A 72,089-nucleotide genomic window follows, 5' to 3' on the forward strand; every position below is an offset into this window, starting at 1 on the left:
TGGGCCCTTTCTCTTTTCTTTTAGATAAGTCTCCCCAGGGGTTTATCCATCTTATTAGTTCTTTCAAAGAATCAGCTCCTAGTTTCATTGATCCATTCTACTGTTCTTTTGGTTTCTATTTCATTGATTTCTGCTCTGATCTTTATTAATTCTCTTTTTCCTGATGGGTTTAGGCTTTATTTGCTACTCTTTCTCTGCTCCTTTAGGTGTAAGTTTAGGTTGTGTGTTTGAGACCTTTCTTGTTTCTTGAGAAAGACTTATGTTGCTATATACTTCCCTCTTGAAACCACCTTTGCAGCATCCCAAAGGTTTTGAACTGTTGTGTTTACACTTTTATTTGTTTCCATGTATTCCCTGGTTGACCCATTCATTCTTTAGTAGGATATTCTTTAGTGTCTGTGTATTTGAGTTCTTTCTAAATTTCCTCTTGTGATTGAATTTCAGTTTCAAAGCACTGTGGTCTGAAAATATGTAGGGAATGATCCCTATCTTTTGTCTTGGTTGAAACCTGTTTTGTGACCCAGAATGTGATCTATTCTGGAGAATGTTCCATGTGCACTCAAGAAGAATGTGTATTCTGTTGCTTTAGGATGAAATGCTCTGAATATATCTGTGAAGTCCATCTGGTTCAGTGTGTCATTCAAAGCCTTGTTTCCTTGTTGATCTGCTTAGATGATTTGTCCATTGCTGTGAGTGGGGTGTTAAAGTCCCCTATGATTATCATATTATTATCAATGTGTTTCTTTAATTTTGTTATTGCTGTTTTATATAATTGGCTGTTCTTATATTAGGGCATAAATGTTTACAATTCTTTGAACTTCTTGTTGGATAGACCTTTTAATTATAATATGGTTTCCTTCCTCATCTCTTATTGCAGTCTTTGGTTTAAAATCTAATTTGCCTGATATAAGGATTGCCACCCCTCACTTTCTTTTGATGTCCATTAGCATGATAAATTATTTTATCCCCCTTACATTCAATCTGGAGGTAAATTTTTGCAGACAGCATATTGATGGGTCTTGCTTTTTTATACAATCTGATACCCTCTGTCTTTTTAAACTCAGACTAACTACTGGAAGATATAAATTTAGTGCTGATCTTCTGGGGAAAGAGCCTGTTGCACTGATTCACAGGTATCTTTGCCCAGGGTGGAATTGCAATGCCTTGCCAAGGGGGCCTGTCTAAGTAAGCAGCTCCAGATTGCTCTGTGTCTTTTGTTCCCTGAAGTCTTTCCCCACAGCTTTAGAGGATGAGAATGAAAATGGCATCCTTCCAATCTCCAGTCCCAGAGCTGAAAAATCACATACCCCACTCCTCAGTGTGCCCTCAGGGAAAAGCAGTTAGTCACTCCTGTTTCTCTAGTCTCCGTCCATACTCTGTGTTCCCCTAGCCTGTGATTGAGCATTTCTATCTCAGGCACAGGACTCTGCTTCTTGTTTCCAAACACTGCAGACTCCTGGGGTGTGCACCCCTGCTTCTCCTCCCAGGGGAAAAAGGAGGGTTGCTGTGTTTCTGCTGCTTGCATGTTCCCTGCTCAGAGAGCAGTTGCCCAATTGTGCTGTGTTCGAGGTTTATGGCAACCTTGAGCTGAGAGTCTGCTCCTGGGCTCCCTGATGGCAGCCAGCTTCTCAACTCCAGTGTTGGGAACTCTGCCCACTCAGGTACCCCTGTTCTTTCTGTGATTTCAGAGATCCCAAGACCACACTGTCCCACCCCAGTTCATCACCTGAGCACTTTTCAGGCAGGGCCCTCCCAAACTGGGGCAGACTTCTAAAAGTTCTGATTTTGTGCTCAGCTGCTAGATCACTTTCTGGTAACCAGCCTACAAAAGCTCCTTCCTCCACAGTTTATTTCTGATATATCTCCTCTATCATTTCTCTGCACCTCCTTACCTTGCAAAAAGTGGTCATTTTTCTATTTGTAGAGTTGCAGCAATTCTTTTCTTAGATCTTTGGTTGAGTCCACAGGTGTTCAGAATGATTTGATAGCTATCTACTGACTTCCTTGTACCAGACAAAACTTAGGTCTCTTAATCCTCCCCAGTCTTGGACTCACCAAGCAAGAATCTAATTTTTGCATATTTCTTGTTTGGGCAGTCATGTCTTTCTTAGTTTTAAGATTTCAGTAAACTTATTATTGAATGTGTTTTATTAGTTTTATGAAGAAATAGCTACCTACATTTCCTTTGTAATAAGCAGCAATAAAAATAATAGTAAAAATCTTTTAAGCATTTAACTCCAGTAGGTATGTGCAAAACATTTTACATATATTATCACAATTCTCACAACAAATTTATAATGCAGATATTCTTATTCCATTGTCCTTGATTTAGAGATGAAGAATTCAAGACTTAGAGATATTTCAGTAAACTTATGCAAGGTCATATGACAAAAAAGAAAGAACTGGAATTTTAAAAATCACTTGAAACCAGATTATGCACTTTTTAAGAACTTCTTTAAAGATTTATGTATTTATTTTAGAGAGAGAGAGAGAGAGCATGAGTCATGGGGGAGGGACACAGAGAGAGAGAACTAGATTTCCTACTAAACACAGAGCTCCATGCAGGGCTTGATTCCAGGACCGGAAGATCATGACCTGAGCTGAAATCAAGAGTTGGCTGTTTAACTGGCTGAGCCACCCAGGTGCTCCTAAATTCTGCACTTTTAACTGCTATCTCATAGGACAGTCTTTTATCACAATTGAAATTAAGTGATAAATTATGTAATTAGTTGTTTAATATTTCTCTGCTGGTTTGCTACCTGTATCTCTAGCAATTAACACCTTGCCTAACACAGTGCACACAATAAAATTTGTGGAATAAATAAATGAATGAAAAGAAAAATTGGACTCCTCTGAATGGAAAAAAAAAAGTTATGGTGACAAGTGATATTTTGTCTCTATATTTAGTTTTCTCTGCTGGTTTCTACATACCTGTATAAGTCAGCTCTTTTTATAGTATTTCTGATCTTCTGTGGCTTAAGACATCCTGTGGCAATCAAAAGCTTTCTCTTCCTATAAGAGAAGCTTCCCAGATTTGCAGATAGGTTTCAAGAACTTGCAAACTGGTCAGGTTGCTGAAACTCTATAGATATGAATTTTGACAATGTATTCTGTAATAGGTAACTACTTTGTCTTTACATTTTAATATTTAATTAAATTTCACTATAGTTAAGAATCCCACTTGAAATTAATAATACTGGTTGATATTTATACTTTTATATATTTATTTTTAAAAGAATTTATTTATTTATTTATTAGAATCTCAGGCAGACTTTGTGCTGAGCACTGAGCCTGTTGGAGGGCTCAGTCTCACAACTCTGAGATCATGATCTGATCCAAAAACAAGAGTCAGGTGCTTAACTGACTAAACCACTCAGCTCTCCTGATATTCATACTTTTAAAACAAAGAATACTAAGATGATTATATAAAATATTTCTGCTTTTTTTTTCCCCTCCTGGATGCATGGTAAAGTTATATGTCTTTGCTCCTTTGGGGCTTTGGATAATTGAATGTGAGTTGAAATGCCATGTATAACTAGAACGTGGAGGTTTCAGTAGGCTATGTCCATTTGCCATTTCTGTCCTTTTGCCACAGACAGGCAAATCTAAAATGATGGCTGATCATCAGCCTGTACCTTACAGTATAAGGCTTGGAATAAAGCTCCTCTCAACCCATGATGGACATGTAGAAGGAATAAGAAATAAATGCTTAATGTTATAAGCATTTTAGATTTTGGCTTTAAAAATATTTTATTTTGTTAAAAACACTTAACATGAGATCTACCCTCAACAAAATTTTTCAAAACATGTAATACAGTATCTTTACACATTGTTATACAGTGTTGCTCAGCAGATCTCTAGAATTTACTCACTTTGCATGACTGAAACTTTATGTTCTTTGATTAACAACTCACTGGGTAACAACTGTTCCACTCTGATTCTATGAACTTAATGATTTTAGATATTTCATATAAATAGAACCATGCAGTATTTCCTTTTGTGACTGGCTTATTTCACTTAAAATAGTGAGATTGCATTGAATCTGTGGATCATTGTGGGTAATATGGACATTTAAAGAATATTAAATCTTCTATTCTGTGGATGGCTGCTAGTCTTACCATTGGGCTTCAGAAATGAAGGTAGAGGTGAGAATGAAGGTAGAGGGAGGTGAGAAAGATAATGTTTAGTACTGAAGATAGGTTCAAAAACTGAAAAGAACAAGGGTTAGGCAAAAGTGAGAACATAAGTAATGAACTACAGAGGCAAAGGGATGGCAACCTATGGGATGCTAACGTGGGGAAAGTGGGATAATGAAGGACAGTTGAAGGTAGAATAGGGAGAATCTTCTGAAGCTGGTGCGGGACAAACCCATCAATTGAGAGGGAGCTAAAGCCTCTCTTCACAGACCTACATTTTAAGAATTGACCAAAAACATTACAGCCAAGAAGTTTTGATTATTTCCATAAAGAAGAAGAAAATCTAAATAACCAATTATATATTTTAAATAAACTTTTAAAAAAATATTTTATTTATTTATTTGACAGACAGAGATCACCACCAGTAGGCAGACATAGGGAGGGAAGGGGAAGCAAGCTTACCGCCAAGCGGAGAGCCAGATGCGGGGCTCGATCCCAGGACCCTGAGATCATGACCTGAGCTGAAGGCAGATGCTCTAACCCACTGAGCCACCCAGGTACCCCTATTTTAAATAAACTTTAAAAAGAATAAAATTTTATAAAATCTCAAACTGATATTTAAACTTCATTTATTGAGATCATTGAAAAAGGACCTGGTTTAAAATAGCATGGAGGGTAAGGGCAGATTCTATTTAATAAAAAAGACACGAATACATAATACAACTGTTAAGGCTCCTGAATATATGGTTCCTGAAAGACATATTGCCAGTGGGAAAATAATTACACTTTTATTTAAAATAAATGGAAGGAGCCTCCCTAAGTTGCCTTTGAATTTTCTGTTGAAAAGACATTAGTTGGGCGCCTGGGTGGCTCAGTGGGTTAAGCCGCTGCCTTCGGCTCAGGTTATGATCTCAGGGTCCTGGGATCGAGTCCCTCATCGGGCTCTCTGCTCAGCAGGGAGCCTGCTTCCTCCTCTCTCTCTCTCTGGCTGCCTCTCTGCCTACTTGTGATCTCTGTCTGTCAAATAAATAAATAAAATCTTAAAAAAAAAAGACATTAGTTAGTAGAGTGGAATTCTCCTATAAGTTGAGATGGGTAGAGGACAGACTGAGGGTTGGTGGAGGGTGGTGGGTGGGGCGATGGGCTAGATGGGTGATAGGTATTAAGTGGGCACTCGTTATGATGAGCACTAGGTGTTGTATGTAAGTGATAAATCACTGAAACCAATATTGCACTGTATGTTAACTAACTAGTATTTAAATAAAAATTTGAAAACAAACAACCAAAACGAAAACAAATTAGCTTGAAAGCTTTCAGAACTGCCCTGATCCAGATAGAGGTCTGGGTGAGTCTGTAGTAGCTTATCCATGATAATGTGCATGTAGAGGGGGAGAAGATTGCTCTTTTACACTTCTTAAGAACAAAAAAGGGAAAATGTAAAAAGTTTTTTCAGTTAAAATACTTTGCCTTATTAAAATAAACAAAGTATTGATCAACATCTTCACTGGGCTAATAACTAAGAAATTTTCATCCTAGCATATGAAGAATACACCTTATTAAAAAAAAAACTCAAAAAATAAAGTAGAGACTATCACAAACAACAGTTTTGAATTTGTATGCTGGCAAGACCAAAAGGGTCAGTCAGCCAAGATTCAAAGAAATTTTAAATGCATGGTTTTAGATGAAGTAGACCTTGGATTGTGATAAAATAAGAGAACAACTGAAGTACTGCTTGTTCATTGTTTTAAAAGTTAAATCTGCAATACACAATGATATGATTAATAATACTAATAATTGTGGATTTTTTCCTCACTTTAGTGAAGAGTCATTTTTCGAAGTTTTTATTCAATTAGTGAACTTATAGCTTCATAGTGGTTTTAGATATTGTAAGAATAAGTTATTGATAAATAATAAAAAGAAGAAATAAAACGATATATTTGAGATCAATTACTTAATTGATCTTTTATTTCTTAAATAAAATCTGTTTATACTAAAGTCTACAACATGATGATGTGATATACATATGCATAATTGAATTATTACAACAGTCAAGCTAATTAAATACCCACTTGGGGAACTTGGGCTTCTTTTCTCTACAAGTCTTGGCATTGTGTTGCTGTAAGTCCTGGTTCTCAGTGGAAAAAGCTTTCTACCTTGGTGCAAGAGTTCAATTTTATGTAAGCTTAAATCCCATAAATTGCTCCTGGCCAATTCGAGCTCCTGTGGCCAAAAATCCGTGAGCAAGGGAAAGACTCCCCACTCTAGGAAGGTAATTAACCTTGATCATCAGGAGGAGGTAGAACTGATGTGCATAATGAAGGCTAGCACTGAATTATCTTTTAATATTCTCTTGGCCAGTTTTGGTGGTAAAAGGACAAGTGTCCCAGACAAGGCCTGAGAAAGGCATGGTGACCAGGAGCTTTGATCTTTCAGGTTTGAGGGTCTAGCTTAGCAGATGTGTTAGCCAAAGATAAGGGGGATCTAGAAAGAATTATTGAGAGGAAGAGTATGTGTCAATTGTGACTTTGAGTCCAGCTGTGGTAGTAGTGATTAAGTTTGTTTCAACAACCTTCTTCTTGATTGTTTTGTCAAGAATAGAGACTAAGCAAAATCCCAGAGAACTCATCTCTCAGGGGAAGCCTTGTTCTGTAAGGCACATGGATCAGCACAGAGAAGGCTGTAGGGAAGGCTGGGGTTCTTTCTCCAGCACAGAGACTTACTCCCATCACCTCTCTGGAAGATTGGCTGCTGACAGTGCACATCTGAGTCCCTGTCTTAGAATTGTCTTTGGCCCATGAGAACTGTCTTGTCTGTCCCGTCCCCTCCTCAGGGCAATGTATGACTAATGACTAGTGAATTGTATTATAGAGGGGCAACTGATCTCAGTTTAGTACCACTTGAAAGGTCCATCCAAGATCTACATCTCCCTGTAGAATTGGCTGAGGTCTGTTGTAACTACATTGCTTTTCCACTCTCCCCTCTGCCAGTCTGCTTCCCTCACTCTCTTACAGGTATTGTTCCAGAGAATAAGACAGTATTCTGAGCCATCTCAGAGTCCATTTTCCAGAAAATCTGATCTGAGAGAGTAGATATGTCAATATATTACATATCCATAGAAACACCCCAGATTTTATCAAGACTTGTCTTGGGTGATGGGACTTTGGAAAATTTTAAGTTTCCACATTATATTGTTCTGCTTTTATAAGTGTTTCTGTATTGGTCATACCTTATAGTCATAGTTAGAATAAATCAATAATTTAGAAAGTAAAACAAAATAAGAAGGAATGCTATATTTGAAGTCAGAAAATTTAGGTTCTGTGGCTAAAATACTGGCTGTGTAGCTTTTTGGCAAATCATTTAGCAGCTTTTCTTCTGTAATTTAGTTTTGTCTTCTGCCAGATGTGGATAGTCATTATTACACTGCCTGGATTTGTTTTGAGGTGGTGCATAATGAATATGAAACACTTAGAAAACTGTAATGTACTATAGAGATGTTATTTGTTTGTGATTTTATTATGTCTTGGAACTGTTTCCTACTGTTCTTACTTTCATGTTTGTGCCAAGTGAGAGTGATGCTGGCTTAAATGACTAAAAGGATCACTATTTACCTTTTATTTACCTTTTAAGTAAAGATTAGAGCTGGGCTAGTTCCCTTAATCAGACTGTACCCTGATCAGAACTTTGACATCCTTTATAGGTTAAAGGAAGTCAATATCTTGTTTGAGTTCTGCAGCAATTCTGCATATCAGGTCTGTGATTATTACCTCTGGGACTCAAAGCCAGAACACTCATTGCCTTCAAAATAAATCATTCCTCAAGGCATTTCTTTAACTGTTAGGAAATAATTAATGAATGCTCTTTGAAGAATCCTGCTTTTACTGAACTTCCAGAAAGAATTCTACTGGTTGTAAGATCTAGTAAGGTTGAGACACTTTGAATCTTATTTAAAGGAGTCTTTAAATTGTCCCTTGGCAGCAGCACAGGAACACGTAGTTACTACAATTCTGTCTGCCGCTAATATGAAAAGCAGCTGTTCATCACTGTTGAAGGAATCCGTCTCAAATGAAATTTATGATAACTACCTGTAAAGCCATCTGACTTCTGTAGCTAAACTAGCCTGGTTCTGGTAAAACTAATTTGAAAATGTAGCCTGCATTTCTATATCTAGTATTTGACTAAATGGTTTCGCCCTCTGTGGTAAGTAATAAAAGGAGACAGAGTGTATCTAATAAAAGGCTTAATTGAGACTGAAGCCGATGAGGTTCTATTTTTATACTAGTTAGTCATGATATGCAGTGGATTTGTGTTCACAGAGAACTCTGACAAATTTAGAAGCAGCATTGCCCTTGCACAAGCACATGTTTTAAGCAAGTGTGCAGAGTCTGAAATTCTGTATTTTGGGAGTTACTACTGGGGAAGCTTTCACATAGAGAAAGCTAAGTAAGAACTCTTAGACATAAGAAGTTGTAGCTTTGTTGCTGGAGTTTTCTACTTAGGAAAAAACTTAGAATGGAAAAAACAGATATCCCTTCTCAGACTGGTAATCTGTCAAGGCCAAGATGTTAAGAAGTGGTCTCTGTGGGTCCCTATTCTAAAAGGAGGGACAATATGTCACTAAAAGGGGAATACTGTATTTCCTGATGATAGGAGCTATTTTTTATATGCAACTTTGTAACTTTCTGTGGCAGAATACTAGTACTAATACTAATACTAGAATATTAGTTATGTAGTGTTCTCTAAGGTTAGGGAAGAGGTTAAAGGGAGAGAGAAATAACTTATTGTTGTCAGTGTCACATATAGCCAGGTCAGATAAAAAATATGGATGCTATTTTGATAAATTACAAAAAATTGGGCCCTGAAAAGGGAAAACTCTTAACTTTCTGAAACCTCATTGGAAGTCTTCTTTTCCTTAAAAATAATATAATATTTTGGGGCACCTGGGTGGCTCAGTGGGTTAAAGCCTCTGTCTTCAGCTCAGGTCATGGTCTCAGGGTCCTGGGATCAAGCCCCATGTTGGGCTTTCTGCTCAGCGGGGAGCCTGCTTCCCCCTCTCTCTCTGCCTGTTTCTCTGCCTACTTGTGATCTCTCTCTCTGTGTCAAATAGATAAATAAAATCTTAAAAATAAAAAGAAAAAATAATAGAATATTTCCATTTTTACTCAGATTTATTGACATATAATTACATATAATAATAAACTGTACATACAGTGTACAGTTTGATAATTTTTGGCATATATGTACACCCATAAGTCATAATGAAGGTGTATGTCACCCCTGAAATTTCACTGTGACCCTTTATAATTCTTCCCTCTTTCCATTCCCCCTTTTTTTTTTTTTATTCATTAATTTTTTATTTTTTTATAAACATATATTTTTATCCCCAGGGGTACAGGTCTGTGAATCACCAGGTTTACACACTTCACAGCACTCTTATCTTCAGATAAACACTAACTTGCTTTTTACTCCTATAGATCAGTTTATGTTAATTAGACACCTTTGTAAGTGGAGTCATAAGAGTAGGTGCTTTCTTGTCTGCTGCTTTCATACAACATAATTATTTTGAGATCCACTCATAGAGTTGCATGTATCTATAGCATATTTTAAATTGATGAATAGTATTCTATTGTTTGGATTTACCACAATTTGTTTAACCATTCAAGTGCTGATGGACATTTGAGTTCTTTAATGAATATTCATTTCATTTTTCCTATAATGTTTTTGAAAGTACAGAAAGCAGTAAAAAGAGCACATAATGAACTTATGTCTAACTGCTCACAAAAGCAAGTGGTCAAGTGCCAGTTGGAGGAACTGTGAGAAAAAGTGGACATGTTCTTACGATTTGTTGTAACCTGGTCAGACAGGTATCTAGACTTTAGAAAAGCAAATTTTAAAGAGTTTGGATAACAAACATAGATACATATAACTGCAGCAAAGACATTGATTACAGAGGATAACCTGCTAAAACAGAGAATCAAGCATGTAATGGCTCAACACAATGGAGTGGTGTCTTTCCTAGGACTCCTGGGAGTTGCAGAGACCCTTTGAAAGCTCTGTGAGGTCAAAATCAGTTTTTGATTGATACCAAAGATGTTACTATTTCTCACTTTCATCCTTTCAACAGTTGGAGTTCCTTTCAAACTCCAACAGTGGAGTTTTTTTATTCTCATCCTTGGAACAGTTACAGTGGAATTTTCCAGAGAGTACGTAAAATGTGCTGTTATAACAGATTGAATGCAGAAGCAGATAACAAGAATCCAGCTGTCTTGTATTAAACCAGATTAAAAAAAATATATACAGGTTTTTAAAAAAGATTTTATTTATTTATTTGCAAGAGAGCAAGATCATATGGGGGTGGGAGAGGCAGACTTACCACAGAGTATGGAGCCTAATGCAGGGCTTGATCCCATGACCCTGAGATCATGACCTGAGCTGAAAGCAGACACTTAATCGACTGAGCCACTCAGGTGCCCCTAAACCAGACTTCTAAAGAGATATGCAGAAATGTGTAAACTGTACTTACTAATTTTTTGGGACAAGCTATTTCCTAAAATATGACACTAATGTTAATACATAATTGGTTTATTATTATGATATCATATGACTTAATAAATATTCTTAAATTTTCTGATGAAAATATCCAATATGATATTGATAAAGTACATATAAATAAAAGCTCTTTGGAGTTTTCAGTACTTTGTAAGCATGCAAGGGGAATGTGAGATCAAAGAGCTTGTGAAACCTTGCAATGCAGAATTATTTAGCACTCAGGTAATAATCTTAGGTGGATTTTCCTGCCTAGTGGTGGCTTTTATCTATGAAATCATTCATCAACCCAAGCTCCTGTAGCTGCTATATGCTCTAGGGCTTCCTTGCTACATTCATCTAGCCAGCAAAATAAGAAATGTTAGGGAACTTTCCTAAAAACCATGTCAGAAAAGTAATAAGTCTCATTTTTACTCATATTCTGTTATTGAGAATTTAATATGTAACCCACTCAGTTACAAGAGGGGCATGTAGTATCAAGTGGGGCAGCCATTTTCTGGCTAAAAGGTATTTTATGGAAGAGGAGGAGGATGAATTTTGGTGAATATTAGCAAGGATGTGGCTTTAATAGTACTATTTCATATTATTTTATTGAGTAGAACATCCAAACTTTATTTATTGATATTTTGATATTTATTGATATTGATATTTATTGAGCATTTTAATGGCAGAGGTCATGACTTATTTATCTTTCAGTCTCCTAAATGCAAATAAATGCAATTCTTGGTGGAATAAGTGCTAATAATGTTTGTGAAATAGTGGCTGATCTAGTGAATAGGTGAATGGATTAAAAGAGGCTAATTTTAATGCAACATAACATAAAATATGGAATAATTAAAGATTTGTTTGGAGCAGTATTTTCAAACTGGAAAGTGTTAAATTTTTGGATGATACAGTTGGGAAGAAAAATTAAGATATTGAATAATATCTGTCCTCCAAATTGGGGGGATAACTTGATGGATTGAATATATTTCATAAAATTGGTAAGATTATATTCAATTGAAATGCATAAAATCTTGTTTTGGGGTTTGAAGAACTTAACTGCAAAGATAGTAAAGAGAACAGTTCTAACACTACTTCAAGGAAAAATTTATTTAGTTCATTTAGTCCATCACAAGTCCAGTTTGAGTTGAGATGTGAAATCGTTGATAAAAGATACTACAGGTCTAAGCAGTGTTACTAGAGGCAGAAGAAGATCTGGGAATAAGTGGTTCTATTGCATTCTGTAATTCTGACCCCTTTGCCACACTAAATCACTAAGTCACTAAGCCACTAAGAGGGCCAAAAAATCATGCTCCTAGGAGGAAGAGTTTTAGACTTGGGAACATTTGTCACTGAAAAGTGAAGATACACAATGGAACAGAATAACTTTAACAAATATTTGAAAAGTGTTGATGAGAAGAGGGATTAGGTTTATTCTCTAGGTAGATTTTTAGCATAAAGTGGCATTTTTAACTTCTGCACATTATACATTTTTGGCTGGATAATCTTTTGATGTTGAGGGGCTCTCTGGTGCATTGCAAGATGTTTAGCGACATCTATGAGCTTGTCCACTGGGTGCAAGCAACACCCCTTGACAACAGAAAATGTGTCCAGACATTGCCAAATATTCTCTGGTGGGCAAATCCATCCTTTTCCCGCTCAGGTTAAGAACCATGGAGTGGAATAACAAACAAATACTAATAGGCAGCTTAAAGTATTAGTTTATCTTCAATGTACAGAAGGAATTTTTCTTAATTACAACTCTCTATAATGACATTCTCTGACTTGGTAGTGATTGAGCTTTGATCTACTACTGGATCTGTTTTAGCAGAAGACTTTTCGTTATGTATCAAGTATATCATTGAGGGAATATATATATTTTAAGATTTTATTTATTTATTTGACAGAGAGAGATCACAAGTAGGCAGAGAGAGAGAGAGGAGGAAGCAGGCTCCCTGCTCGAAGCAGGCTCCCTGCTCGGAGCAGGCTCCCTGCCGAGCAGAGAGCCCGATGCGGGGGCCCGATCCCAGGACACTGTGATCATGACCTGAGCCGAAGGCAGCGGCTTAACCCACTGAGCCACCCAGGCACCCCAGGAATTTATATTTTTGATGTGAGGTTAGATGAACTTATTTATGAGTTCCCATTCAACCGTAGATTCTGTGATGTCATGACTCAGTATAGATTATTATCTGCCTCTTGGAGATTCCCTACTGGATATCATACTTTTGATTAGTATCACATATAGATGCTGGGAATTTTTAAGTATTTTTTGGAAAATTAATCATAACCATTACATTTTATTCCATATAAGAAATATAGAATAAATAAAACAGTGTGGAGTCAAAGGACCCTTGAATTCTGAGTTTGTATTTTGTCCTGCTTCTGTGACCCTGGGTATTTTTTTCCAAGCTCACTGTCTGAATTCCTCATTATTAAATAGTAAAATATTCTAGGTCCTCAGTACTTGCCAAATTCTTTTGAGAGTTAAGTGAGATAACATATGTGAAAACACTTGGAGATACCGGCATTATTGTATAAAATCATTAAAATAAAATGATTCCATTGCTTCTGTTATTTTGCTCAATACTTACTTGAGTTTTTCACTTCTCAGTAATAAATATTAAAGAGCATCAAAAACTACACTCAAATGATTTTTAAAGAAAATATAGTTTTTGTATACATTTAAAAATGATTATTCTAATAATAATATTGTGCACTAGTGAACCTATTATTCATGAGTTGAGTAGGATGTAAATTGGAGATTCTGAGGACACTCTTAATGGTCTCTGCACTTATTATATCCTGCAGATTTGCACCTATCATTAACTTTGTTACCACACAGGTCTAAGGAAATGCATGGCAGTGGCAGCCCCAGGAAGGCCAGATGGCATGCAGGTGTTTATAATGGCAATCTAATTGCGTTGGCCATTGAGGTCGTCAGAATGTTCCAGACCTTGATCTTATTGACCTCTGGGAAAGAACATACTTGTTCTGTCTGGCTACTAATTTTTAAGTGGGTTATAAATCACTGTTACTGTGTAAGAAAAATAAGTTTTCTTGTTTAGCTCTGTCATTTCCCTTACTGATCTTTATGTTTGAGAGATGGATATAATTTTATTGGGGTAAGAAAAGGAACTACAGACAGATGGGCTGTTAGGGTTTGTATACAAAAATGCATGCAAAGGTCTGACTAGTAATATCTTCTAGCCCAAGCCATGTTCTTGAGTAAATTATCTAGAATTTACATTTGAAAGATCTCTTTGAGATCATTTCCCATCTGTGACCTGACAGCTTGGAGATGAACATTTAGTGTTTTTAAAGAGCTACCGTTTTACATTTGACACATGTGTGTCGAATGAAAGCTCAACTTTTTCATTCTCTAATCTCGTTTAAACTCTCCTTACGTATGGATAATTACAGGATTTCTTTGTGGCATCTGCTATGTGAGAAGGATGATGTCTGTTACTGAAAGTCATGCAAAAGGATTTCGCCATTTGTTGATTATTTACTTAACAATTGTAGTATTTATTCTACATGTGTAGGTTTCTGTTCCTCTTTCTCTTTCCATCTCATCTTCAAGTTTTGCCATAATCCATCTGTCTTAAAGGTATATGATTTATGCTTGTACTATAAAGCAAACAAGCAGTTTTAAATTCTGAGGATAGGATGATTCATTTTATTTTATTTTATCTTTTTAAGGTTTTATTTATTTATTCGGGAGAGAGAGATCACAAATAGGCAGAGAGGCAGGCAGAGAGAGAGAGGGAGAAGCAGGCTCCCCAGAACAGAGAGCCCAAAGTGGGGGTCGATCCTAGAACCCTGAGATCATGACCTGACCCAAAGGTAGAGGCTTAATCCACTGAGCCACCCAGGCGCCCAGATGATTCATTTTATATTTGGTTCTTTAAGATATAGCAGTTCATACTGTGAATTTATTTTATTGTTGTTATTATTTAGGGTGATCATCTGTTTGAAATTCTTTTAGAAATGGTAAAAATGTAACACTTTAAGTGTAATGTTTTTCAAGAAAATATATTTCATAGGTTTATTTCATTGTTATGTTTTAATTAATGTCTTTTGGCTGAACTCATCATAAAAAGATCTTTTAAAATCTTGTGTTTATGAGGTTTGCAATTTTTACACTCATTTTGTCATTGATCCATTATTTTCTTCCCTGTTTTTACAAAATCATGTATTCACATTAAAGTCAGTTTTTAAAAGAAAAAACATTTCACAATTTCAATAATGGAACCCAGCTTTTAAGAAATATTTTTTGGGGACGCCTGGGTGGCTCAGTTGGTTAAGCAGCTGCCTTCGGCTCAGGTCATGATCCCAGCGTCCTGGGATCGAGTCCCACATCGGGCTCCTTGCTCCGCAGGGAGCCTGCTTCTCCCTCTGACTCTGCCTGCCACTCTGCCTGTGCTCGCTCTTGCTCTCTCTCTCTCTGACAAATAAATAAATAAAATCTTTAAAAAAAAAAAAAAAAAAAAAAAAAAAAAAAAAGAAATATTTTTTGTAGTCTTTGTTTTGTCAGTATACTTGTATAATTACAATTTTATATTTTTTAAGATTCTTATATTAAGTATTTTTAATATTTCTACAATTATTATTGTCAAGAAGTACATAGTATTCTGTTAGATATTTCACTGATTTACATAACCATTCCTTTCCATCCTTTTACTAAATTCTCTTTTACTACTTTTGATAATGCTATAATGAATATTTCTGCTTGGATAGCTATTCTTTCTCTGCTGAATTAATTGCTTATGAATATTTTATGACTTTTGAAGCTTATTATCATTTTGCAGCCAGGAAAATTCATGGATACAATATTAAAGTGTTACAATTATATATAAATGTATTAGTTTTACCACATCATCAAAATTTGGTGTCAATACTTTAATTTTTTTCATTTTAACAGATATAAAATTATATCTTAATCATGATCTAATTTTCATTTTTTGATTATATCAAGAAAAGACTGAGTATTTTTCAAAATTCTAGAAACTTTTTGTATTCCCTCTCATGTGACTTGTCTCTGGGATCTTAGGTATTCTTGAGGCATTTACATAAACTATTTTGTATAGGTGCTGATACTTTGTCATACTTAATGAGTACTTTCCCAAATTGGTTTTCTTTGGTATTCTATTTTTCTTATTTTCAAATATATTGTATGAATGTTTTGGTAGCCAAATATGTCAGACTTCCCTTTATGATACTGTTATTGCAAAACTGTTTTCCATTTTATTTTTTTAAAATTAAAAAAAAATTTTTATAAAGATTTTATTTATTTATTTGACAGACAGAGACCACAAGTAGGCAGAGAGGCAGGCAGAGAGAGAGAGAGGGAAGCAGGTTCCCCTCTCTCCCCTCGGGCAGAGAGCCCGATATGGGACTTGATTCTAGGACCCTGAGATCATGACCTGAGCTGAAGGCAGCAGCTTAACCCACTGAGCCACCCAGGTGCCCCTGTTCCCCATTTTAGAAATGAACTTTTTCTATAGTTGATCTCAGAGCAGAGAATAAATTCATGTAAAATTTCTAAATCCTTATTTATGCAGGATGGCTTTCATCAGTGAATTGGCAATTTTGAAAACGGAGTAAGATATTTTACTATGGGTATTACAGGCTATTTGGAGATAGAAATTCAGAGCTATTCTTGGGATGGATTACTTGTATCATATGCGTAAAAAAAAATTCCTTAATATGTATTTATATTTATTTTTGTATGTTATAAAAGGCAAAATTATTCTGACACGTGTTAAAATAGTAGTCGTCAAAGTTATCGTAATGGGAGAGAGAGATGGGGCACAACTAAAACAACATTGAAAAGCAGGGGTTTATAGCCAAGCAGCACACTGAAAGGGCTCAGTGGATAGAAAATTACTAACAGGAGACATCCAGGTTAGGGGGAATCCTTGTTATATTGACCTACAAAGATTCTTGGTGAAGGCAAGGCATGGTGATCAGATAACACTTGGGGGATGGTGTGGGATGAGGAATTTAATCAGATGTTATAGGTGATAATGGTGTCGTGGGTGGGAGGATACCCTTAATGGCTTAATAGAGTGTTTGCTACAACAGGACCAGGCAGACTTGAGGACAAGGCCCAAGGACCAGACCTTATTGAGAAGAGGGCTCAGAGATGCCCAACTTGTTTGCTCAAGGAGAGAGCCTTTGTTAATGTATATGTATCATGATTTTACTTTGTTCTGAGAATTATCTTACCAGATTGTAGAAGGATAATCTGAGTGGCAGAGGCAGAACCAGAAGTTGTGGTGAAAAGTTGAACAAGTTGTACCTAGAGTGAAACAAAGAAAAAAGAAGAACAAAAATCAATTCAGACGTTCCCTGACTCTCAACAACTTATTATTCTCTAAGTCTCTGTTTCCTATTAGTTGGGTTGGAAGATAATGATAATGCACACTTTAGAAGGCCCTATACAGGTAAATGTTATAATGTAGGAGATGTTTCCCAAGTCAATACAGGTTCTGTTAGCATGAAGTTATGACTACGTTTGAGCAGTCAAGGAAGGGAGTCAAGAAGAGCTATGGAATAGGAATATGGCAGAGACTGTTAGCTGTCTCCTAATATCCATCTTGTCCTTTTTCTATTGTAGAACTTTGGCTTACAGCTGGGTGAATTACTGCCCACTCATAGTCTACTGGCCAGCCAACCTCTTTGATCACTTAATGTGGCTGTGGAATTGAGTTATGCTCATGAGAAGTGAGCAGAAGTGTGGGGATATGGTCATGTGTGTTTTCTTACAATCCTCACCTAGAAGCTGCATTAACTTTGTAATTCAGTTACTTTTGTCAGAAATGCTCTGTACTCTCATAACTATGCCTTTCAGGCTTTTATCCCCCAGAACATGTTGTTATTGCAAATTTCCGTTGTAGATAGCTGTTTTTGATTGGTTTATATTTCCTCTGATATTTTAAATTAGCATCAGAGGTAGAATTTCGTGATTCATCAGTTGTATATAGTGCTCATTACATCGGGTGCCCTCCTTAATACCCAATATCCAGTTATCCCTCCCCTTACCCTTCTCCCCTCTAACAACCCTCAGTGTCTCTTATGGTTTGTCTCCTTCTCTATTTTCTTATTTTATTTTTCCTTCCCTTCCCCCATGTTCATCTGTTTTGTTTCTTAAATCCCACATATAAGTGAAATCATGTATTTGTCTTTCTCTGACTGACTGACTTCATTTAGCATTATCCCCTCCAGTTCCATCTATGTCTAATGACTGAGTAATATTCCACTGTATATGTCTTTATCCATTCATTTGCTAATGGACATCTGGCCTCTTTTTGTATTTTGGCTGTTGTGGAAATCACTACTGTAAACATTGGGGACATGTGCAACTCACTATGTTTGTATCCTTTGAATAAATACCTAGCAGTGCAATTGCTGGGTCATAGGGTAACCCTATTTTTAACTTTTTGAGGGACCCCCATACTTTTTCTGGAGAGGCTGTACCAGCTTACATTCCTACCAACAGTGTAAGAGGGTTTCCTTTTCTCCACATCTTTGCTATTCTGTTGTTCCCTGAGTTGTTAATTTTAGCAATTCCTCTGATTTTTCTTTCACACTTCTGTTACCAATGGGTGTTTCTCTTGCAACCAGGAATGTTTAAAAAGAACTGCATGTTAGCAGAACAAAAACAGAGGACTTTATCTTTGAATCACAATTTGCTCTGAAATCTTTAAATTTTGAGATAACACGGCTAAACTGCACAAAAATTAATTTCCAACTTTGTTACTTCTTGAACAGACTTCAGTAAAAGGCCCTCAATTTTATTGTTACTCAAATTGAACTTATCAGAGTGACTATGAAGAATATCAATTATTTAGTCAAATGTCCATTTGGGGCCCAGAATTATCCACCGAGTTTATGCTAAAGGTCTGGATAATTGTGTAGTAGTGCCCTCATTCATATTAGAGATGTATTTGAAAATCTTGAGGAACGAGGCCTTGGATTAGTTTGCATTCCTACTGAGAGTGTAACAGGGTTCCCCTTTCTCCGCATCCTTGCCAACATCTGTTTTTATTAATTTTAGCCATCTGACAGGTGTGAGGTGGTATCTCATATGGTTTTGATTTGTATTTTCCCGATGATGAATGATGTTGATCCTTTCATATGTCTACTAGCCATCTGTATGCCTTTGGGAAAATGTTGATTCTGGTCTTCTGCCCATTTTTTAACTGAATTATTTGTTTTTGGGGGTTGTGTTTGATAAGTTATTTACATATTTTGGGTACTAGCCCTTTATCTGATATGCCATTTGCAAATATCTTCTTTTTTTTTTTTATTTGTTTATTTATTTATTTATTTATTTATTATTTTTTTTTAATTTTTTATTTTTTATAAACATATATTTTTATCCCCAGGGGTACCTAGAGCGTATCATGCTTAGCGAAATAAGTCAAGCAAATATCTTCTATTCAGTACTTGGTCTTTTAAATTTATTGACTGTTTCCTTTGCTGTGCAGAAGTTTTGTTTTGTTTTGTTTTTAAATCTTGATGAAGTCCTAATAGTTCAATTTTGTGTTTGTTTTTCTTGCCTCCAGCAATGTGAATAGTAAGAAGTTGCTGTGGTCAAGGTCAAAGAGGTTGCTGTCTGTATCCTCCTCTAGGATTTTGATGGCTTTCTGTCCGATATTTTGGTCTTTCATTGATTTTGAGTCATTTTTGTGTAAGAAAATGTGTAGGAAATGGTCCAGTTTCATTCTTTTGTATGTGGCTGTCCTATTTTCCCCTATACCATTTGTTGAAAAGTCTTTTTTCCTATTGGATATTCCTTATTGCTTTGTCAGAAATTAGTTGACCATGTGGTGGTGCGTCCATTTCTGGGTTTTCTATTCTGTTCCATCAATCTATGTGCCTGTTTTTGTGCAAGTACCATACTATCTTGATGACTAAAGCTTTGTAATATAACTTCAAGTCTGAAATTATGGTGTCTCTAGCTTTTCTTTTCTTTTACAGAATTACTTTGGCTACTCAGGGTTTTCCTGTTTCCATATAAATTTTAGGATAGTTCTAGCTCTCTGAAAAATGCTGGTGGTATTTAGAGAGGGATTGAATTTAATATGTAGATTGCTTTGGGTAGCATAGACATTTTAACAATATTTGTTCTTCTAGTCCATGAGCATGGAATGTTTTTCCATTTTTTGGTATCTTCTTCAATTTCTTCCATATGTGTTCTGTAGTTTTCAAAGTACAGATCTTTCACCTCTTTGGTTAGGTTTATTCCTCGGTATCTTACGGTTTTTAGTGCGATTGAAAATATGACTGATTCCTTGATTTCTCTTTTTGCTGCTTCATTATTGATATATAGAAATGCAACAGATTTCTGCATGTTGATTTTATATCCTGGGACTTGCTGAATTCATGTGTCAGTTCTAGCAATTTTTGGGGGGAGTATTTTAGGTTTTCTACATAGCATATAGTGCAGTCTGCAAAGAGTAAAAGTCTGATTTCTTTCTTGCTGATTTAGATGCCTTTTATTTCTTTTTGTTGTCATATTGCTGAGACTAGGACTTCTAGCATTATGTTGAACAACAGTGGTAAGAATGGACATCCTTGTCCTTTTCCTGACCATAGACAAAATGTTTTCAGTTTTTCTCCATTGAGGATGTTATTAGCTGTGGGTCTTTCATATATGGCCTTTATGATGTTGAGGTATGTTCCCTGTATCTCAACTTTGTTCAGCATTTTTATCAAGAATATGTGCTTTATCTTGTCAAATGCTTTTTCTGCATCTATTGAGAGGATTATTTGGTTCTTATCCCTTCTTTTATTAATGTGGTATATTACATTGATTGATTTGTGAATATTGAATCACCCTTGCAGCCAGGAAATAAATCCCATTTGATCATGGTAAATAATCCTTTTAATGTACTGTTGGATTCAATATGCTAGTATCTTGCTGAGAATTTTTGCATCCATGTTCACCAGGAATATTGGCCTGTAATTCTCCTTTTCAGTGGGGTGTTTGTCTGGTTTTGGAATCAGGATGATGCTGGCTTCATTGAATGAGTCTGGAGGTTTCCCTTCCACTTATATTTTTTCAAACAGCTTGAGAAGGATAGGTATTAACTCTTCTTTAAATGGCTGGTAGAATTCCCCTGGGAAGCCATCTGGTCGTGGATTTCTGTTTGTTGGGAGATTTTTGATTACTGATTCAATTTCTGGCTGTGAGTCTGTTCAAATTTTCTATTTCTTCCTGTTTCAATTTTGGTAGTTTATATGTTTCTAGGAATTTATCCATTTCTTCCAGATTGCCCAATTTGTTGGCATGTAATTGCTCATAATGTTCTTTTATAATTGTTTTTATTTCCAATGTTGGTTGGAATTTCTCCTTTTTCATTTGTAATTTTATTAACTTGGGTTCTTTTTCTTTTCTTTTTGGTAAGTCTGGCTAGGGGTTTATCAATTTTACTAGTTCTTTCAAAGAACCAGCTCCTAGTTTTCTTAAGATATTCTACTAGATTTTTGTTTGTTGTTTCTGTATCATTTATTTTTATTCTAGTCTTTATTATTTCCCTTCTTCTGCTGGCTTTAGGCTTTATTTGCTGCTCTTTTTCCAGTTCCATTAGGTGTAAGGTTAGTTTGTATATTTGAGACTTGTCTTGCTTCTTTAGGTAGTCCTGTATTGCTATGTACTTTCCTGCATCCCGAAGGTTTTGGACTGTCATGTTTTCATTTTCATTTGTTTCCATGTGTTTTTTATTTATTGTTAATTTCCTGGTTAACCCTGTCATTTTTTTTAACTTTTTATTTTTTATAAACATATATTTTTATCCCCAGGGGTACAGGTCTGTGAATCACCAGGTTTACACACTTCACAGCACTCACCAAAGCACATACCCTCCCCAATGTCCATAATCCCACCCCCTTCTCCCAAACCCCCTCCCCCCAGCAACCCTCAGTTTGTTTTGTGAGATTAAGAGTCACTTATGGTTTGTCTCCCTCCCAATCCCATCTTGTTTCATTGATTCTTCTCCTACCCACTTAAGCCTCCATGTTGCATCACCACTTCCTCATATCAGAGAGATCATATGATAGTTGTCTTTCTCTGCTTGACTTATTTCGCTAAGCATGATATGCTCTAGTTCCATCCATGTTGTCGCAAATGGCAAGATTTCATTATTTTGATGGCTGCATAGTATTCCATTGTGTATATATACCACATCTTCTTGATCCATTCATCTGTGGATGGACATCTAGGTTCTTTCCATAGTTTGGCTATTGTGGACATTGCTGCTATAAACATTCGGGTGCATGTGCCCCTTTGGATCACTACATTTGTATCTTTAGGGTAAATACCCAATAGTGCAATTGCTGGGTCATAGGGCAGTTCTATTTTCAACATTTTGAGGAACCTCCATGCTGTTTTCCAGAGTGGCTGCACCAGCTTGCATTCCCACCAACAGTGTAGGAGGGTTCCCCTTTCTCCACATCCTCGCCAGCATCTGTCATTTCCTGACTTGTTGATTTTAGCCATTCGGACTGGTGTGAGGTGATATCTCATTGTGGTTTTGATTTGTATTTCCCTGATGCCGAGTGATATGGAGCACTTTTTCATGTGTCTGTTGGCCATCTGGATGTCTTCTTTGCAGAAATGTCTGTTCATGTCCTCTGCCCATTTCTTGATTGGATTATTTGTTCTTTGGGTGTTGAGTTTGCTAAGTTCTTTATAGATTCTGGACACTAGTCCTTTATCTGGTATGTCGTTTGCAAATATCTTCTCCCATTCTGTCAGTTGTCTTTTGGTTTTGTTAACTGTTTCCTTTGCTGTGCAAAAGCTTTTGATCTTGATGAAATCCCAATAGTTCATTTTTGCCCTTGCTTCCCTTGCCTTTTGCGTTGTTCCTAGGAAGATGTTGCTGCGGCTGAGGTCGAAGAGGTTGCTGCCTGTGTTCTCCTCAAGGATTTTGATGGATTCCTTTCGCACATTGAGGTCCTTCATCCATTTTGAGTCTATTTTTGTGTGTGGTGTAAGGAAATGGTCCAATTTCATTTTTCTACATGTGGCTGTCCAATTTTCCCAGCACCATTTATTGAAGAGGCTGTCTTTTTTCCATTGGACATTCTTTCCTGCTTTGTCGAAGATGAGTTGACCATAGATTTGAGGGTCTATTTCTGGGCTCTCTATTCTGTTCCATTGATCTATGTGTCTGTTTTTGTGCCAGTACCATGCTGTCTTGATGATGACAGCTTTGTAATAGAGCTTGAAGTCCGGAATTGTGATGCCACCAACGTTGGCTTTCTTTTTCAATATCCCTTTGGCTATTTGAGGTCTTTTCTGGTTCCATATAAATTTTAGCATTATTTGTTCCATTTCTTTGAAAAAGATGTATGGTATTTTGATAGGAATTGCATTAAATGTGTAGATTGCTTTAGGTAGCATAGACATTTTCACAATATTTATTCTTCCAATCCAGGAGCATGGAACATTTTTCCATTTCTTTGTGTCTTCCTCAATTTCTTTCATGAGTACTTTATAGTTTTCTGAGTATAGATTCTGTGTCTCTTTGGTTAGGTTTATTCCTAGGTATCTTATGGTTTTGGATGCAATTGTAAATGGGATTGACTCCTTAATATCTCTTTCTTCTGTCTTGCTGTTGGTGTAGAGAAATGCAACTTATTTCTGTGCATTGATTTTATATCCTGGCACTTTACTGAATTCCTGTATAAGTTCTAGCAGTTTTGGAGTGGAGTCTTTTGGGTTTTCCACATATAGTATCATATCATCTGCGAAGACTGATAATTTGACTTCTTCTTTGCCGATTTGGATGCCTTTAATTTCCTTTTGTTGTCTGATTGCTGAGGCTAGGACCTCTAGTACTATGTTGAATAGCAGTGGTGATAATGGACATCCCTGCCGTGTTCCTGACCTTAGTGGAAAAGCTTTCAGTTTTTCTCCATTGAGAATGATATTTGCGGTGGGTTTTTCATAGATGGCTTTGATGATATTGAGGTATGTGCCCTCTATCCCTACACTTTGAAGAGTTTTGATCAGGAAGGGATGCTGTACTTTGTCAAATGCTTTTTCAGCATCTATTGAAAGTATCATATGGTTCTTGTTCTTTCTTTTATTGATGTGTTGTATCACATTGACTGATTTGCGGATGTTGAACCAACCTTGCAGCCCTGGAATAAATCCCACTTGGTCGTGGTGAATAATCTTTTTAATGTACTGTTGAATCCTATTGGCTAGTATTTTGTTGAGTATTTTCGCATCTGTGTTCATGAAGGATATCGGTCTATAGCTCTCTTTTTTGGTGGGATCCTTGTCTGGTTTTGGGATCAAGGTGATGCTGGCCTCATAAAATGAGTTTGGAAGTTTTCCTTCCATTTCTATTTTTTGGAACAGTTTTAGGAGAATAGGAATTAGTTCTTCTTTAAATGTTTGGTAGAATTCCCACGGGAAGCCATCTGGCCCTGGGCTTTTGTTTGTTTGGAGATTTTTAATGACTGTTTCAATCTCCTTACTGGTTATGGGTCTGTTCAGGCTTTCTATTTCTTCCTGGTTCAGTTGTGGTAGTTTATATGTTTCTAGGAATGCATCCATTTCTTCCAGATTGTCAAATTTATTGCCGTAGAGTTGCTCATAGTATGTTCTTATAATAGTTTGTATTTCTTTGGTGTTAGTTGTGATCTCTCCTCTTTCATTCATGATTTTATTTATTTGGGTCCTTTCTCTTTTCTTTTTGATAAGTCGGGCCAGGGGTTTATCAATTTTATTAATTCTTTCAAAGAACCAGCTCCTACTTTCGTTGATTTGTTCTATTGTTTGTTTGGTTTCTATTTCATTGATTTCTGCTCTGATCTTTATGATTTCTCTTCTCCTGCTGGGCTTAGGGTTTCTTTCTTGTTCTTTCTCCAGCTCCTTTAGGTGTAGGGTTAGGTTGTGTACCTGAGACCTTTCTTGTTTCTTGAGAAAGGCTTGTACCGCTATATATTTTCCTCTCAGGACTGCCTTTATTGTGTCCCACAGATTTTGAACCATTGTATTTTCATTATCATTTGTTTCCATGATTTTTTTCAATTCTTCTTTAATTTCCCGGTTGACCCATTCATTCTTTAGAAGGATACTGTTTAGTCTCCATGTATTTGGTTTCTTTCCAAACTTCCTTTTGTGGTTGAGTTCTAGCTTTAGAGCATTGTGGTCTGAAAATATGCAGGGAATGATCCCAATCTTTTGATACCGGTTGAGTCCTGATTTAGGACCGAGGATGTGATCTATTCTGGAGAATGTTCCATGTGCACTAGAGAAGAATGTGTATTCTGTTGCTTTGGGATGAAATGTTCTGAATATATCTGTGATGTCCATCTGGTCCAGTGTGTCGTTTAAGGCCTTTATTTCCTTGCTGATCTTTTGCTTGGATGAACTGTCCATTTCAGTGAGGGGAGTGTTAAAGTCCCCTACTATTATTGTATTGTTGTTGATGTGTTTCTTTGATTTTGTTATTAATTGGTTTATATAGTTGGCTGCTCCCACGTTGGGGGCATAGATATTTAAAATTGTTAAATCTTCTTGTTGGACACACCCTTTGAGTATGATATAGTGTCCTTCCTCATCTCTTATTATAGTCTTTGGCTTAAAATCTAATTGATCTGATATAAGGATTGCCACTCCTGCTTTCTTCTGATGTCCATTAGCATGGTAAATTCTTTTCCACCCCCTCACTTTAAATCTGGAGGTGTCTTCGGCCTTAAAATGAGTTTCTTGGAGGCAACATATAGATGTGTTTTGTTTTTTTATCCATTCTGATACCCTGTGTCTTTTGACAGGGGCATTTAGCCCATTCACATTCAGGGTAACTATTGAGAGATATGAATTTAGTGCCATTGTATTGCCTGTAAGGTGACTGTTATTGTATATGGTCTCTGTTCCTTTCTGATCTACCACTTGTAGGATCTCTCTTTGCTTAGAGGACCACTTTCAATATTTCCTGTAGAGCTGGTTTGGTATTTGCAAATTCTTTCAGTTGTTGTTTGTCCTGGAAGCTTTTAATCTCTCCTTCTATTTTCAATGATAGCCTAGCTGGATATAGTATTCTGGGCTGCATGTTTTTCTCGTTTAGTGCTCTAAAAATATTATGCCAGCTCTTTCTGGCCTGCCAGGTCTCTGTGGATAAGTCAGCTGCCAATCTAATATTTTTACCATTGTATGTTACAGACTTCTTTTCCCGGGCTGCTTTCAGGATTTTCTCTTTGTCACTGAGACTTGTAAATTTTACTATTAGGTGACGGGGTGTGGGCCTATTCTTATTGATTTTGAGGGGCGTTCTCTGAACCTCCTGAATTTTGATGCTCGTTCCCTTTGCCATATTGGGGAAATTCTCCCCAATAATTCTCTCCAGTATACCTTCTGCTCCCCTCTCTCTTTCTTCTTCTTCTGGAATCCCAATTATTCTAATGTTGTTTCGTCTTATGGTGTCACTTATCTCTCGAATTCTCCCCTCGTGGTCCAGTAGCTGTTTGTCCCTCTTTTGCTCAGCTTCTTTATTCTCTGTCATTTGGTCTTCTATATCACTAATTCTTTCTTCTGCCTCATTTATCCTAGCAGTTAGAGCCTCCATTTTTGATTGCACCTCATTAATAGCTTTTTTGATTTCAACTTGGTTAGATTTTAGTTCTTTTATTTCTCCAGAAAGGGCTTTTATATCTCTCGAGAGGGTTTCTCTAATATCTTCCATGCCTTTTACGAGCCCGGCTAGAACCTTGAGAATTGTCATTCTGAACTCTAGATCTGACATATTACCGATGTCTGTTGATTAGGTCCCTAGCCTTCGGTACTGCCTCTTGTTCTTTTTTTTGCGTTGAATTTTTACGTCTTGTCATTTTGGCCAGATAAGAGTAAATGAAGGGGCAAGTAAAATACTAAAAGGGTGGCAACAACCCCAGGAAAATATGCTTTAACTAAATTAGAAGAGATCCAAAATCGTGAGTGGGGAGAAAGGGGATAAAAAGAGGTTCAAAAAGAAAGAAAGAAAAAAAAAGAAAAGAAAAAAAATTTTTTTTAAAAAAGAAAACACCTGAGAAAAATGTAAAAAAGAAAAAATATATATATTAGATAAACTAGTAAAAAATCGTTAAAAAAGAAAAAGGTAACAGTTAAAAAAAAAAAAAAATTTTACCCGAAGGCGAGAAGAAAAAGAAAAAAAAAATGAAAAAGAAAAAATTAAATTAACTGCAAGACTAAAAAAAAATCACAGGAAAAAAGCCATGAGTTCCGTGCTTGGCTTTCTCCTCCTCTGGAATTCTGCTGCTCTCCTTGGTATTGAAACCGCACTCCTTGGTAGGTGAACTTGGTCTCGGCTGGATTTCTTGTTGATCTTCTGGGGGAGGGGCCTGTTGTAGTGATTCTCAAGTGTCTTTGCCCCAGGCGGAATTACACCGCCCTTACCCGGGGCCGGGGTGAGTAATCCGCTCGGGTTTGCTTTCAGGAGCTTTCGTTCCCTGAGCGCTTTCCGTAGAGTTCCGGAGGACGGGAACACAAATGGCGGCCTCCTGGTCTCCGGCCCGGAGGAGCGGAGAGCCCAGGGCCCCACTCCTCAGTGCGCCCTCAGAGAACAGCGCCCAGTTACTCCCATCTGCCTGACCTCCAGCCGCGCTCCGAGCTCACCGAGCCTGCGATCGGTTCAAGGTAACACCGAGCTGCGAGCTTACTGTCGGCTCTGTTTCTGTAGCCGGCTTTCCCGTTCCAATACCCGCAAGCTCTGCGACACTCAGACACCCCCGATCCTTCTGTGACCCTGCGGGACCTGAGGCCACGCTGACCCCGCGTGGGCTTCGCCCCGGTTTAGCCTCTGGAGCGATGTCCCTCAGCGGAACAGACTTTTAAAAGTCCTGATTTTGTGCGCGGTTGCTCCGCCGCTTGCCGGGAGCCGGCCCCTCCCCCCGGGGTCTATCTTCCCGTCGCTTTGGATTCACTTCTCCGCCGGTCCTACCTTTCAGAAAGTGGTTGTTTTTCTGTTTCCAGAATTGCTGTTCTTCTTCTCTTCGATCTGCCGATGGATTTTTAGGTGTTTGCAATCTTTAGATAAGCTATCTAGCTGATCTCCGGCTAGCTGAAGCAGCCTCAGCTTGCTACTTCTCCGCCATCTTGACTCCTCCCCCCAACCCTGTCATTTTTTAAAAAGTTTTTATTTATTTATTTGAGAGAGAGAGAGAGCATGAGAAGGGGGAGGGGCAGAGTGAGAGGGATAGACTCCTCCCTGAGAGGGGACCCCAACTGAAAGCCCAATCCCAGGACCCTGAGATCATGACCTGAGCCGAAGGTGGACACCCAACCACCTGAACTACCCCAGTACCCCTAACCCATTCATTCTTTAGTAGGATATTCTTTAACCTCTATGTATTTGTGGTCTTTCCAAATTTTTCTTGTGCTTGACTTCAGGTTTCATCATACTGTTGTCTGAAATTATGCATGGTATGATCTCCATCTTTTCATACTAGTTGAAGCTTGATTCGTGACCCAATATGTGATCAGTTCAGGAGAATGTTCCATGTGAACTGGAAAAGAATGTGTATTCTCCTGCTTTAAGATAAAATGTTCTGAACATATCTCCTAAGTCCATCTGATCCAGTGTATCACTGAAAGTTATTGTTTCCTTGTTGATTTTCTACTTAGATTATCTGTCCCTTGCTATGAGTGGGACATTATGATCTCTTATTATTTTATTGTTATCAGTGAGTGTCTTTATGTTTGTTATTAACTGATTTATATATTTGGGTGGTTGCAAGTTGGGGGCATAATTATTTACAATTGTTAGATCTAGCAAGAAGGTCTTGGACTTTTCTTATAAATAATGTTTTACCTCCTTCCCTGAAAAGGAAAATGAAATTCCACAAGTGATTATATCAAAATTTTCTGGTTCATTTCATTCAATTAGTCATGGAATGACTTTCCATTAGTTGAGAAAATGTTACTGAATTTCTATCCTTAGCAAAGTAAATCCCCCCCGCCCCAGGATGGCTCCATTTTGTAAATCAATGTAAGCTATATTATTTTTCTTATAAAATTTTATCCTTTTTATATTTTTGTTGTTGCTTGTATGTGCATGTAAGAAAGGATCTCAGATTCTGTGTTTCTATAATAAAAGCAACATAAAAATCACATGAAAGATGAATTTGGTTGGTTTTGTTAATGTTCTAATTAACATACCTGCAATGATTGTCTCATTAATACTTGTTTGTATAAGATGTCAATTCAATGAGACTTACCTTAAAAGGTTGTTTTTTTCCTTCTTTGTAGTTGTGTTTCCTGAAACAGAATATAAATGTCTGAGCCAGATACCACCTACAAAGATGCTTTTGAAGATTTACTTTTAATACTCATTAGTATATAAATTAATTTCAACTCAGGGAAGATATTAGAAGAAAGGAAGATGGACTCATTTGTAATAACTCTATTGCTTTAGGAAATCATTAACTTTGGAAACCATGCAATTAGGGTGACTACATTTCTCTTTAAAATAGTATAAGTTAGGGAGACTTAGAGGCTGTTTAAAAGGAACCAGTTCTAAAATGCAGGGGACTCAAGTGGCTTAATATATTCATGATTAAAGGGACTAAAATCTAGTCATTTGAGGCTTTCCTGAGATATCACACTATGTTTTCCTTGCACAAGCGCACAAATTTAAAAATTTGAGTTCTTGCTTCTAATTCTAATTCACACTTTCTTCTAATTCTCTTGATTACAATATATTTGCAGTTTCTTCATGAACTTTTTGTTGTACTTTGTTCACCCATCACCTTCCTAGGAGATATCACCTATGTGTTTTCCTCACCACCTGCTTATTAAATAAGCATGATTTCTTTTTTGAATTCTAGTTGTCTTGTCAGCCTTGGTGAGCTGGACTGGGTAATATATATCATGTTTAGGGTGGCACCTCCATGTCCACGAAACTCCTTTAAAAGGAGCAAGCCCTAAATAAGTCTCCTGCTTCTCTGTGCCAATTCTGGCTTCCGAAGCCACCCTTGACCCTAGTTGCTTGACTCCAGTAACCCAAGGGATTGAAAGGCTCCTAAGTGCTTGAAGCAATTTGTAGTATAGTTCCCCACAATAAACGGTTGCTCCCCCTTGAATGGAAAGTGGTACCCTGTACTCTGAGAAATAATGTTTTTTAGGCAGTGCAGGAGGGAGAGGATATTGTCTGCCAGTTCTGTTCTATTGTTTTTCTACCTTCTAATGCTCGTTGTGACTAGACTGTATGCTTTTTATTATTTCTCCTGTTCCTCCATGTGTAGTTTGAGATAAGAGAAAGTATATTTATTTTTTAGGTGCCCATGTCAGAATGGGGGCAGCAGAACTTGAGATTATCTGAGTAGCCATACAGAACAGATGCAGAAGTTCATTGTAATAGGGACTCCGAAACATGTTGCTTTGCAATGTAAAATTGCTGCTTTTTTGAGCTAGAGGGGCGGTTGGTCTACTACTTTGAATCTGGGCAAACTTTATGACTTAATTTAGCTAGTAGAAATTAGTAGAAATGACATTGTATGAGTTCCAAAACTTAGGCTGTAAGAAGGTCCCAGATGTGAAAGTGAGGGCATTTTAGACCCCCTAGTCTCAGTCAAGTAAGTAATAAATTAAAGATGCTTAAGTGACCGGGTGAGACCAACAGAAGAGCCAACCAGCTGAGGCCAGCCAACCCATGGAATCATGAAATATAATACATTGTTGTTGTAAGCCCTTGACTCTGAGGGCTAGATATCAATAGATAACTGTGGATAGAAAATTACCAACAGTAGACATCCAGGTTAGTTTTTGTTGGTTTTGTTAATGTTCTAATTAACATACCTGCAATGATTGCCTCATTAACACTTGTTTGAAGATTTTACTGACTGTGCTCTGATTCCAGTGGAAGCTGCTAAGGTGGGATTTCAAACAAAACAAGGATATGCTAATTTTTAAAAAAATTTTTTTATTGTGTTATGTTAGTCACCATACAATACATCATTAAGTTTTGATGTAGAGTTCCAAGATTCATTGTTTACATATAACACTCCATGCAATATGTGTTCCATGCAATATGTGCCCTCCTTGATACGTACCACCAGGCTTACCCATCCCCCCACCCCCTACCCTCTAAAACCCTCAGTTTGTCTATCAGAGTCCACAGTCTCTCATGGTTCATCTCTCCCTCTGATTTACCCCCTTCACTTTTCCTTTTGTTCTCCTAATGTCCTCCTTGTTATTCCTTATGTTCCATAAGTAAGTGAAACCATATGATAATCGACTTTCTCTGATTGACTTATTTCACTCAGCATAATTTCCTCCAGATTAATGCAAAAGTTGGGTATTCATCCTTTCTGATGGCTGATTAATATTCTAATATTCTCATGTTCTAGTGTTCTAATATTCTAGTGATCTAAGTACTATTATAATACTACTGAGTAATATTCTAATGTTCTAGTGTCTAAGAAATGCTTCCAGGCTTTATCCTTCCAGGCATAAAGGATGAGCTGATTCTTATAAGTGATACAGATAAAGAGACCAAGATAAAATTGCCCACTTAGGATATACTGTTGCAGTATTATACACGTTTGCTGACACACCTGCCTGGGTGTGTTTTGTAAGGGTTAAGAGGGATGATATATCTGAAATTATGTGCATAAGAAGTGGTAGTGAATAGTCAAAATTATTAAAGAAAGATACAGTATGATTCTGAAAATAGGGTCCTTGGAAGCTAGTGTATTTTCCATACTAGATAAATCTACAGTTTTTATGAATTTCAACAAATATATACACACATTAACCACAAAACCAATCAGGATAAACATTTCCATTGCCCCCCAATTTCCTTCATGCTCTTTGGAGTTAGTTCCCCAACCCTTCCCTTGCTCATGGCACCTGCTGATTTATTTCCTGACACTGTAGTTTTAATTTGTCTTTTTAAAAATTTCATGTAAGTGGAATTATACACTGTGGACTCTTGTGTCTGTTTTTTTCACTCCCCATATTTTTGTGATTCATCCATTTGGTAGATCAGTTTTTTGTTGCCCTTTATTGCCAAATTGCTTTCCCATTTATGAATACACCAGCTTTTTCTCCCCTTTCCAATTAAATGTCAGTGGGCATTTCAATTGTTTCTATGGATAGATTTTTTCTAAACACATGTTTTTCCTTCTCTTGGTCAAAGATCAAAAGATCGAGTGGTGGAATTGCTGGGTTTCACTTACGAGAATGCTTCACTTGATGAGAAAAGTTTCATTTTTTTGACCAAACTCCTTTTTTCCGCCTTACTGTTTAATACCATCTTCCACTCCCATCATTAGTATATGGGAGTCCCAGCTGCTCCACATCTGTCTCAGTCTTTGGTGTGGTCAGTTGTGTTGATTCTAGTTGTTCAATTAGGTGTAGAGTGGTCTCTAATTATGATCTTAATTTTTTTCCCTGATGACTAATGATAATTAGTATATTTTATATATAGTGATTAGCCAATCTATTTATTTTTTAGTCCAGTGTCTATTTAAATATTTTGTGCAGGATCCAAACCACATAACCAAAGGTCTGTAGCTTGGCTTGACACAGTTTGGCTTCATTTGCTTCCTAGGTGAAACCATCTGTATTGTTCCAAGATGGGGTAATTTCTGTAAAGAGTGATGTGGAGCAAAGAAAAATCTAAAGTCCTATAAGTCAAGTAGGAGCTTATCAAATTTTACTGATGCTGAAAACGATGATTAAATACTAAATTGTGAAAGTATCTGGGAAAGATTTGACATTGATTCTTTTATGTCATGTTTGATTAATCAGTACGAAAGATATACTTGGTGACTGCTTCATAAACACATTCTGTTGTAAAGTCTTTTGATTTTTTATATGAGACCCATGTGAAATCTAGGTCATGTAACTACCTTTAGGAAGTGTCAGGATCAAATAGAAGGAAGCTTGTGAGGAAAAGGAATCCATGGTTTAAATTCACTCCTCCCTCCATTCCTTCTTTCTCCTTGGCAGCTCCTCCCCTTCAACCTTCTCCCTTTTGAGGTGTGGTTGGGGAAAAATCTCTTTGAGCAACTGTAGTTAACGATTGACCTTCCTGCTCCTCTCAACTGTGATTAACACTTTTTTTTGGGGGGGGGGGTTGGTTAGCTTTACATCCAAAGAGAATATTTTTCAGTAGACAGTACTGTTTCCCGTGTGTGATAAAATTGACAAATTACACCTGTGCAAAGCACTATATTGGCTGTTCTATTTCTGTGAAGGCACTAAAGCAAGTGCACGTATTTTCCTGGGAATGTTAAAATGTCAGCTCTGAGTGCTTTCTGCAATATTTATGCTTCCCCAGGTGTATCTGTGCCACAAAAAAATGGGAAAAGAGATGCATACATTGTTTTCAGTTTGATCATTATAACTGCTCTTTGCATCTGAGGGAAAATATATTCTTTAAGTAGAAACTTAGCTACTTCTCACTCATGGTGAGCTCAGTTGTGATAAAGACTAAAGTTAGTGCTAGTTAAAGGAGAACTAATTCTCATTATGCTACAGCTGTGCAGCCAAGTCCGGGACTGCTGATGAAACTGTGTCACATGCAGCTTTGTCACTTCTGCTTGGGCTGGGGGAGTCTGAGAACCACTGACCTATTTGGAAACTTTAATTATGCAGCAGTTAACTGGCCTAAAAATTGCATGGACTCATTCTATCCCCAGAGTAAAATAGTCTGTATAAACCACTTTTAACTGAGTCAAGCCCTGTTCTTATCCTCCTCCCTAACAAATTATAGTGGCTTACTCTTGTGTTTGTTTTACTTCATGTAAAAAAATACTTACATAGGCAAATGACTTAAAGTATTTGGATCTTAATTACATATAGTGACTTATAAAGTATTAGCCTAAGATTCCACTTAAAGGCTGACTTATAACATTTATGTTAAAAAATATAAAGAGAACATGAAGAGAATGAAAATGCACAATCTTCCATAACCTTTTTATTTTATGTCTTTTTTTTTTTTTTCAGAAAAATTGAGTCCTAGTTCAAATTACCTATACAACAATGGATTTTTAAAAATGCCTTTGGATGCACATTGGTTTTGTTTTAAATAATTACAAAAATATGAATAGGGGAATTTTAATATTTTGTGAAAATATTCTAGGTTGAGTATGACTTTAAAATAAAGGGTCTTAAATTTTTTTATTGCCAATTTTATTATTAATTGTTTTTCCTAAGAATTCAAGGTATATTCTACTTGAGAGCGAAAGATCTGAGGCATGTTAGAGAGCACATATTGACAGATCTCCTGAAATGTTTTGCTATTAAAGATTTATGGATGGGGAAAAAACACCCACTCTGTCAGAAATTGGTGTTATAATGTTGGAGAAGTAGGAGTTCATTTCCTTGTGAACTGCATATCCTAGATTTTCAGGGGTTTTCTGGGTTTGCAATTAGGAAGAAGAAAGCTTCTTACCCATCATACTCAGTATGTCACTCATGTATCTAAGTGTGGGTTTCCTTTATTTTTGACCCCTGTTTCCTGGCTCTGATCTGTCTCTTTTTTTTAAAGATTTTATTTAAGTTCAAGTTAGTTCACATATTGTTAGTTTCAGGGGTATAATTTAGTGATTTATCAGTTGTGTATAACACCTAGTGCTCATTATTTCACATGCCCTCTTTAATGGTGATCACCCAGTTACTGCATTTCTCCACACATCTCCCCTCCAGCAATTTTCAGTTTGTTTCTTACATAAAGAGTCTCTTATGGTTTGTCTCTCTCTCTCTCTATGATTTTATTTTATTTTATTTTATTTTTCTTTCCCTTCCCCTGTGTTCATCTGTTTTTGATCTGTGTCTTTTAATCTTGATTGGCGATCAAGACATGGACAGGACAATGGCTGGCTTTTTATTCATTTATACCAATAATTGGAGTTATGTGACATAAATTGTATTTTGAGAATTAATAATTTCAAATGCTAGTCATTCCTACAGTTCTGGCAAATATCAAGCTTTAAGACAATTGATGCTATTTGCTGTTTTATATAGACTTTGATTTTTGAGTACATTTTAAAATTTTTAAGTGCAGTATTTATAGGTAAAATGATAGATGTCTGGGATTTACTTCAGACTACTTTGGTGTGCCAGCAAATGCTTGTTTGACTCAAATTTATTTTCCTACCTTCCCTTGATTTTCTCTGTGTTAAGAAAGTACATTTCCCTGGCTCACTTTCACTCTGGCTTCCAGGAAGGTTTGTTCAATGTAGGGTACTGATGGAAGATTGGAAGGTGAAAGGAGGGGAGAAGCCAGGGTATTCTGCTCCAAATCACTCTGCCTTTTCTTGCAACATGTTTGGCTGTGAATGATCTTGTCTGTCGCTCCAAGCCTGAAGGAACAACTGCCACCATATTCCCAGTGGTGCATCTTCTGATGTTCTAGCTCTTCCCAGAGAGCCCTGACATCTGGGCTCTGGTAACATCTCTTTCCATTGCCTTTCCAATCCTAAGGGTGACAGCAGCTTTTAGATGATGTCAGTCTCTTTGTTTTCTCAGACCTTCCATCACCTGTGAAACCAATTTACTTATATTTAAAGTCCTTACGTCTGAATAAACGCAAGTGGTTCTGATTTCTTGGCTGGGACTTGCTGACATTTCCACAAACAAACAGAAAGGTGGAAGGAGCATCCTATTCTGATATGGTGCCATTAGCCCACACCAGCCAGATCCCTGATGACACTTGGAAACTCAGAGAAAAATAAACAAACGACAACATGAAGACTGAAAAATAAACTAAAGCACAATATGTAGGAAGCATAACTTGTAGAAGCCAAATCCCAAATCCATAATGTCTAGAATGCAATCCAAAAGTACTCAAAATGCAAAGAAATGGAGAAAAATATGACAAATTTCCAGGGAAAAAGCAGGACACATACACACACACACTCTCACACACACAACCAACTATGAGATGACCCAATGTTGTGAGTATCAGATAATGACTTTAAAGCAACTATTATAACTATGCTCAATGGGAGCAGTGATGATTATGAGGATTATAGTTTTGGATTGCTATTTTTTTATTGTGATAAAATATATATTATGGGAAATTTAATATTTAACTGTATTTAAATGTATAGCTCTGTATCATTAAGTACATTCACATTGCTGTGCAATCATTACCACCATCCATCTCCAAAACACTCTCATCAACCCAAACTGAAACTTTGTACCTGTTAAACAACTACTCCCCATTTCTACCTTCCTCCACCTTACGAAATTACAGAAGCCAGGTGGAGGTACGTTACTGTAAGAGGAAAGGTAAAAATAATAGCCATAATAGGTGAGAAGTCTAGAAAGAAGAAAAAGGTGCCTTGAACTACAGAGAGCTATGACATTAGCTAATAATCATGGAGTTTTTAGCAAGAAAGCTGACAAGTGGAAAGTTGGTAACTATTAAAATGGAAAATTGTGGCCCTTCATTCAATTTTCAAATCTAAGTCCACAGACCCGAAGTCTAGTCATTTCAGGTGAGCTCTTGAAAAATAATCCTTAATGCCTTTAGAAATATGTAAAATAAATACTCATTTGATCCTTTATTAAACAGACCTGATGTCATTTGCCAGGAAAATTTTGCGATGAATAAGCAGGATTACTAGTAATGAAGTATAAACTGACATTGGTACTGAGGGCACCTAAAATAATTTCACATTTTTACATTTCAAAACATACTCTAGAGGTCTCTAGGTCCATTTGCAATTATTTCCTTAGATCTTGAATGTGTAATTAGGACACATATAATTAGCAACTGGCAAGAATTTCTGATTTGTACAAGTTTGTCTATGGGGTAATGACCATTATAATCAAAGGGTTAGTTGAAGCCCTTGAAAATGTCCTCCCCTGTCCTGACCATAGTGGTTAATGTGAAGAGCTTGGGGAAAGGATTAGTCCTCTAAACAGAGTAAATAGCTAGTTTGAAGGCTTTGTGATGGGAATAAGATCAATTTCATTAAGAGACACAAAGGAGGACATTGTGCCTTGAAGGGTAAGGAGAGAAGAAAGTAGTAGAAAAAGGTAAAGTTGTACAAGTAAAAGAGCAAATGATGCAGGGAGCTCTTAGGCCCTAATAGATAATGTTTATTTTATTTTCAGTGTTATTTATTAGTAGAGGAAAGAAGTACAAGGCACAGACAGTTAATATGCACAGCAGGGTAGCGATACAGTCAAGAAATATGTAGGAAGCTGGTAAAATGCAAAAGCCCTGGTTGTTTATTGAATGTGGTCATGAAGATGGAGGATTCTAAGATGATTGTTGGATTTCTGGTTTGGATGACTATCTTACATCATGGTAATATTATCTGAAAAGAAAGAATAGAAGTAAGAACATATTTGAGGGGGACAGAATAATAGCGAGATTTGAACATGCTGTATTTGAAGGGAATGTACAAGTGGCATATGTCTATGTTAGAGTATTTGGCTGTAAATATAAATGTGTAAATATTTAACTGTAAGTATTTGACTGAAAATAATAGCTATTTAAACAAAACAGAGGTTATGTCTTCTTTTTTAAAAAATTTTTATTTAAATTCCAGTTAGTTAATATATAATGTAATATTAGTTTCAGGTGTACCTCATAATGATACAGTACTTCCATATAAGACCTGGTGCTCATCAGGACAACTTCTTTCCTTAATCTGAATCACCATTGAATCCACCCCCCCACCCACCTCCTTTCTGGTAACCATCAGTTTTTTCTCTATAGATAAGTGTTTGTTTCTTGGTTTGTCTCTCTGTCTCTGTTTTTTCCCCTTGCTCATTTATTTCTGAATTTCTACATATGAGTGAAATCATATGGCATTTCTCTTTTTCTGACTGATTTCAATTAGTATAATACTCTTTAACTCTGTGTTATTTCAAATGGCAAGATTTTATTATTTTTTATTGTTGAGTAATATTCCATCAATTCCATAATATTCCATTCCATTCCATATATATATATCACATTCCATTTCATAATATTCCATCCTATATATGTATATATGTAGAATATGTATATTTGAATATTCCATTTATATATACCATATCTTCCTTATGTATTCATCAGTTAATGGACACTTGGGCTGTTTCCATAATTTGGCTACTGTAGATAATGCTGCTCTAAACATCGGGGTGCATGTATCCTTTTGAATTACTATTTTTGTTTTCTTTAGGTAAATAGTGCTCTATTTAGTAGTGCTCTGGCACTACTTTTATTAATAAAGTTCAGATGTAAAAGTACAGGGCTGATTTGTCTGGGGGTCTTTACTTATAAAGGTGACTGAATGATGACAGGGCGAGGTCAATGTCATTGAAAGAAATGTTTGTTGTTACTTGCAGTTCCATTAGAAGTGAGAGGCATGGCATACTGTGCAGGGCCACATAGAAGCACCAAATTTGGTCAGAGGGCAGAAACCAGGAGTGAGAGGAAAGCATAGGTCTCAACATTTTGGGGGGTTTCTGTGGGGAAGGCAAGGTAAGGCTAGGTTAGCAATCTAGGATCAACTAATTTGAATAATTCTGGTGGGCTTTGGGACAAAGATATCCAGGTACTTATCTGGTACCTGGCCCTGGGTTGATTTAGGGCAGGGGTAAAAATTGTCTTGGTGTGTAGTTGGGGATGTGAGCTCTCCATTGAAATGCATATCAGCTAGTTATTTGTTATCTCTAGGAATTAGCCTTGGGATGTGCAGTCTTCTCAGCCAGCAAGTACCCCTGAAGGTGTCAAAATATCAAAATAATGTGATTGCTGCAAGTACTGGGAAGAAGCTACATTATTATTTCTTTTTTATTATGTTCAGTTAGCCAACATATAGTGCATCACTAGTTTTTGATGTAGTGTTCAGCAGTTTATTAGTTGTGTATAACACCCAGTGGTCATCACAACACATGCCCTCCTTAATACCCATCATCTGGCTATCCCATTCCCCACCTTCTCCCTTCTGCAACCCCCAGTTTGTTTCCTGGAGTCCAGAATCTCTCTGGTTGTCTCCCTCTCTGGTTTCTTTGCATTCTGTTTTTCCTCCCTTCTCCTGTGGTCCTCCACGCTATCTTCCACAGATGAGTGAAACCATATGAAAATGGTCTTTTTCTACTTGACTTATTTCACTTAGTATAATGCTTTCCAGTTCCATCCATGTCTGATGGTTGAGTAATATTCCATTGTATATATGAGCCACATCTTCTTTATCCATTCATCTGTTGAAGGACATTGAAGATCCTTCCACAGTTTGGCTATTGTGGACATTGCTGCCATGAACATTGGGGTGCATGTGTTCTTTCTTTTCATTACATCTATATCTTGGGGTAAATACCCAGTATGCAATTATTGGGTTGTAGGGTGAAGCTACATTATTATTAACATCCTCTTCTATTTTGTTAATCCTCTCCCCTCAACACATGGACCAACCTTGGGGACCAAGATGGCTTTTTGATCTCCAGATATCACATCTAGCTGGTGGCAAAGTGGTGAAGATTAGCACACCTCAATCCTTTTAGAGTTCCTGGAAGTATTGTAAATCAGTTCTTTATATCCTATTGGTGAGCATCTGAGGAAGAGTTTGTGAAAGAAAGCAGGAAGAACTGACCTGGAATAAGAGTGCAAGAACAGGGACACAGAAGCCAAGCAAGTGGAAACTTTAAGAATGGAGCAAGGGGTCAGTGGTGCCTAATGTAGCAGAGAGTGCAAAGTTTTCTCTGAGTAGTTCAAGTAAGAAGTGACCACCATCATTTCAGCAAGGGAGATGTAAGAAGTGAATTCAAGAGAAGCAAGGAAATAGACAAGGCAGTAAGCATGAGTTGTTCTTTCCAGAGGGTTGGCTGACAAGGAAAAGTAGGAAATTAAAGGATGCATAAGATTTAAGGGGTTTGTGTTGTTAATGTTAGGTTGACAATTGTGAGTGTGATATAACTAGCAAAGGTAATGCACTTGGAAATAATAGAGACTGACTGGTAAATAAAAGCAGAAATATTCAAATAATAGGTGAAAGCTGTTCTTATGGAGATATATTGAAATGTATGATAGCTTAGAATGTACTGGAATAAGCTAAATACTGAATGGTTTAGATGAAAATAATTGAAGACTAACATTTATTTCTGGAGGCTAAGTTGACTGCTGGGTTGGTATAAACACAAAAGGAAGACTATGTCATTTGCCTTTAATTTGGTTGTATAAACAAGTAGCTTTTATTTCTTGATGAGGTGGTTTTATAATATCAATTTGGTGGGATGGTTTCCTGTACTTTGTGTTCTCTCATAGGAAATGTTTAGCACGAGATTTTATTTAGAAAGGTAGTGAAAAATCAGGATGTTATATTATGGAAGAGAGTGTAAAAAGTTTTTAAGGAAGCATTCTTTGGGACTACAATAAAGTAGTAACCTGTCAGAGAGTCTCAGTGCCAAATAGGCAGAGTTTAAAGACCATTAATAGACTTAATATTAATGTGACTTTTACTTTCATGGATGACCAAATTATTGGTATTCAACTAGCATTTCTTACTCTGTATCAGGAAAAAAAAATACCCCCTCACTTTCCTTCTAACAGTCAACAGTGTTCTTAATTATGTTACTGATCTTCCTACAACTGCTACACTTGACATCTAATAAATCTGACTCTAAATTGGCTTGTACTCAAATTTTGAAATAGATCAATAGATTCATTTGTGTTGATTCTTGCTGTGTTACCAAACGTGCCTATACATGCAAAGAATGAGATTACCAGATTTAATTCCCAACCTCTTGGCTGTTTCAGAAACAGCAGTACACCTGGAATACTGTATAACAAATGAAGAATAAAATTAGGAGTACTGGTTGGTCCTGATACTGTCATTTGTGCCTAATCTACAGCAACAAGTAAATAAGATATCAATTTCTCCTAACAATAGAAAACACCTTGTTTCACCACCACCATTGTCAATAATGGTAATAATAATGATCATGATAGAATCAAATGCCATGTTATTTACACGATTATAACTTAAATAGGAAAAACTATATCAGAAAGGTATCCTTTTAAATTTACCTTGAAGAATTTAAGGGAAACTGATAAAGAAAATTTTATGTCTAAACATTTATTTGCTGTTTGTTTGAGTAAATTACTAGATTCTGTTAAAAGGTTATTGAAAGGATATGCTATACCATTGTGTGTTGTTTGGTGGTGGATAAAAATACACATAGGGTAGACTCTATTTTTTCAAGTAATTTCTAATTCAGCATATAGGGAAGAGGTATAGTACAAGACAGAATAAAAGGTTTGCTCTAATAAAAGTAATATAGAATTATATTTATATATAAATAAAAATATAAATGTTTATGCATAGCTTAAAGAACAATAATAAAATGACTACCTATATCCTTGCGACCAGAAACAGAAAGCTGAGGTCCCCAATTATACCACCCTTTCCAGTAACTTCCAGATAAAGGTCATTCTTTTTGAAAAAAGGCGCTATATTTTAAAATTTTTGTTTCTGATCTTTATATAAATTAAATCATATTGTTGGTATTCTTCTGATTTTTTTTAGTATAATATTGACCTCTTTAAGATTAGACATAAACTTAATTTTACTTTCATTCAGTCCCTTATAAAATAGTTATTGAGCCCACTGTGTGCCAGACCTATTTGTAAGTGATGGGAGTTCAACAGTGAATGAGAAAGATAAAAGTTCCTGGCCTTAAAGAACCATTCAAGTGGGATGATATAATAAATTAAAATAAATAAATAAGCAGATTAAGTAAGAATTGATATGGTAAAAATATAGCAGGATAAGGGAAAACAAGAATGCTTAACGGGGAGTGCTATAATTTTAATAGAGTGTTCAGGGTAGGCAACCCTGATAAAAAGCTATTCAAGCAAAAACTGAATGAGTTGGAAGTCTTAGCCACATGCATAACTGGGAAAGAGTATCTGGGGAAGAGAGAACAGCAAGAGCAAAAGCCCTTAGGTTCTCACATGTCTGACATATTTGAAGAACTGCGTGGAGGCCAGTGTAATGGAAGTGAAGTAAGTGAAAGTTGAAACTGGTAGAAGATAAAGTGAGAGAAATAATGAGGCCAAGGATATAGGATCTTATAGTCAATTTTAAAGACTGTAGCTTTTATTTTCCAGTGGGAAAACACTGTAGGGTGTTGAGTAAAGAAGGGCTATGATCTCACTTAACATTTAGAAAATGCCCACCTGGTTGCTATGGTGCCACAGAAGGCGACTGTGGAAGCGAAATAAAACAAAACCCTAGTCTGGAAGTTATTGCAATAAAATTTCGCAAAGATAATGGCAATCAGTCTAATGTGACAGCACTGGAAGTGATGAGAAGGGATGGGTTTGTGTATATATTCAACCCAAGTTGAATTGCGTGAGAAGAACAGAAGTCAAAGATGAATCTAACTGTTTTTGCTGAACAACTTGGAAGATGGAATGATCATCAACTGAGATGGGAAAGATTGGGAAGGGTGTATATTTTTGTAGAATATCAGAAATTCAATTCTGAATGTTTAAATTTGAGATCTCTCTTAGACATGCAGATGGAAATATCAAATGAAAAGCTAGAAATGATATTAGAGTCTGAAGTTCAGGATGGAGTTCTCAGCTGAAGATATTAATTTGGATAAGTTGACATATTGATGACATGTAAAGTTATGAGACTGATGACATCATCCATGAAGAGAAGAAATGGTAGCCAAATACTGAGTCGGGACTATCCCAATATTATGATTTCAGAAGGGAGAGGAGAAACTCCAAAGGAGACTGAAGAGAGACCAGTGAGGTAAGAAGAAAACTAAGAGTGGTATGTTTGGACCAAACAGTGTGAATGTCAGGGAAGACAAAACAATCAGCTGAGTAGCTCACTGGCCACAGCAAGATGTAAATTGAGATTTAGAAATGTGGACATCGCAGGTACCTTGAAACGGATAGTTTCAAAGTAGTGATGGTGGGAAAGTGAGTATCTGATTAAAATGCATATAAGAGTGCCTAGAGAAGAATTGAAGGAAGCCGGTATAGCAAATCTTTGGGGAGGATTTTGCTGTAAAGAGAAGCAGAGAAACAGAGTAGTAGATGGTAGAGAAAGTGGAGTCAAGAGTGTTTCTAAGATGGGAGAATTAAAAGCCTGTACCTATGCTGATGGAAATATTCCATCAGGGGGAGGAAAAACTGAGAATTTAAGAGAGGCAAACATGCTTACGTGACATCTGTGAGCAGATACGAGGAAATGTAATTTAGCATGTAAATAGTTTAATGAAGCTTTATGGGCAGTGTCTCTAAACAGGAAAAGATAGTGAAGGAAACACTGATGCTGGTAGCTGCATAGATGGGGCTGAGAAAATCTGTGGAAATACTCCTCTGATGGCTTCAGTTTTCTTGATGAGATAAACAGGTCATCAACTGAGTGGAAATGAGGCGGGATTATTGATTTGATGATAGAGGAGGAAGTTATCTGAAAGAATGGGAGTGATAATGGATCAAGGAAATATATAATTTGTGGGCAGCATAAAGTTTATGGCTTATGGCTGTGAATTTAAAATCAAAGCTTTAGTATGGTTGTATATTTTCTCCCAGTCACGTTCAGTTTGAGGAGTATTAAAAGACATATTTTTAAGGCATAATTCTGATCATTTCGATTCTGAACTACCTATTAAAATCCTTCAGTGGTTCCCTCGTGCTTAGAATAAAATTCAAATTCTTTACCAGTATCCATAACTGATATGATGCTCCCCTTTCTTATAGTACTCTAACCTTACTGGCCTTTTCCTAAACTGCTGCAGTCCCATGTCTTCACCCTATAGATGGGACTTTTGACAAAATCTCAATTCCCAGAGAGGCCTTCAGTGATCATTCTTCCTAAACATTTGCTCTCTGTTTTGTTTTATTTTCTTCATAGCATTTATCACTGTTTGAAGTGAACTTCTTTGTGTGACCTTTTTTAAAAATCCCCTTTATCTAGTTAAAATATAATGAGAGCATGGATTGGATCTATATTTTTCTTTGCTGAATCTCCAGTAACCCTACATAGGTACTCAGTAACTATTGGTCTAATGCATTATTTTACCTCGATAAAACTTGGTGAAATACTAGAAGAGTAAGGATGGAGAAGGTTCCTTAACATTAATAGGCCTGAAGAAATAAAAATTATTTTTCACAAAGGAATGAAGTATATACATAAAAATTAACTCAAAATCTTTTTTTTTTTTAATTTCTTTTCAGTGTAACAGTATTCATTGTTTTTGCACCACACCCAGTGTTCCATGCAATCGTGCCCTCCCTAACACCCACCACCTGGTTCCCCCAACCTCCCACCCCTGCCCCTTCAAAACCCTCAGGTTGTTTTTCAGAGTCCATAGTCTCTCATGGTTCACCTCCCCTTCCAATTTCCCTCAACTCCCTTTTCCTCTCCATCTTCCCATGTCCTCCATGTTATTTGTTATGCTCCACAAATAAGTGAAACCATATGATAATTGACTCTCTCTGCTTGACTTATTTCACTCAGCATAATCAATTCAAAATCTTAAAGGTAAGACCTGAAATTCTAGAAAGTCCTGGAAGAGGGGGAAAGCTCCTTGGCATTTGTATTTGGCAATAAATCTTTGGATGTGATAACAAAAGCATAGAAACAAAAGCAAAACTAATCAAGTTGGGGCTATATCAAAGTATAAAGATTCTATATAGCAAAGGAAACAGTCAATAAAACAAAAAGCCAACCTATGGAATGAAGAAAATATTTGTAAATCATATATCTTATAAGGGCTAATATGTAAAATATATAAGAAACTTATACAATTCAGCAAAACAAACAAATAAAACACTCCAAAAAACAAACTAACAAAAAACTGTAAACAACTCCATTAAAAGATGGACAAAGGACCCGAGAAGACATTTTTTAAAGATATACAAATGGCCAACAGGTATATGAAAAGATACTAAACATCATTAATCAGCAGGGAAATGCCAGTCACAACCACAATGAAATACCACCTCAAATCTGTTAGAATGGCTATTTTCAAAAAAGAGATAACAAATATTGTTGAGGGTATGAAGAAAAGGGAACCTAAAAAATTAAAGATAGAACTACAGCACGATCCAGCAATCTCACTTCTGGTTATATATGCAAAGGAAATAAAATCAGTATCTTGAAGAGTTATCTGCACCTCCACATCCGCTGCAGCATTATCCACAGTGGCTGAGTTAAGGAATCAATCTCAGTGTTCATCAATGGATAAGTGGATAAAGAAAATGTGATTCATGGAATATTTTTCAGGCATTGAAAAAGAAGGAAATCCTGACATTTGTGACAACATTGGTTGACCTGGTGACCATATATTAAGTAAAAGAAGCCAGAAATAGAAAGAAGAATTTTTAATGTTGACTCTAGACAGTAGAGATGATAGTACTTGTCTCGCTCAAAATTAATATGTATTGAAGTTCACTTGGGAAGTTATTCATCTTTGTTCATTTACTAAAATATTTCATGACATGTCACTGAGCTAGGTGTAAGGGATAGATAGTGCAGGGACAATAACTTATCTCTGCCATCCTCGAGTACAGAGCCAGTCTTAGATGTTTATTGTCTTCTTCTTGCTGTCCGGCATGATTACACTATTTTGTTAGTTCCATGCCCAGGGAAAGCAAATATTTGTGGAAAGAAAAACACAATTTGGAAAGTAAATCTTTCTCCCCAAATCTGAAAATGAATTCCCAAAAGTAAAGGAAACTTCTGTTTTTCTCTAGGGATAGCTAAATGTTTTCCATTGTCTTTAAAAGAGGTCGACCCTGTGTGTAGATGTGTGTCTGTGTGCATATATGTATGTATGCTCACCCCATCTATGTGTATTTGTATGTGCATTTCAGATATACAAAATGTTGATACAAGCACAACTGTTCAGGGATGAGTCAGTAAATAAGCTTAATCAGACTGAGCACTTTTCCATCTTGGCTTCTCTTTCTAGCTGTGGGGTACATGACAATCTGCTTCCAGTCTTGCAGGGAGGGAAGAAAATGCTATTTCCAAGGTTCTTCTTTGTTGAACTAAGCAGAGAGGTGATTCATTCACTTGGAGCTGATGACCTCAGGGATGGATGACTAATGAAGATTCCCTATAAAGATCCTTATGGCTATTCTACAAAAGGCTTGTCTGTGGAACACACCTTGTCTTTGGTGAGGGGATTTCTTAATCATTCCCACATATGACCTTTTTAAATATTATTATTCTCTATAGAGATATTCAAATTTGGCCAACTTTTGTTGAATGTTTCATTAAGTTCCAGGTACTGTAGGAAGTATTATATACTTTTTCTCACTCAGTACTCACAATAACACTCTGAGGTGGGTATTATTATTGCCCATAGCCAGACCTGAGAAACTGAGGTTCTGAGATGCTCAGTAATTAAACTAAGTTGATACAACTAGTTGGCACAATGGGGGAACCAGGACTGGAATACAGATGTGATTTGACCTGATAATTTATGATTTTGATGAATAACACTATCATATGGTCTCCACAGTTATCTTCAGCTCTTTATCTTTTTTCTTCTACTCCCTGTTTTCTTTGCGTATAGATACTAGACTATCTGTATGCAAGATAGTCTAGTTATTAGACTATCATTTGCATATAAATACTAGAATAATGATGAGAACTGCTTGGTCAGAGGCCTGGTGATTTAAGTGATAGCTCTAAATATGACACAGAAGATAATTTTAAGTTACTATCTAATATTGGAACCTCATAATATTAATAATGATTTATTAAAACTTACTAATTAGATTTAAAAACCTGTCTCACATTGAGTCCAATAAAACTGACAGGCAGTAATGATTTATATTTCAAGCATTTGCCTTCTCGGTTGTAGAAAAAGGCCATGTGGTCAGATGGAAAGGGCACTGGAGTAATAATCAGGAGTCTTGGGTTTGAGTTCATTTTAGCTGATTTCTAATCTGACAAGTTTTCTTTTGGCACCTGATTTCCAAAACTTGTGAATCGCTTCCATCTCCTAAAATTCTGTGACTTGGCAATACTGATAGTTCATGTAGGGGTTCTCAGAGAGACCAGTATGGTTTCAAATATGATAACATATGAAAATGATTATCTATCATGATATATATGTATAATATATAATATATATGATGATACTTAAAAATCAAATTAGACTATGCATGACATTAATTCAAGTTTTTAAAAGGAAGAAGACTGTGTGGTGAAGAGATTGAAATTATAGATTTCATGTTGATGCTGACTAAATTCATCCATAAGCTTCAATCTTTAGAAGTCCTCAAGTTAGGTAATGGGTGAAAAATAAGTGGTGGTGGAAGTCATGCTACTTGTTAATTCCAAAACTTGTGAATCGCTTCCATCTCCTAAAATTCTGTGACTTGGCAATACTGATAGTTCATGTAGGGGTTCTCAGAGAGACCAGTATGGTTTCAAATATGATAACATATGAAAATGATTATCTATCATGATATATATGTATAATATATAATATATATGATGATACTTAAAAATCAAATTAGACTATGCATGACATTAATTCAAGTTTTTAAAAGGAAGAAGACTGTGTGGTGAAGAGATTGAAATTATAGATTTCATGTTGATGCTGACTAAATTCATCCATAAGCTTCAATCTTTAGAAGTCCTCAAGTTAGGTAATGGGTGAAAAATAAGTGGTGGTGGAAGTCATGCTACTTGTTAATTCCAAAGATATTCAGTTTCTGTGATCTGAAACAGAGCAATTGCTCATGCACCATATTGCTGTGGATGAATGAAGACGACTCTGGGCCAAACTGCTGTCAGGGCATCTGTGTCTCTTTCTGGAGCTGGTAGTAGAGGAGCACACAGATACAAGAACATCACTTGGTTTTCCTGCATTCTCCCTTCCAATTAAGTGGAACATGAGGGCTAGAGGATGTGTGTGGGATATGGAAATGCGTAGGGGAGGAAATAATTCAGATGCCAGAACCCAAAATAGGAAATATATTCAAATCCTACACTTTAGGAAAGATAAAAATATATTAATACATAAATGTTGCCTCTATTCTTGATACTATCATTTTATTTCATTTTTACACAAATAGAAGAGGAAAACTTTGTTTCTGTAATCTTAGCTCAGAATGGTATTTCTGCCAGGCTTTAAAAAAAGTTTCCTTAAATCATATGACTTAGTGCAATGAATATATTCTGAAATAAAAATGAGTTATTGGATGAAGTCTGAATAGGACACACTGTGCTCAGATTTTATCATTTCACCAGTGGTGTAAATATTGTGAACTAAAGCCAGGAACATATGGCTTAAAACTCAGTAATGCAGGCAATGAGGCAAAATATCCCTGTATCTATGTGCTACCCAAAATTAGAAGTTCGTTTCTTCCTTTCTGAAGAGAACATATTTCTGATGACTTTTATGAAATTTATGAAGAAATAGGGCTTATTTCTGGTGATGTTTATTTACAACTTATACATATACCTAGTTTGTGAATTGAACATGCCTATGTAGTGTAGAGGCAACACAGATGTGCCTTTCTACATCTGTCTTTTCAATAAAAGATATTTGTTGGAACAAAAGCAAATCTTGTATCAGAAATCTAACAGGAAAAGATCACCCATTTCTTATGAATTATTTTAACATTTACTCCAATGTCTTGTCTTTTCTTTTAAGATTTTATGTATTTATTTCACAGAGATCGCAAGTAGGCAGAGCAGCAGGCAGAAGGAGAGGGAGAAAAAGGCTCCGTGCTGAGCAGAGAGCCCTATGCAGGGCTCAATCCTAAGACCCTGGGATCATGGCCTGAACCAAAGGCAGATGCTTAACTGACTGAGCTCACCCAAGCACCCTTAAAAGTACATATTTTTTATTAAAGAAAGAAAGTTGCTCTGTAGTGCTCAGGACTTAAAATGAGTTAAAAATTCCTTTTAGCATAAAACTGTGTTTCTACAGTCAAGCAAAACCAAAAGAAATCATTGCACTCCTGGGTATTTACCCCAAAGATACAGATGTAGTGAAAAGAAGGGCCATCTGTACCCCAATGTTTATAGCAGCAATGGCCACGGTCGCCAGACTGTGGAAAGAACCAAGATGCCCTTCAGTGGATGAGTGGATAAGGAAGATGTGGTCCATATACACTATGGAGCATTATGCCTTCATCAGAGAGGACGAATACCCAACTTTTGTAGCAACATGGACGGGACTGGAAGAGATTATGCTGAGTGAAATAAGTCAAGCAGAGAGAGTCAATTATCATATGGTTTCACTTATTTGTGGAGCATAACAGAAAGCATGGAGGACATGGGGAGTTAGAGAGAAGGGGGTTGGGGTAAATTGGAAGGGGAGGTGAACCATGAGAGACTATGGACTCTGAAAAACAATCTGAGGGGTTTGAAGTGGCGGGGGGGTGGGAGGTCGGGGTACCAGGTGGTGGGTATTATAGAGGGCATGGATTGCATGGACCACTGGGTGTGGTGAAAAAATAATGATACTGTTACGCTGAGATAAATAAATGAAAAAAAATTGAAAAAAAAGAAATCAGTAATTATTGGCTATAATTTTAAAAAAATATATTTTGTAAGGATGATCTTGTAACATTCTTTCCTTAAAGATACTCCCGGTCAATACTCTGTTAATGAAGTACTTAGCATGTTTATCATGTTGCAATACATTTATCTGTGAATAGTGGTGAAACCCATAGACTAGAGGGAATTATACAAATGTGCTGTAAATCTGTCCTTTGTAACACTGCTCCCTACACTCTCTTTCTCCCCTTTCATCTCTCTTATCCTCTTATCCATACTGCTTTTCCTTCCAATTTTTCCCTTTCTCTACTAATTCCTTTTGTCTTTTTCTATCTTCATTTTTTGATTTTTAGGCTTTCAACACACCTCTTAACTCTTCTCTTTTTATTCCCCTTGCATCTCATTTATTTTTTCTTGTTTTAAAATATCTCCTAATTTTGTTTTATATTTTATTTCATTTATTCCCTAGTCTCACCAGCTCTTCCTCCATTATTCACTCTTCTACTTTCCTTAGTGCTTCTCCATCTCCCACCTTCTGGATTGAATAGTAGGAGGAAATACATTTCCTTCCACATGTTAGTAACCCTTTGCTGGTTATCTGTGATTGAGGTTTGCAACTGTCAACACATAATCTCCCTGGGTCTAAAATTTCACTAGTTCTACATAACTTGTTCCACCATGCCCACTCCCTCCTCCTCAAAGAAAGAAACGTAAAACCAAAATGTGTCTGGGTGTATTAAGCCTTCTGAATTTACTAGAAAACTCATTAAAGATGAGAGCACTAACTAGGCTACGTGTAATACCCATTTAAGATTTAAGTTTGTAGGCCAGTTCTGATAAATCAAAACATACTCAAATGGTAAAGTCCCTACCTGTGCCAGAGCAGGTAATACTTAGGGCTTAAAAGACATATAAAGATATGCTTAAAAGAAATCATTTTGGAAATAATCGTCTTCAAATACAAAACTAGACTCCAAGAGACACATTTTCTCATATGTCTTTGCTTAGTTGATATAAATTGTGATGAGTTTTTAATTTTTCATTACTTTATTCTTTTTTTTTTTGGCCTTTTTCTGTAATCTTGATCAAACTAAGTTTTCAGTTAAGAAATAAAATAGTAATTATCCAGGCAAGTAATTAAAATAAGATTGATGTCAAACTTTATGAAAGGTATATTGAAAGAAGGCTTCTACACATGGATCTCAAATTAAAATTGAAATAATCTATTACTCATAAAGTTTCTGAGAGAACAAGGACCCTCTGCAACTTCTCTGTGGTTTGATAGCCAATACTACAGAAGAAGCAATTCATTTAATTTGGAATTAATTCAGTACTTTGTGTTAAATGAGACCATTCTAGTGTCTTTGACTTAAAAATCTGGTTTGTACCCCTGGGGATAAAAATATATGTTTATAAAAAATAAAAAATTAAAAATTAAAAAAAAATCTGGTTTGTCACTATATAGGATGCTTTGGACTGCTGCCAAAAAAGAAGTAATTATAAAAATGTAATGTATAAAAATCAAATCATAAAAAAATCAGAAGAAGAAAATTTAGGTGAGTTCATAAATAATCTTTGAATTGGTCTTTATTAACATGGCATTCAAAATAAGAAGAAGCTGTAGAGTAAATGATTCACAAATTCAGTTGCAGAGGGGAAATTTTTTATAGTAGAAAGGACAATAATCAAGTTAAAAAACTAAACAAATCTTCTACATGATGAACTGGAGAAGATTGCAAAATGTGGAACAGTCAAACTGATGGGGATAATGGAAATATTCATTATCTTGAATGTGGTAATGGCCTCAGGGGTATATACATATGTTAAAACTTATTAAGTTATATACTTTTCAAATGAGAAGTATAATGTATATCAATTTATTTTCCATTGAAGGACCATAATTAGGAGCATCCATTTGCAAAACAACTTACTATCATCCCCCCAATCTAATATTTATATGTATACATCTATTTATCAGTGTGGCATATTAGATATTCTGGAAACTGTACCAGTGCCTAATATTTAGACTTGCTAGAAAAACTATAATGTGTGTCCTTTAAAATGAACAGCTGGAATAAGAGAGTGAAATGGAATTGCTCAGGAACCGTATATGAAAAGAGAACAGAAAACCAGAGTGGTAAGCAAGTGTTGGTGTCAAGGTTGTCCCGAGAGTATCTGCCAATTTCACTTTTGGGTTTAATGGCCAGATAGGGGTCATTATAAGGAGGTAAATGGATATTGAGGTTTCTGCTTAAACTAGAGCTCTTAAAAATCTATAATGTTGGTGAAAAGGCAGACTAGAAAAATTCCAGGTATAAGCAAAAAAACAAGACAAGGGAATTTGATGGTCTTATCCTGGACTTTCAGTGAAACAAAACAAAACAAAATAAACAGCAAAAACTCTCCTCTAAGAATTTGTATTGATAAACATGTGCTCATATAGTTTGGGGATCCAAATGTATTGGGAGATTCAGGATATCCCAACCTGTGTATTTACCTTAAAGTGATCTTTGTTTGGTAGTATCTTGGGTGACTGGCTATAGCATAAGAAAATCTCTCTCAAACAGAGACACAAAGAAACTTCTCATCTGTAAATTCCACATGAAGTTGATATTGTAATATAAAATGATAAGACAAAAACTACAATCAGTGACAATAGAAATAAAAAGGCAGAATTAGAACCCTGAGAACACCAGAGAAAAGAATTATTGAGTTAAGGCATAAGACAAATCTGCTTAAAATGTTTCAAAACAGAAAGGAATAAAAAAAACACGAGAACAAAATAAGATAGTGTTTTTAAATAAAGATTTGGAGAAAACTAAGTGTAATTTCTAACAAAACCAACATTGTCATAAATGTTAAAAGAATGTGAAATATCAGAATAGACAAAACTGAAGACAATTTGTAAACTGAAGCATAGATCTGTAAACTTAACCAAAATATAATACAGAGAGATAAGGAATAGATAATATGAGAGGCAAGGCAACGTGAAATTAAAGTGAGAATATATAACCTGCCTTTCTTGATACTTCAGAGGAAGAGAGTAAAGATTAAGGAAGAAAGACTATTTATAGCAATAGTAGAGAATTCTTGTAGTAATACCAGAGAATTTTCTGGAACTGATGAAAGACACAAATCTTCAGATTCAGTAAACACCATAAAACCCAGACCAAAAACAAAAATAAAAAAAAAATTCATTTTAAAATACATTGTATCATTTGAGTGTATGCTATGTTTGCATTGTTGTTATTTGAAACCTCAAAGCAAATGAGAAGACTTTTATAAACAACTGTAGAGAAGGGACTATTAGAAAGAGCTCAGACTTCTGAATAACAATGGCAGGACCCTGATGAGTGGAGCAGTGTCTTCAAAGTCTTCAAAGAAAAAAGATAACCATCAGACACAAAGAAATGGAAAGTCATTACGTGTTCATGTATTGGAAGAACAAATATTGTTAAAATGTCCACACTATTAATGCAATCCATACCTTTAATGCAATCCCTATAAAATACCAACAGTTTTTTTTTTTCTCAGAACTAGAACTAGAACAAACCATCCTAAAATTTGTAGGGAACCATGGAAAACCCCTAAATAGCCAAAGCAATCTTGAAAAAGAAAGTTAAGCTACAGGCATCACAATTCCAAACTTCCAGTTATATTTTAAAGCTGTAATAATCAAAATGGTGTGGTACTGGCACAAAAATAGACACATAGATCAATAGAAGAGAAGAGAAAAACCAGAAATAAACTCACAATAATGTGGGAAATTAATCTTTGGCAAAACAGGAAAGAATATACGGGGTGGGGGGGACAGTGTCTTGAACAAATGATGTTGGGAAAACTGGATAGCAGCATTCAGAAGAAAGAAACTGGACCACTTTTTTTTATGCCATACATGAAAATAAATTGAAAATGGATGAAAGACCTAAATGTAAAGCAGGAAACCACAAAAATCCTACAGGAGAACAAAAGCAATAACTTCTTTGAAATCTGCCATACCAACTTCTTTCAAGATATGTCTCCTGAGCCCAGGGAAATAAAAACAAAAATAAACTATTGGGACTACATCAAAATAAAAGCCTTCTTCACAGTGAAGGAAACAATCAACAAAAACTAAAGGGCAACATACAGAATGAGGGAAGATATTTGCAAATGGCATATCAGATAAAAGGCTAGTATGCAAAATCTATAAAGAACTTATTGAACTCAACACCCATAAAACAAATACTCCAGTTAATAAATGGACAGAAGACATGAACAGATATTTCTCCAAAGAAGACATACAGATGGTCAACAGACTTATGAAAAAAATGCTTATCATCACTGATCATCAGGGAAATGCCAATCAAAACTACAATGAGATATCACTTCACACTTGTCAAAATGGCTAAACCCAACAACACAAGAAAAAACGTGTTGACAAGGATGTGGAGAAAAAAGAATCCTTGTGCACCATTGGTGGGAATGTAAACTGCTGTGGCCGCTGTGGAAAACAGTATGGAGTTTCCTTAAAAAGCTAAAAATAGAACTACCTTATAATCCACTAATTGCACTACTGAGTATTTACAAAAAAAATACAAAAACACTAATTCAAAGGGATACATGCACCCCTATGGTTATAGCAGCATTATTTACAATAGCCAAGATATAAAAGCAACCCAGATGTCCACTGATTGATGAATGGATAAAGAAAAGGTGGTATGTATATATACAATGGAACACTATTCAACTTTAAAAAATGAAATCTTGCCATTTACAAGATGGATGAAGATAGAGAGTATAATGCAAAATCAGAGAATAAGTCTGAGAAAGATAAATACCATATGATTTCACGTATATGTGGAATTTAAGAAACAAAACAAACAAGCAAAAGGTAAAAAATGAGAGAAAGACAAAGCAAGAAACAGACTCTAAGTATAGAGAATTATCTCATGGTTATGAGAGGGGAGGAGGTAAGAGTGATGGGTTAAATAGGTGATGGGATTTAAGGAGTGCACCTGCCACGATGCGCACCAGGTGATGTGTGGAGGTGTCGAATCACTATATTGTACACCTGAAACTAATATAATGCTGTATGTTAACTAACTGGAATTAAAGTAAGAACTTATGTAAATAAAAAACAAAACCAAACCCATTAACCTAGAATTATATTCCCAGCATTTAGTAGGCACAAAATATGTCTGACTTTGGAAGCCAATGTGAATTGCCTATAAAAGTTGAAGATATGCACACATTAAGAATAGTCATAAAAGCATTTTATACAACAGGAAAAATGTGAACAACTCATATTTCCATCAATAGAAGAATGGATAAATAAATGACATTTTTATTACGTGGAATATTACAAAGTGGTCAAAACGAAAAAACTGGGACTATAGGTCAACATGGTTGAATCTTGCACATCACCTTGTGCAAAAATAGAGGTTGATGAAGAGTCAATGACAGCTGACACCATTTATATAAAATGTAAAAATGTAAAAATAATATTTTTAGTGATATGTTGTGGAAGTATGAAGAAATGCACTGAAATGACATAAAAGATATTGGTTTTTCTCTTGTAAGGAGAGAGAGGATGCACTTAGAGGGGCTGATTCAGGGAGCTTAACAGGCAGGGGTGAGTTTAGGGTTTCATTTTATTATGCTTTATAACTTCTTATATTATTAAATACTTTATAGTTGATATAAAAATGGTAAAGTGTATGAACATTGACTTACTGACTCCATTGCTGTGAATCTGTGCTGCAGATATACTAGGAAGATATTTTTTTTGTATACTGTGATGCATTGCCTGGGACTTGCCATAGTCTTTACATGATGTCTTCTATTACACTGACTTCTGATACTAGTAGGTTTATTGGATTATATCACCTAAGTGGCATGATTGCTTATACTGCTTTAGTACCTCCATAGTGGTCTTTGTGCTCTAGAACCCACTCAAACCTGGCCACCTTCCCTGACACTCTTGAATGGAAACAGTATTGCCGAGCATAGAAAATGCTGCTTACAGAACCCAAAGGGGCCTGCTGATCTTCTTGCTTCAGTTTTAATGACGGGCAATGCAAGATGCAATAATTTGTCTATTAGAGGGACAGTTTCAGCATGTTCCAGGACACTGGACTCCTAAAAACTTCATAGATGTGTTGAACAGCACAAATGGTTTATCCCCCTATGTTGAATTTAGTTGCCTCTTTTTATTCAGCTGGTCTAGTAACGTGATGCCATTGATATAGTGGATCAATGAGATATTCTCCAGAATGTCCAGACTACCAGGTTTCAGTCAGGGCTGTTGTCTTGGAGTAGCAGAGCTGAAGAAGTTGAGAATTCAGTCTTCTCTTTCATCCTTGTAATTATGTAATTCTTCTGATCCTCAGCCTTTCCTGTCCTCTGCTTACAGGATAGGAGAGCCTTTAGGTGTTGCCTAGAAAGCCCTCTGACTTGCATGCTTTGCCTAAATTGGTGACCAATCTTATGTTTCAGTAGCTTCCAATAAGGATCTGTCAATCCCACAGTCCTTATAATTAGAACTCTTTGCCTCCCAGCATCTCAAATGCCGCCTAGATGCACTTCTTTCTACCAGTGTCCCATCACAGTTTGCCACTTGTTGAGCTGACCCACTACAGATTATCTCAGTTTACTGACTTACTTCAGGAAGCCAGATGATGTCAGGACCCCAGTTTTCACCAATGATGGTGACTTTGTTGCTAGCCAATGAGTGACCATTCCAGAATTCCATCTTAGAGGCTGCTTCTGTGGTTCACTTCAGGTTCTAGTCCTCATAATTTGGTTTCCCTAAGGAACAGATTACAAAATGAAACTTTACATGCTGGTGATTTATTAGGGGTGTTCTCCCAGAAACAGCACTGATAAAGGAACGAGTGAAGCAGGATTAGGCAAAGGGCAAAGTTAAACTGTGATCCAGTTGCAACTGATTTCAGATGGTCTCCCAGAAATTTCTGTAGGTCGGGTGGCCATTCAGAGATACTGGATTGAGATAAGACCTCTGGCCTTTTTACCCTTCATCCACATTGAGCAGATGTTGCATGTGGACTGTTCTTGGGTAGGGGTTAACATCTGGCAAGAAAATTCTCTTTGCCCAAGGGCAGTTCCTGGGGAAGGACTCAGTTGTGAGCTCTCAGCATCCAACACTCCAGCAGCTACAGTAATGATTGTCTCGGTCTTTAAAAACAAGTTTGGTAGCCATATAGTTGTCCCCACTAAAGAAAGAAAAGCAAAGAAGAATACAGAGAGTTTAAATTTTTCTATTATTTATTTATTATCTTTCATCTGTCTATCTAACCTATCCATCCATTTATGTATTTACCGACTATCTCCTCATTCATCTATCAATCTGGCAAAGGTAAGGTTTAAGTTTTTTGTAATGTGCATATATTTTGTTTATTTAAAAATTATATTGCTAAGCAAATGAAGAGAAAAGAAGGGGAGAAGGGAGGGAAAAGAGGAAGCAACCTTGATTTTACTTAAATGATAATCTCAGGTACAAATTAAAGATGCCAGGGTACCTGGGTAGCTCAGTCAGTTAAGCATCTGCCTTAGCCTCAGGTCATTCTCCTGGGGTCCTGGGATTGAGTCCCACTTAGATATATCTGCTTAGCAGGGATCCTGCTTCTCCCTCTGTCTCTCGCCCACCACCCCAACCGCACTCATGCTCTCTCCCTCTCTCTCTCTCAAATAAATAAAATCTTTCAAAGATGCCTTCGGCAAATAAGGCAGGTTATGCTAGATAAAGTTGCAGTCAGTACTGCTGAAACTTTGCATTTAATTGTATGTCTATAAATCTGCATGTTTGGTTGTTCATTTGATAATGAAAAAAAGAAACTGTAAAAATCAAAATCTTTTGAAATCACATGAAAAACTGGCTTGTAAAGGCCAATGGAATGAACATAGGACATCAAACAACAACCACTGGGAAAGAAAACAGAAACACTGTGCCTTATGACTATTATAAGACACTTTCCCTACATGAAGAAATCAAAGGTTTAAATGGCAAATAGAAATATCTCTGATGTTATTTTTGATGCATGGGGTATTCTGTGTGTGTTAGTTACTGAAGATAACTGAAAAGCAGTGTAATAATTGGGGGATGCCAAGTATATACAATTATGGAGGTTCTAAAATATATCAGCATCTTTAATAAGATAGCATTTTGGTTTCATTTGTGAAATTAAGATTTTTCATGAGAAGTTTGATTATTAGGGAGTTACCAAATTTGAAAACAACATTTTTTAAACTAAGAGGCTTAGCAAAGAAGAGAGAAATTCAAGCTATTATAGAATTGTCAATACCTTGTTGTGACTGTCCACACCAAAATAAACATTATCGGAAAAGATACATGAAAAATACCTTGGAAATCAGTGGTATGAGATAAATTCCCTTCATATAATCTTTTTCTGGTCTTTCCCATGTTTCCTTTCTTTCCATTCTCTTCTTTCCCCTTCATTTATTTCTCGTGATTTTTCTACTTATTTATTTCTCACTTATTTATCAACTCATCATATATTAATGGGCTACCATAGCAGGCAGAATTCAGTCAGTAAACAGAAACCACCATAAATATTTTGATAAGAGAAGTATTTAATGTAGATTATTAAGCTGGAGATTTGTTAGAAATACTAGAGGAACAAATGGGAGGGAAATGGCATCAGGAACTGAAATGAAGCTCTTATGCCCACTGGAATATTTTTCATATGCCTTCTGTTTCTTCGTGGCTACAGAGAAGCCTATGGTTGCCTGGCCAGGTTTCCCTTCTCCTGCATTATCACATATGTGATGCATGCACACTAGACCCTGCTAGAGTCTGAGGATAATGACTTCTAGCTTCTGTCTCCCTTCCAATCTCATGAAAATGCTTCATTGGCTGTATGCTGGAATATTGCCAACCATATCACTGTTAGTGTCCTAACATATGATATAAGGGTCAGATTAGAAAGGAGGGGTGGTGCCAGGTACTGAAACTGGCACTATCTAGCACAGTTCATCCTTGGTTATTTAGTGTTTTCAAAAATTCAAAAATAGCAGAATTAAAATCACCAGGTCAGTAAAATAGTAATTAGTGAGAGTGTGTTGTGCATATAAGAACAGTTTGCTAAGTGGGAACTTTCAAATCCAAAACTGATGTGAAACCCAGGATCTTGACATTGTAGGATGGATTATAAAGTGAAAATGAAGAAGTTGTATAGCTCTTGCAGTAGTTGATGAGTACATTGGGGGTTTCTAGGTAGAAGGGGGATTGCTTAGAAGTGATTATCTTATACCATTTTTAGGAAGATGACTTAAGTTTCTCTTATGATTATTGGAGACATTTATAAGAAAGGACCTAAGTTAAATTTCACTTATGTTCATGAAATGAGCTATATTTAGTTTTGCTTACATAGCTTATATGGTTTTGTTTGCTCAGGGCCTTTCTTTCTTTTTTTTTTTTTTATTACTTTTTTTTAAATTTTTTTTTTTTAACTTTTTATTTTTTATAAACATATATTTTTATCCCCAGGGGTACAGGTCTGTGAATCACCAGGTTTACACACTTCACAGCACTCACCAAAGCACATACCCTCCCCAATGTCCATAATCCCACCCCCTTCTCCCAAACCCCCTCCCCCCAGCAATCCTCAGTTTGTTTTGTGAGATTAAGAGTCACTTATGGTTTGTCTCCCTCCCAATCCCATCTTGTTTCATTGATTCTTCTCCTACCCACTTAAGCCCCCATGTTGCATCACCACTTCCTCATATCAGGGAGATCATATGATAGTTGTCTTTCTCTGCTTGACTTATTTCACTAAGCATGATACACTCTAGTTCCATCCATGTTGTCGCAAATGGCAAGATTTCATTTCTTTTGATGGCTGCATAGTATTCCATTGTGTATATATACCACATCTTCTTGATCCATTCATCTGTTGATGGACATCTAGGTTCTTTCCATAGTTAGGCTATTGTGGACATTGAGCTATAAACATTCGGGTGCACGTGCCCCTTTGGATCACTACATTTGTATCATACAGGAATTCAGTAAAGTGTCAGGATATAAAATCAATGCACAGAAATCAGTTGCATTTATCTACACCAACAGCAAGACAGAAGAAAGAGAAATTAAGGAGTCAATCCCATTTACAATTGCATCCAAAACCATAAGATACCTAGGAAAAACCTAACCAAAGAGACACAGAATCTATACTCAGAAAACTATAAAGTACTCATGAAAGAAATTGAGGAAGACACAAAGAAATGGAAAAATGTTCCATGCTCCTGGATTGGAAGAATAAATATTGTGAAAATGTCTATGCTACCTAAAGCAATCTACACATTTAATGCAATTCCTATCAAAGTACCATCCATCTTTTTCAAAGAAATGGAACAAATAATGCTAAAATTTATATGGAACCAGAAAAGACTTCGAATAGCCAAAGGGATATTGAAAAAGAAAGCCATCGTTGGTGTCATCACAATTCCGGACTTCAAGCTCTATTACAAAGCTGTCATCATCAAGACAGCATGGTACTGGCACAAAAACAGACACATAGATCAATGGAACAGAATAGAGAGCCCAGAAATAGACCCTCAACTCTACAGTCAACTAATCTTCGACAAAGCAGGAAAGAATGTCCAATGGAAAAAAGACAGCCTCTTCAATAAATGGTGCTGGGAAAATTGGACAACCACATGCAGAAAAATGAAATTGGACCATTTCTTTACACCACACACAAAAATAGACTCAAAACGGATGAAGGACCTCAACGTGCGAAAGGAATCCATCAAAATCCTTGAGGAGAACACAGGCAGCAACCTCTTCGACCTCAGCCGCAGCAACATCTTCCTAGGAACAACGCAAAAGGCAAGGGAAGCAAGGGAAAAAATGAACTATTGGGATTTCATCAAGATCAAAAGCTTTTGCACAGCAAAGGAAACAGTTAACAAAATCAAAAGACAGCTGACAGAATGGGAGAAGATATTTGCATATCAGATAAAGGACTAGTGTCCAGAATCTATAAAGAACTTAGCAAACTCAACACCCAAAGAACAAATAATCCAATCAAGAAATGGGCAGAGGACATGAACAGACATTTCTGCAAAGAAGACATCCAGATGGCCAACAGACACATGAAAAAGTGCTCCATATCACTCGGCATCAGGGAAATACAAATTAAAACCACAATGAGATATCACCTCACACCAGTCAGAATGGCTAAAATCAACAAGTCAGGAAATGACAGATGCTGGCGAGGATGCGGAGAAAGGGGAACCCTCCTACACTGTTGGTGGGAATGCAAGCTGGTGCAGCCACTCTGGAAAACAGCATGGAGGTTCCTCAAAATGTTGAAAATAGAACTGCCCTATGACCCAGCAATTGCACTATTGGGTATTTACCCTAAAGCTCAGGGCCTTTTCTTTAGTTTTTTTTCTTTTCTTCCCTCTACCTGCCCAGAGCTGTTTAAAGTCTGGTCTCTATTTTCCATTTAATATTAACAGCATCTCTAGCTCTTTTTTGCATATTAATTGCTTCTTACCTTTGCAAGTAGTTGCAACCATTCTTATTGAAAAACCATGGTCACAGTGTCTCCGAAGTGGGGTAGTGACAAGGTCCCATCAGTCACTATGGTAAACTCTGATTTTGTTAAGTCTTTTATTTTTAGTAATAATTTTACTTGTGACTAAATTATATAACCTAAGAACTTATACTTCTAGGAAAGACAGAGCAAACAGGGACTGGATTTACCTTTTGTCTAAAAAAACTGGAGAAGAAACCAAATACATGAAACAAGGTCCTTCATGGTATTGGAAACTCAGCAACATCATTAAGTGATTCTGGAGATAAAGGAAACAAATGAGGTGAGACATAGAATTGCCTGAGTTCCTAGCTGAAGAAACTTCTAAGTCCACTTCCTGAACAGGAAGAAATCAAGTAGAGTCCAAGTAGAAAAGAAAGCCAAGAGCTTGGAAATTTTCTAGAACAGTAATGGAGGGCAAAAAGTGGCCCAGAGAGAGAACTTTGCTGATCTTCAAAGAGTGCCCTCAAAGATTCAGTTTAGTACCGATAGGTGCATTTGCTAAGGAAACTACTCAAGCTTGGGAAAGAGGAAACAGTGCTTAAAGCTGACATAAGGCCAGGAGTAGTGTGCCTGCTCCAAATAGTAAAAGTGGAAAATATCAGAATTCACTGAGCATTTAATAGAGTATAAAGGATTTTGCTTTAGTAATGGGAAAAAATAACCCTTGACTAAAGCCTGCTATGGTTTGCCTAACAAAGCTTAAAAGCAAGACCCAAAAGCATCATGCAGTTTCTAAATAACTTTTACTCATCCCAGAACAAAGTTCAAGAATGCAAAGTACAGGCATACAAAATTATACAAGCATAAAAGGCATACAAAAATATACAGCAACCAAAACCCAAACATTCATAATATTTAGCATCCAATCAAAAGTTACTAGCCTTTTTCATGTGTCTGTTGGCCATCTGGATGTCTTCTTTGCAGAAATGTCTGTTCATGTCCTCTGCCCATTTCTTGATTGGATTATTTGTTCTTTGGGTGTTGAGTTTGCTAAGTTCTTTATAGATTCTGGACACTAGTCCTTTATCTGATATGCAAATATCTTCTCCCATTCTGTCAGCTGTCTTTTGATTTTGTTAACTGTTTCCTTTGCTGTGCAAAAGCTTTTGATCTTGATGAAATCCCAATAGTTCATTTTTTCCCTTGCTTCCCTTGCCTTTTGCGTTGTTCCTAGGAAGATGTTGCTGCGGCTGAGGTCGAAGAGGTTGCTGCCTGTGTTCTCCTCAAGGATTTTGATGGATTCCTTTCGCACATTGAGTACCCCTGGGGATAAAAATATATGTTTATAAAAAATAAAAAATTATATTAAAAAAAAAAAGTTACTAGCCAGTCAAAGAAGCAGGAAAATACAACTCATAATTAGAAGAAAAATTACTCAATTGAAATGAACCTGGAAATGATATAAATGATGGAATTAGTAGACAAGGATATTATAACAATTATTATAATTGTATTTCATATGTTAAAAAGCTGGAGAAAAGAATAAATATTAAGCAGAGACATGGAAGATATAAAATAGACCAAATTAATAGCTATATATGAAAATTATAATTCCAAGATATACCCAGCTATATGTTTGCAAGAAACAAGATGCATATATAGTAAAAGTAAATGGATAAAGTAAGATACACCATGACCACTGACCAAAAGAAAGCGGAAGTAGCTCTGTTAATTTTAGCTATCTTAATTTTAGACAGAGATATGACTTCAGGCCAAGGAAGTTACCAGGGATAAAAAGAGCATTACATAATGATAAAGGGATCAATTCTGCAAGGATACATAATAATCCATGTATGCATCTAACAGCAGAATATCAAAATATGTGATACAAAAACTGATAGAACTACTAGGAAGAATAGGCTAATTCACTACGATAGCTGGCAAACTTAATGCCCATCTATCAGAAATGGACAGATACAGCTCACAGTAAAACAATAAGGGTGTAGTTCAACTCAACAACACCATCAGTCAACTGGATATGATTGATATCTATGACTATTTCATCCAACAACAGCAGAGTACACATTGTTCTCAGGCTCACATGAAACATTCAAGAAGATAGACCACATTCTGGGCCATAAGGTATACCTTAACATTAAAAGAGGAGAAATCATACAATGTCTGCTCTAAGACTACTATGGCATTCAACTAGAAATCAATAATAGAAAAGTAGCTGCAAAACCCCAAAGACATGCCAATTAAACAATATATATTTTAATGCTGATTAGTCATATATTTTCAGTCTTCCTAATTCATTTTTCTCCCTCTCTGAGTTCATCTTACTTAATTTTTCCCTCCCTTCCCCTATGATTTTGTTTTGTTTCTTAAATTCCACATATGAGTGAGATCATATAATTATATTTCTCTGATTGATTTATTTCACTTAGCGTAATATCCTCTAGTTCCATCCATGCTGTTGCAAATGGCAAGATTTCATTTTTTGATGGTTGAGTAGTATTCCATTGTATATACATATCACATCTTCTTTACCCATTCATCTGTTGATGGACACCTGGGCTCTTTGCATAGTTTGGCTATTGTGGACATTGTTGCTATAAACATTGGGGTGCGCTCTGGATCACTATATTTGTGTCTTTGGGGTATATACCTAGTAGTAAAATTGCTGGGTTGTAGGGTAGCTCTATTTTCAACTTTTTGAGGCACCTCCATGCTGTTTCCCTGAGTGGCTTCTCTAGCTTAAACAATATATTTTAAATAACACTGAGATCAAATTAAAAAAACTCAAAAGAAATTCAAAAATCTTTTGAGCTAAATGAAACAAATTGTCACAATTTTGGGATGCAGCAAAAGCAGCACTTAGAGAAAAAATTTATAGCACTGAAAAAATGAATATATATGAAAAGAAGATCTAAGATCAACAATCTAAGCTTCCATTTTAGGAAACTAGAAAAAGGGGAGTACATAAATCCAAAGTGAGAAAAAGAGAAGAGATTATAAAAATTAGAGCAGAAATCAATAAGATTGAAAGCAGGAAAATAATGGAGGAAACAAACAAAACTGGAACTTGGTTCTTTGAAAAGATCAATTAAACTGATAATCCTCTAGCAAGGCTACTAAGAAGATAAGAGAGAGGACACAAATTAATACTACCAGAAATGAAAAAGAGGACATCACTACACTACAGACCCATGGATATTAAAAAGCTAATAAAGGAATACTGTGAACAACTCTATGGTCACAAATTTCATAACCTAATGAAATGGATCAATTTTTTGAAAGACATAATCTGCCAGAACCCATAAAAGGTCAAATAGATAATATGAACAGGCATATATCCATTAAAGGAATTGATGAAATTAATAACCTTTGAAAACAGAAAACACTAGGCCCAGATAAGTTCTTTGATGAATTCTACCAAACAGTTAAGGAAGAAATTTTACCAGTTCTCTATAATCTCTTCCAGAAAATAGGAGCAAAGTGAATACTTTCTAATTTTCTGAGGCCAACATTACTCTAACACCAAAAACAGACAAATAGATTGTAAAAAAACCACAGAAAAATATCTTTCATAAACACAGATGCAAAAATTCTCAATAGAATAGTAGTAAATTAAATCTAGCAATGTATATAAAAGAATTATATGCCAGAGCAAAGTAGGATTTACCTTAAGTATGCAAGGCTAGTCAATATTCAAAAATCAATTAATGTAAACCATTACATCAACAGGCTAAAATGTAAAATCATGTGCTCATATCAATAGATGCAGAAAAAGCATTTAACAAAATTAAATATCCATTTAAGGTAAACTCTTAGTAATGCAGGAATGGAAGGGAACTTCCTTAAATTTCTGTAAAAAATTATATATATATGTGTGTATATATCTCTCTATATATATACATACATACACAAACATAAAGCCTATAGCTAGTATTGTACTTAATGGTGGAAAAATTGAAGCTTTTCCACTAAGATCAGGAGCATAGCAGGGATACTGTAAGTCGTAGCTAATGAAAAAAAAAAAAGGAAAGGAAATTAGAGGTTTTTACATTGGGAAGGAAAGAAATAAAATTGTCTTTCTTCACAGATGACATATGTAGAAAATCCAAAAATAGACAAAAAAGTCTTGGAACTAGTAAGTGATTACAACACTATTGCAGAATACAAGGTTAATGCACACACAATATATATATATATATATATATATAGGATATATATATATCCTATATACCAACAATAAACAAGTGGAATTTGGAATTTAAAATGCAGTACCATTTACATTAGCACACTCCAAAGTGAAATACTTAGGTATAAATAAAAAAAATGTGCAAGATCTTCGTGAGAGAAACCATAAAACTCTGATAAAACAAATCAAAGAACTAAGGAAATTCCAAGATATTCCATTTTCATGGAGGGGGAACACTCAATATTGTTAAGATGTCATTTCTTCCCAAGTTATTCTATACATTCAACCCAGTCCCACTAAAAATCCCAGTGAATTGTTTCATGAATATTTACAAACCATTTCTAGAGTTTACAACGAGTGGTAAAAGACCCAGAATAGCCAACAAATTATTGAAGGAGAGACAACGTTGGAGGATTCACACTACCACCTTCAAAATACACTTATGAAGCTACAATAATCAATATAGTGTGTGATAAATCTTGTAACATTGAAAAAATAAAATAAAACTAAAAAAAAGAGTGTGATATTGGAAAGGAAGATGAGATTAAAGGAGAAAGAAAATTGGAGAACTGACACTCTAGCTGAAGTGGTAACTACGTGAGGAAATATAAACTTTCATTTTTTTCATAAATCTCTGGAAAAGATAATGAACAAATATGCACTATTGACTCCAACAGGAGTAACTGCCACCAGATTTACTCTCCTATATGAAACAATTTTAAAAAATGAAAAGGCAGGAAGAAAGAAAAGAAAGGAAGAGGAAGGAAGGAGGGAAGGAAGGAAGGAAAACATTGGCTTTCAATGAGCTGGACATCAAACAATACAGGACAGTGGTAAATTCATGAAATACTTCAAGTAAAAAGATTATGTTTGCTAGACTTCATAAACATGTTTTTAATATAAAGGCTGAAAGTAAAATAAAATAAAATAAAATAAATGCTATACAAATAAATAATTACAAATACCTCTGGGGTGGACATTCTTTTTTTTTTTTGACTTTTTAATAATTTTTATTTTTTATAAACATATATTTTTATCCCCAGGGGTACAGGTCTGTGAATCACCAGGTTTACACACTTCACAGCACTCACCAAAGCACATACCCTCCCCAATGTCCATAATCCCACCCCCTTCTACAAACCCCCCTCCCCCAGCAACCCTCAGTTTGTTTTGTGAGATTAAGAGTCACTTATGGTTCGTCTCCCTCCCAATCCCATCTTGTTTCATTGATTCTTCTCCTATCCCCTTAAGCCCCCATGTTGCATCACCACTTTCTCATATCAGGAAGATCATATGATAGTTGTCTTTCTCTGCTTGACTTATTTCACTAAGCATGATACGCTCTAGTTCCATCCATGTTGTCGCAAATGGCAAGTTTTCATTTCTTTTGATGGCTGCATAGTATTCCATTGTGTATATATACCACATCTTCTTGATCCATTCATCTGTTGATGGACATCTAGGTTCTTTCCATAGTTTGGCTATTGTGGACATTGCTGCTATAAACATTTGGGTGCATGTGCCCCTTTGGATCACTACATTTGTATCTTTAGGGTAAATACCCAATAGTGCAATTGCTGGGTCATAGGGCAGTTCTATTTTCAACATTTTGAGGAACCTCCATGCTGTTTTCCAGAGTGGCTGCACCAGCTTGCATTCCCACCAACAGTGTAGGAGGGTTCCCCTTTCTCCGCATCCTCGCCAGCATCTGTCATTTCCTGACTTGTTGATTTTAGCCATTCTGACTGGTGTGAGGTGATATCTCATTGTGGTTTTAATTTGTATTTCCCTGATGCCGAGTGATATGGAGCACTTTTTCATGTGTCTGTTGGCCATCTGGATGTCTTCTTTGCAGAAATGTCTGTTCATGTCCTCTGCCCATTTCTTGATTGGATTATTTGTTCTTTGGGTGTTGAGTTTGCTAAGTTCTTTATAGATTCTGGACACTAGTCCTTTATCTGATATGTCGTTTGCAAATATCTTCTCCCATTCTGTCAGCTGTCTTTTGATTTTGTTAACTGTTTCCTTTGCTGTGCAAAAGCTTTTGATCTTGATGAAATCCCAATAGTTCATTTTTTCCCTTGCTTCCCTTGCCTTTTGCGTTGTTCCTAGGAAGATGTTGCTGCGGCTGAGGTCGAAGAGGTTGCTGCCTGTGTTCTCCTCAAGGATTTTGATGGATTCCTTTCGCACGTTGAGATCCTTCATCCATTTTGAGTCTATTTTTGTGTGTGGTGTAAAGAAATGGTCCAATTTCATTTTTCTGCATGTGGCTGTCCAATTTTCCCAGCAGCACTTATTGATGAGGCTGTCTTTTTTCCATTGAACATTCTTTCCTGCTTTGTCGAAGATTAGTTGACTGTAGAGTTGAGGGTCTATTTCTGGGCTCTCTATTCTGTTCCATTGATCTATAGGAAAACTTCCAAACTCATTTTATGAGGCCAGCATCACCTTGATCCCAAAACCAGACAAGGATCCCATCAAAAAAGAGAGTTATAGACCAATATTCTTGATGAACACAGATGCGAAAATACTCAACAAAATACTAGCCAATAGGATTCAACAGTACATTGAAAGGATTATTCACCACGACCAAGTGGGATTTATTCCAGGGCTACAAGGTTGGTTCAACATCCGCAAATCAGTCAATGTGGGGACGCCTTGGTTGGCTCAGTTGGTTAAGCAGCTGCCTTCGGCTCAGGTCATGATCCCAGCCTCCTGGGATCGAGTCCCACATCGGGTACTTGCTCCGCAGGGAGCCTGCTTCTCCCTCTGACTCTGCCTTCCACCATGTCTGCCTGTGCTCGATCTCACTCTCTCTCTCTCTCTTACAAATAAATAAATAAAATCTTTAAAAAAAAATCAGTCAATGTGATACAACACATCAATAAAAGAAAGAACATGAACCATATGATACTCTCAATAGATGCTGAAAAAGCATTTGACAAAGTACAGCATCCCTTCCTGATCAAAACTCTTCAAAGTGTAGGGATAGAGGGCACATACCTCAATATCATCAAAGCCATCTATGAAAAACCCACCACAAATATCATTCTCAATGGAGAAAAACTGAAAGCTTTTCCGCTAAGGTCAGGAACACGGCAGGGATGTCCATTATCACCACTGCTATTCAACATAGTACTAGAGGTCCTAGCCTCAGCAATCAGACAACAAAAGGAAATTAAAGGCATCCAAATCGGCAAAGAAGAAGTCAAATTATCACTCTTCGCAGATGATATGATACTATATGTGGAAAACCCAAAAGACTCCACTCCAAAACTGCTAGAACTTATACAGGAATTCAGTAAAGTCTCAGGATATAAAATCAATGCACCGAAATCAGTTGCATTTCTCTACACCAACAAGACAGAAGAAAGAGAAATTAAGGAGTCAATCACATTTACAATTGCACCAAATCCATAAGATACCTAGGAATAATCCTAACCAAAGAGGCACAGAATCTATACTCAGAAAACTATAAAGTACTCATGAAAGAAAATGAGGAAGACACAAAGAAATGGAAAAATGTTCCATGCTCCTGGATTGGAAGAATAAATACTGTGAAAATGTCTATGCTACCTAAAGCAATCTACACATTTAATGCAATTCCTATCAAAGTACCATCCATCTTTTTCAAAGAAATGGAACAAATAATTCTAAGATTTATATGGAACCAGAAAAGACCTCGAATAGCCAAAGGGATATTGAAAAAGAAAGCCAACGTTGGTGGCATCACAATTCCAGACTTCAAGCTCTATTAAAAAGCTGTCATCATCAAGACAGCATCTACTGGGGTGGACATTCTAATATCAGAAAAGCATAACTGCAGAAGAATTACTACACATAAAGAAGGATATTTTTATGATTATAAAGGGGTATCTGTACTTGGAAGTTATCAAAATTCTGTTTCTGTCCATTCAATAATTTAACTTCAAATTATACTCTACAAAGATTGGAAGAACTAAAAAAGTAAATAGGTAAGTTCAATGTCATAGAAAATTTTAACATACTGTCTAAATAGCTAATAGAAAAAACAGAGAAAAATTCTGTAATCGGGGTGCCTGGGTGGCTCAGTGTGTTGAGCCTCAGAGGCCTTGGCTCAGGTCATGATCTCAGGATCCTGGGATCGAGCCCTGCATTGGGTGCTCTGCTCAGCAGGGAGCCTGCTTCCTCCTCTCTCTCTCTCTGCTTGCTTGTGATCTCTCTCTCTGTCAAATGAATAAATAACATCTTTTTAAAAAATTCTGTAATGGTAGAGAAGATGTACAAAACAGTTAACAAAATTGACCTAATTAACAAATATAAAATAGATGGGTTGCCTGGGTGGCTCAGATGGTTAAGCCTCTGCTGTTGGCTCAAGTCATCAATGATCTCCAGATCCTGGGATTGAGCCCTGCATTGGTTACCCTGCTCGGCAGAGAGTCTGATTCTCCCCCCACCTGCCCCCATCTCTTCCCACTACTTGTACTCTCTCTGTATCAAATGAATAAATAAAATCAAATGAATAAATAAAATAAAATAAATAAATAAAAATGAATAAATAAATAAAATATTTAATATACACATAAAATGTAATGAATATATAATCCATTAGTTAAATATTCGCACATTAAATATTTACCAGAAGTGACCAGGCACTGGAACATAAATAAAATCTCCACAAATATTAAAAGAATTTGACAGACTATATTCTGCTATCACAGTGGAATATAGTTAGATATCAGTAATAAAAAAGATAAGTTCACAAGTAGTTAACATTTACAAACTAATGTCTAAATAGTCCATGGGATAAAGAAGAAAACTTAGTGCAATAAGGAGACATTAAAACTGGGTGATAAGGAAGATAACATTTCAAACTTGTGAAATGCAAGGCAAAGTAGTGATTAGAGAGATTTGCAGCCTTATATACATGTGTTAGAAAAGAAGAAAGGTGGAAAATCGGTGATCTTATTTTAATCAAGAATCTAGAAAAAGAAAAACAAAACAAGATGAAAGAGAAAGGAAATGATAAAAATAAAAGTTAAAATTAATAGAAAATTTTTTCTTTTTATTTTTTAAGATTTATTTTTTTTAGAGGGAGAGCATGCATGAGTTGAGGGGGAAGAACAGAGGTAGAGAGAGAGAGACAGAGAAGCAGAGAAGCAGACTCGCCACTGAGTGTAGAACATACAGCGGCTCATGTTTGGATCCTGAGATCATGAATTGAACTGAAACTGAGTTGGAAGCTTAACCCACTGAGCCATTCAGGTTCCCTGAAAAATTTTTCTAATAGAAAATTTGAAGTCAAAATGTGACACTCCAAAGAGTTAACAAAATTTACAAATTTGGCAAAATCTTACTAAGAAATAAAAACACACGTTCTTAATACCAGAAATTAAAAAGTGAAAACATCACTACATATTTTACAGAAATAAAAAAATAACAAAAAAATATTCTAAGCAGATATAGCCAATAATTCAGAAAATTGAAAGGAAATAGAAATTTTAAAAATACAACTTATACAAACTGATAGAAGAATACATAATTTGAGTAGCCTAGTAACTATTAAAATTAATACTTTATTATAAATTTTTATTTCAGAAAATCCCAGGCTCAAGGGCTTCAAAAGAAAATTCCTTTTAACCTTTAAGGAAATAACAACACCAATGTTGTATAAGCTTTTCTGGGAGATTAGAAAATGAAGGACTAGTATAACTTTGATACCAAAACCTAACAAAGACATTAAATCAATAAGAACTTGCATACTAGTCTCTTTCATTAACAAGGATATACAAGTCATTAGGAAAAAAATAAAGAAAATTTAACAATGTACATGTATTATTTATTTATTTGAGTGAGAGGGTAAGCGAGAGGAAGCATAAGCAGGGGGAGTATCAGAGGGAGAAACAGACTCCATGCTGAGCAGGGAGCCTGAAGTTGGACTTCATCCCATGACCCTGGGATCATGATCCGAGCCCAAGGGAGATGCTTAACCAACTGAACCATGGAGGTGCCTGAAAATGTAACAATATTTAAAAAGAAAACACATCACCTCAAAGGGGAATGTATTTCAGGCCTGCCAAAGTGATTTACCATTTGCAAAGTAGTTAGTATAATTCATCATATTAACATGGAAAGGAAGAAAAAATTTATGATTACATTGATAGATTTAGTTACTGCACTTGATAAATTCAGACCACATTTATAAAAAAGTAAACACAAGGTATAATGCAACAGAAATTTCTTAGCTTAATAATGAATTATCAGACATCATATTTAATAGTGAAACATTGAAAGATTTCTCTCTGAGATTGGGAATATGACAAAAACGTCTTTTCTACTCGCTCTTTTCAGTATTTTCCTGGATACTTTACATAGAGCAAAAAGGCAAGTAAAAGAAGAAAAAAGACTAAGGATTGGAGGTATAACTAAATTCAGAAAATAGGATTGTACATTAAAAAGTCTCAAAGACTCTCTAGGTAAATTATTAAAATGAATGAAGTAGAGCTACCATAATTATAGAATACACTATGCAAAGACAAATTTTAAAATTTAAATGAGAAACAAATACTAGAAAATATATTTTAAAAAATAATATAATTGTCAATTGTATTAAAAATTACCAAATAGAAAGACAAGGGACCTCCAGACCTGGCAGAACACCTGGCAGAAATTTAACATGATAAAATAAATTAAGAAATACATCATGTTCTGGATTGAAAGACATAGTATTGTAAAATGTGTTTTTTTTTTGCAGTTAGAAATTATTGTGTAAGAAACTGCACCCCATTTAGTGACTTAAAATAACAATCACTTATTATTACTACTGAGTCTACTAGAAATAAGGAAAAGTCTCTTGATCTAGGTCATGCCCAGCAGATCTTGACCTGTCTCAAAATACTTCTGTGATCATCTGGCAGATGAATTTGAGCCTGGGTGGTCCTGAATAACTTCACTCACATACTGGTGTGTGTGTGGCTTTAACACGGGCAACAGGTGTTATAGGGACATTTGTCTCCTATAATTAAGCAGACAATCCTAAGTTTATTAATATTGTCAGGGTTCCAAAAGAAAGAGAATAAACACAAGGCTGCTTAAAGCCCAACCATGACAGTACACAATGTCATTTCCATTGCATTTTTTATCCAAAACAAGTCCTATGCCTTGCCCAGATTCAGAGGCTGAGCAAATAGACCTTACATCTTGATAGGATGAGTTGTGCATTTTCATTTCAAAAGAATGACTATGGAAAATTGCATTTTTTTTTCCTCTAACAGG

The sequence above is a fragment of the Mustela nivalis genome (genome assembly GCF_964662115.1).
Source record: "Mustela nivalis genome assembly, chromosome: 14".
NCBI lineage: Eukaryota > Metazoa > Chordata > Mammalia > Carnivora > Mustelidae > Mustela > Mustela nivalis.